This window comes from Oncorhynchus mykiss, chromosome 2, assembly GCF_057628025.1.
Source record: "Oncorhynchus mykiss isolate SJ-2025 chromosome 2, ASM5762802v1, whole genome shotgun sequence".
Classification (NCBI taxonomy): Eukaryota; Metazoa; Chordata; class Actinopteri; order Salmoniformes; family Salmonidae; genus Oncorhynchus; species Oncorhynchus mykiss.
Window position 1 is genome coordinate 50,152,717 of NC_143023.1, and position 72,089 is coordinate 50,224,805.

A 72,089-nucleotide genomic window follows, 5' to 3' on the forward strand; every position below is an offset into this window, starting at 1 on the left:
CCTAAAATGACATACCCAAATCTAACTGCCTGTAGCTCAGGCCCTGAAGCAAGGATATGCATATTCTTGGTTCCATTTGAAAGGAAACACTTTGAAGTTTATGGAAATGTTAAAGGAATGTAGTAGAATATTAAACAATAGATCTGGTAAAAGATAATAAAGAACCGTTATTTTGTATTTTTTTTGTTCCATCATCTTTGAAATGCAAGAGAAAGGCCATAATGTATTATTCCAGCCCGGGTGCAATTTAGATTTTGGCCACTAGATGGCATCAGTGTATGTGCAAAGTTTCAGACTGATCCAATGAACCATTGCATTTCTGTTCAAAATGTTGTGTCAAGACTGCCCAAATGTGCCTAATTTGTTTATTAATAACTTTTAATGTTAAAAATTGTGCTCTCTCCTCAAACAATAGCATGGTATTATTTCACTGTAATAGCTACTGTAAATTGGACTGTGCAGTTAGATTAACAAGAATGTAAGCTTTCTGCCAATATCAGATATGTCTATGTCCTGGGAAATGTTCTTGTTACTTACAACCTCATGCTAATCGCATTAGCCTACGTTAGCTCAACCTTCCGGTGGAAGGGACACCGATCCCGAAGAAGCTTTAGAACATGTAAGGTCCTTGGACTAAGGAGTAACATCAGGCTCCTTTAGTGCATTATAGGGCTAGATACATTTCAGTCTTGCAGAAATTAATTTATTTTCGTTCCTGGATTTATTTGTATACATTTTATGAAACATGGTTTCTAATTGTCTATCTTGTTATAAGGTAATGGCTAGTGGAGTTCAAATAGTGTGTTGTATTATGCCTCATAATCAACAAATCCAATGAAGGCATTTGTTCGTTATGCTGGTTCTAATCATAGAATTATTCATTTATTTGGGTCTCTGCTTCCAATGGTGTTGTTGCTGGGGAGGAACCAAATGTCGAGTCCTCCTTGTCGCTCCTATTATGGTCAAATAAAGGCGGAGACCATACGTTCAGTGACTTCTTAGATAGCCAATAACATGTCACAATGGGGTTAACAATATGACTCTAGCGTGAATGATAGTCCCCTTCAGCAATCACAACCTGAGCTTCCCAGACCACGTTGTGGTATATAACACTTTTTCGCGGCGTATTCGCCCTTTGTGATAATGTCGGCAGATTATGAAGAGAGGTAAAGAAACCTGCAAATTGTTCCATTGTTTTATTATAACCAGTTACACATATGGCTAGATGAAATAACGCGGTCAGCCCCGCAATTCCTTTATAAAATGAAACATGAATGTTTTCCTTGTGCTGTCGCTTTAGTGCTAACTAACGTTAGCAACTGTAAACTAGCTAGTGGTGGCCGTATTGGAGCCACTAGCTAGCTGGCCAGGTCTAACTGCAAGCCCGTAGTACATGTTCCACGTTATTGTGCCCTGTGTTATTGTAAACACTGATTTGCTGGCCAGCCCACGAACGTTACTTGAGTAATGCTGGGTGAAGGCGAGCTGCTAACATCGGCTAAGATGGCTAACTAGTTATTTGGCAGGCGAACACCAGACAGGGGTTGCGGGAAAATGGTGGCCTGTCTCACCAGCGAGCCCCGCCATGGTGCCCAGGTCACGTTGAGCGAACAGACGTTAACTACGAACTCCCGGTAGCTGGTGTCTCGCTAGCTACAGTTCTTATCCGGAATATTATGCGTAGGCGCTTGTTGTTTTGGTGTAGTAGCATCGCTAGCAACAGTTCTTATCCGGAATATTATGCGTAGGCACTTGTTGTTTTGGTGGAGCAACCCTTTCCGCTAACCTTGTGCGCTATGACCACATGCTTTTCGGGTAAAGGGTCGCTCGGCCTGGTGGCGGTGCGTTATTTGTATTTTTTTTCTTTATTGCAACAGTGAAGGATTTTCTATCAGATGGGCCATCCGGTTGAGTGACTGCTCCTTCCAGTTAGTATGGTTAGCTATCCCTGTTGAATGTGTCGTTTTGCTTGTTAGCCAAGGTTAGTAGTGTAATCATTTACAGTTCCACTCGGGACTAACCAGCCAGAGAACCCCCACCAATGTGTTGTCCACCATTATTCAAAATCTCTCTGAGTGCAAGTTAATGCATGGGCGTGTTCGAGTCGTCTGCACTGGGAAGACTTAATGAAATATATATATATATTTTTAAATTCAGTGGCGTCACAAACTTGGTTGTGTGTGTGTGCCCCAACTTCTGCATCGTTGGTCGCCAGCACCACCATCTTATGCGAGTTTATTATACATGGGGGGGGCCTCGATGCAGTCATTGGCACTTCATGTCATGCCCATTACAATCACTCTCTCTGGCATCAAACCCCTTCTAGATGAATTCAGGCATGTCATCCCATTACAATCACAAACTCTGGCATTAGACCCCTGATACATTTCTGGTTAGAAATGTTTTTGTTTGTGATATCATTAGAATGTGCTAATGTGTTGTGAAACACATGCATCATCTAGTATTGACATGTGGACGTTTTCCTCCAGAGACCTCTCCAACAGAGACAATGGCCCTGAGGGCATGGAGCCAGATGGCATCATTGAGGTAAAGTTAAATGTTTTGTTTGTGTCAGGCAAGTTTGTCAAAAGTTGGATGAAGGACCAGTTAAATTGTTGAATAGTTGAAAGGCATGTAGTCCAATGGGGTGGAGGTGAAGATGCGTACATCTCACACCCACAATCAGGGTCTTGCTTGGTTTTCCATCTCTCCTCTGGTAGTTAAAACAATACTGGGAGTCTGTAAGGACTACAGTATCTGGGTACTATATACACTAACCGTGGTCTGGTATTTTTCTCTCTCCACAGAGTAACTGGAATGAGATTGTGGACAGCTTTGATGAGATGGCCCTGCGTGAGACTCTCCTGAGAGGAATCTATGCCTATGGTTTTGAGAAACCATCTGCCATTCAGCAGCGGGCCATCCTCCCTTGTATCAAGGGTAAGTTCAAGTTTCCTAAAATCAACTCCCACACACAGGATACTGTGTGTGGGAGACCTCTGCATGTTTGTTCGTTTCCATCAACTTATGAAGATGGGTATAACTTCAATATCAATAGTGTTGATTTTTGTGGTCTTTTTCTGTCAATATCTAGCCTAAGTTGTCGCTGACGGAAGTTGCTTCTATAGTTAATTAATCCTCTTCATTCCTATGTGGAACATTAGGTTTCCTTGATCATAGTACACTGGCTTTTATTTATTCCATCGTATCCTACATGTCAGGTTTGGAGCCTTTCTCAATCATGAGTCTAAACAGTGAACCAAATGCCTATTAAACTTATCCATGGTCATATTCACTAGAAACCAACTGGGATGAAACTGGGAAGGACCAGTCTGAATTTGTCCAATAAGAAACACTTGGTATTAGTGTTTTGTTATGGTGTCCACTAATGAATACCACCCTTCATTCCCCACCAGGTTATGATGTCATTGCACAGGCCCAGTCCGGCACAGGGAAGACCGCCACGTTCGCCATCTCCATCCTCCAGCAGATTGATATCGAGCTGAAGGGCACCCAGGCCCTGGTCCTCGCCCCCACCCGAGAGCTGGCTCAGCAGGCAGGTTACACACACACTTAAATTGCTCTAAAAACTGTCCACATTAAATGCAACTTCTGTACCCTTTACACACTGTCGTGCCAACTCAAACGTACCATGCTGGATCTGATATTTTTGATATCGCGTGTGCCTTTCCAGCAGTGTTCAAGCAACCTATGGTGGATGAATAGCCAGCACAGTACAGCTTGGCTTCACTCTGCTCTATAGTGTGAATCAAACCCTGTAGCTTGACGCTGTAATGTGCCACACCTGTCACTGGGCAAGGCGGTGTGTTTGAGTGGGACTGAGTCTTGTCTGTCAGGATGAGAGAGATTCTTCCCAACTGCCTGCCTGTGCAGTGAGCAACATGTTAAGGGCTCAAACTCATGAGTTACAAAAGTACTGTTGCCTGTCCGATGATGACTAGCAAACTAATGAACATGTATGCTAAAATTATCTTGAACATGGAAGTACTTAAAATGTGACTTAGAATAGGGCAGTCAAATGTTCGGCCTACTGCACTAACACTATGGAGACTCTAGAGCGCCTGGTTAAATTGTTTGAGAGCATTTTCAAAGGGATACTTTGGGATTTTGGCAGTGAGGCGCTATATCTACTTCCCCAGAGTCGGATGAACTCATGGATACCATTTTTACGTCTGCATCCAGTATGAAGAAAGAATACTCAGAAAATTCTTGAAGTGTCCTTTTAAACTCTCTGAATGGTTCAATTTGTGATCAATAGAGTGGGCAATGTAACATCTGAAATTGACATTTTAATTACTTTATATTGTGCTAATTTCCCTAATGTGGACAGATTTTACTGCCTTACACAAGCTTGTATTTTCACCCCATAAAATGTAGTGGAAATCCACATCCTTTTTTTGCTCAGATTGGTGGTGATGGTATGAAACTTTAGTCATCACAATGACATAAGATCAATTGGTGACATAAGATCAATTGCTTAAAACAGATCATTAACTTCGCATAATCAACTGTACAAAACCAATGGGGTGTGCAGGACTTGGAACTGAGTTCATTTTCAAACTCTCATAAGACACAAACAATTAAGGACATTCTCTCTATAAAAGTCACTGGCCACACACCAATACACAGATGTGACAGAAATGATCACTTAAGCCGGGTGTACATTACACGATTTTGGCCACGATTTAGCTGTCCCAGAAGTTTTTGAGATTGGAGAAACAAAATCCCCATGTCGTTGCCTACTTGGGGGGTGCAGCTGTCACCGATGCTCGTTTAATGTGAACAGGTCAGACACAATCTGAGGGCTACCGATCTAGTCTTTGAGCAGTCCCAGACATCCTGATATTTCCAAACATGTTTGATTTTTATTGGCACAATTTGCAATGCTCTTTTAGTGTGAGATGTGCAAGGACACGTTTTGAGAATGGTCATCAGCAATAGCCAATGAGAGCTCGTCAGCGAGTTGACGTTGTTTCGCATCACCCGGACTGTGTACTCTCGAGCAGGTGCAATGACTACTACTAGTATGCATTTGTAGTTGTCTTTAGCCAAAGCCAAATTGTCATTGTTACAGCTCTGAAGTTCACAAGCAATGTTGTTCAATTGACAATGTTGGCTAGATATTTCAACTCTGTATGGGACGCGTGAATGTCTGAATGAAAACGTTTGAGTCTGCTTTGAGCCACAGCTCGTTGTAGCTATGTTAAATCTAATCCCATGATTGTTTTCGTGAGACGACGTGGTGTCGAGAATTCTCACAACCATGTCAAGAATCTTGTAGTGTGTGACCCCCATCTGTGCCACGTCATTTAGTGTGCACCACTACGTTGGCTAAACACTACAGGAAAGACGGTAGTTTTTAATGTGAGAAGCTCAGCTGTGTTATGGTTTTGAAAGTCATGTAGCATACACCTGGCTTTAAATAGCAGCCAACAGTTGTAAGTGTTGCTATCCTATGCTGCGTTGTGATTAGTTGAAGCTACCTTTCCATGATGGCAGCCTCCTGAAATAAACGTCCAACGTTCCAAAACGCAGATCTTAAGCCTTCTACAAGTTCTCATCTAACCAACCATTTCTAGGTTATTATTCCAGGTTTCCACGTGGCCTTTGAATGGTATAGTTTAAATTAAACAAATTCCTCAGGTTTTTGACCTGTTAGTTTGAACAGAATGTGTAACCTCATCTCGAGCACAATTGATTTCAACATGATAATCTATTTGAGTGATTGACCGTGTTGCTTTTCTGTTTCTGTGACCCCGTCTCAATGTAGCCATGTTTTGCTGATTGTCCTCCAACCTGTGATGTGAAAATACCCCTCCCTCATCGATTAGTTATTTATTGCCACTTGTCAAAACAAGTGTTTTTGTTGTGTGTGCAGTTTTATAAAGAGCTCATCAGAAGAAGAAAAAAATGCAAGTAATATCACTATTGTTGCACATGTACAGTGGGGAGAACAAGTATTTGATACACTGCCGATTTTGCAGGTTTTGCTACCTACAAAGCATGTAGAGGTCTGTAATTTTTATCATAAGTACACTTCAACTGTGAGAGACGGAATCTAAAACAAAAATCCAGAAAATCACATTGAATGGTTTTTAAGTAATTCATTTGCATTTTATTGCATGACATAAGTATTTGATCACCTACCAACCAGTAAGAATTCCGGCTCTCACAGACCTGTTAGTTTTTCTTTAAGAAGCCCTCCTGTTCTCTACTCATTACCTGTATTAACTGCACCTGTTTGAACTCGTTACCTGTATAAAAGACACCTGTCCACACACTCAATAAAACAGACTCCAACCTCTCCGTAATGGCCAAGACCAGAGAGCTGTGTAAGGACATCAGGGTTAAATTGTAGACCTGCACAAGGCTGGAATGGGCTACAGGACAATTAGGCAAGCAGCTTGGTGAGAAGGCAACAACTGTTGGCGCAATTATTAGAAAATGGAAGAAGTCCCAAGATGACGGTCAATCACCCTCGGTCTGGGGCTCCATGCAAGATCTCACCTCGTGGGGCATCATGAGTAAGGTGAGGGATCAGCCCAGAACTACACGGCAGGACCTGGTCAATGACCTGAAGAGAGCTGGGACCACAGTCTCAAAGAAAACCATTAGTTACACACTATGCAGTCATGGATTAAAATTCTGCAGCGCACGCAAGGTCCCCCTGCTCAAGCCAGCGTATGTCCAGGCCCGTCTGAAGTTTGCCAATGACCATCTGGATGATCTAGAGGAGGAATGGGAGAAGGTCATGTGGTCTGATGAGACAAATATAGCTTTTTGGTCTAAAGTCCACCCGCCGTGTTTGGATGTAGAAGAAGGATGAGTACAACCCCAAGAACACCATCCCAACCGTGAAGCGTGGAGGTGGAAACATCATTCTTTGGGGATGCTTTTCCGCAAAGGGGACAGGGCGACTGCACCGTATTGAGGGGAGGATGGATGGGGCCATGTATCACGAGATCTTGGCCAACAACCTCCTTCCCTCAGTAAGAGCATTGAAGATAGGTCGTGGCTGGGTCTTCCAGCATGACAATGACCCGAAACACACAGCCAGGGCAACTAAGGGGTGGCTCCGTAAGAAGCATCTCAAGCATCTCGAGTGGCCTAGCCAGTCTCCAGACCTGAACCCAATAGAATATCTTTGGAGGGAGCTGAAAGTCCGTGTTGCCCGGCGACAGCCCCGAAACCTGAAGGATCTGGAGAAGGTCTGTATGGAGGAGTTGGCCAAAATCCCTGCTGCAGTGTGTGCAAACCTGGTCAAAAACTACAGGAAACGTATGATCTCCAATTACAAACAAAGGTTTCTGTACCAAATATTAAGTTCTGCTTTTCTGATGTATCAAATACTTATGTCATGCAATAAAATGCAAATTACTTACTTAAAAATCATACAATGTGATTTTCTGGAGTTTTGTTTTTGTTTCAGTCTCTCACAGTTGAAGTGTACCTATGATAAAAATTACAGACCTCTACATGCTTTGTAAGTAGGAAACACTGCCGATTTTGCAGGTTATCAAATACTTGTTCTCCCCACTGTATGTGTAGATAGTACATTTAGTTTTTCACACCTTATTGAACAGTGGGGACTGTGAAGATGCATACGCATGACAACATATGCTCTATACACATGTTCATATGGATTTTGTGTGGTAGTAGAGTAGTGGCCTGAGGGGGCACACTTAATGTGTTGTGAAATATAAATATAAATATATATATATCTGCCTTAATATGCGGAAACAGTTTGATGTATTTATTATGGATCCCCATAATTTTGCCGTTGTCACAAAGTACTTTTACAGTAACACAGCCATAGACTAGGGAGCAAGCGGAAGCACAGTCGCCAAGGAAAGCTTCCATTGGTACATATTTGTTTACATGTCCATGGTCTCTTAGTAGGTAGGCCAAACGCAATTTGGTGACTTCTGGTGTCATCAAAATCAACCACTGCATGTTTTTGGACTCATTCAGGGGATCCATAATAAATACAAATATCACAAACTGTTTCTGCATATTGGTTATTGATTTGGACACTTTCAAGCTGTGATTTGACATTGGGCTATTTTATCGAAATGTTTTATCAGAAAGCAGCGACAGCATCATTTTCAACCTTAGTTTTATAAATTGAACTTTCAACATTTTGTATTGTTCTTAATAAGGTAATAACTGCTGAATGAGTCCAAAAACACGCTGTGATTTGATTTGAATGATATACCAAAAATCACCAAAATGGGTTTGCCCTACTAAGAGACCATGGACATGTAAACAAATGCATGCCAAAGGAAGCTTTCCTTGGCCACTGTGCTTCTGCTTGCTCCCTAGTCTAGGCTGTGTTACTGTAAAAGTACTTTGTGACAACTGCTGGCTTTGAGTTTGATTGACTTCCCCCTCTTCAACAGATCCAGAAGGTGATCCTGGCCCTCGGCGACTACATGGGAGCCTCGTGCCATGCCTGTATTGGCGGAACCAACGTCCGCAACGAGGTGACAAAGCTCCAGGCTGAGGCTCCCAACATAGTGGTTGGAACACCAGGCCGCGTGTTCGACATGTTGAACCGCAAGTTCCTCTGTGAGTGATGTCCGTCTTTTTGTTACCAACCGTTTGTCAAACTTTTCTCAACATTGTTTACAGCTGTATGTTTTTGTTTACTGAAGAGTATTGACATTTCATTTTGTGTTCAAGTTTTGTCTAAACCAAGTGCTCATCTTCCCCCCTCAGCTGCTAAGTACATCAAGATGTTTGTCCTTGACGAAGCTGATGAAATGTTGAGCCGGGGTTTCAAAGACCAGATCTACGAGATTTTCCAGAAGCTTGGCACTAGCACACAGGTATGAAGACCGATTGTGTCTAACAGTACGTTAGGAAGTTATGCTCTACCTGAAGCCTTTGCAATTTTAATTACTTTTATTTATTCGATGTAGCCCAATTGAGACCATTGTCATGTCTCATTTGCAACAAAAATATAAACTACAAGACAGCTATAAATACATTACATCAGGTTATTACAAGTTAGAATCGTCAATTGAAATAATTGCACACTTCATTAAACAGTTTTAAACTACCCCATCGGCACCAGGGAATCCAGGTGTAATTTGTTTTGTAAGGTATTCCATAACTGGCGCGTTAAAACTAAATACTGATTTACCTAATTTTGTGGAGACAAGTGGGAACTTGAGTTAACAAACCCTGTGAATGAGTGTGGTAGCTCATATTTTTGTATTTCAACAGTGAAGTGAGTTATGTTGGAAGCTTGTGGGAGTAATGAAGTGGTCTACAGAACTTTAGTGAGGTCCAGCTGACCTTCGGATGCAGTGATGAATATTAAAACTGTCACCTGTAATTAACCATAGGACGCTATGGTAGACTGCATCCGATGGTTTGAGAGTAGTGGCTGCTGCATTCTGGTAAATGGTGTCACCATAGTCAGGAAAGTTGACTGCACAATCTGTTTCCTGCTGTTAATGGAGAGGCAAGATCTTTTTTTTTTTAAAGCCCTCTTTAAATCTTTTTAACTAGGTCATCAGTATATTTTGTTCGTTAGATCTTTATCAATCCAAACGGACAGATATTTATAGGCAGGAACCCGCTCAATGAGAGCTATCCAATGAAAGACTAGCCCAGTTAGTTAGTTAGAGAACATGTATTTAGTTTTGCCTGCATTAACTACAAGTTTTAAATCCAGGGCTTTCTGTAATGCAACAAAATCAGATTGCAGCTCTAACATAGCTTTGTTAAGTCAGAGCAATAGCATACAAAACGTATTGTATACAGATGAAATTACAGGATTTAATAGATAGACCAATATTATTTATATAAACCGTAAAGAGAACAGGTCTCAATACCAACTTCTGCAGTACACCTTTCGTAATATCCAGGAAACTAGACAGCATCAGAAGGCATACATTGTGTCCTGTCGGTCAGATGGCTCTTCAGCCATTCAGCCACAAGACTCCTTGTCCATGCCTGTTTCAGACCGTTTTTAAATGAGTGGCACGTCTAAAACAAGAATAGTGGCTGAAACCGTATGATGTCCATATCTAAAATCAAACTGGTCCATATTTATATTAGTGAGAAGTTGAAAACCTTAGCTGGGAGTTTGTCAAGGATTCTAATACCTTGGCTAGGCAACATGCTTTAACTTGGAGATTGGGTGGTAATTATCGAAGTCAGAAAGATCCCTCCCTATGTAGGGGGAGGACGTGCAACTTCCCAATTCTTAGGGATAACACCGGTAGCAATTGTCAAGTTAAAAATACAGGTTAAACTTCTTAGGGATAGGCATCCCGTCAGCGGGACACCAGTCGACAACATCCGGTGAAATTGGAGGGCGCGTAATTCAAATAAATAATAAGTATAATTTATTTAAAAGCTTAAATTCTTAATCTAACAGCATTGCCAGATTTACAATAGGCTTTACAGCGAAAGCATACCATGCGATTGTTTGAGGACTGCGCCCCACATATTTTTCAACCAGCACAGGCTTCATAAAAATCTCAAATAGCGATTTAAATTAATCACTTACTTTTGAAAATCTTCCTCTGTTTGCAATCCCAAGGGTCCCAGCTACAACATGAATGGTCGTTTTGTTAGATAAAATCATTCTTTATATCCCAAGAAGTCAGTTTAGTTGGCTCCATCGATTTCAGTAATCCGCTCGTTCAACATGTCCAAAAAGTCCAAAAAGCTACCGCTGAACTTTGTTCAAACAAGTCAAACTACGTTTCTATATAATCCTCAGGTATCCTAAAATGTAAATCAACTATAATATTTCATACGGAAAGAAGTATGTTCAATAGAAAAGTAAAATTGGTAAGCCCGTGTCCTCTTTCACCGCGCGCCAACAGACATATTTTGAACTGGGAGTCTGTACAAAATCTCAAAATTCTTGCTTGTTTTTGCAGAGACAAGCCTGAAACAATGAACAGACTGACATCTAGTGGAAGCCATAGGAATTGCAATCTGGGAGCTGGAATTACATATAACCCAAAGCTTTCCTTCCATTAAGAGCCTGGGAGCTAAAAAACAAAACACACAAAAAATCAGGTTGGTTTTTCTTTGGACTTTTGCCTGCCATATGAATTGTGTTATAGTCTCAGACATTATTTTAACATTTCTAGAAACTTCAAAAACTTGTTTCTATCCAATGCTACCAGTTATATGCATATCCTGGCTTCTGGGCCTGAGCAACAGGCAGTTTACTTTGGGCACGTCAGTCAGGAAAATAGACCCTAGCTCTAAGAAGTTTTAAAGGTTCAACAGTGGGGCAGATAGCTGTAGTAAGAAGAGGTCAAGTGAATCAGCCCCAGATCTTTAGCAAGGCACTTAATACATCGGAGACATCAAATGGTTGAAATTCAAATAAGGTATTTGCGTCTGTTAGAGCATAATTCTCTACAATCTGTTCTGAGGTGACTAAAGGACTCCCACCAGTGGAATGAGATTAATTTTCAGAGACTTCTTTCAAGCATGTGGCCAGCTGAAGCAAAATGGTTATTAAAAGCACTACAAATTTCTGTTTCAAAGATTAAACCACTTTCCAGAGTTAGCTAGGCTTACCACTAGGTTTGGGCGGTATACTGTATGTACCGGGGTATTTGGAAATGGCCACGGGATGGTTTTTCAATAACGTTAAATATCTGTTTTTCAATACATTTTAATATTTGTAGCTATTTAAGGAATTACCTGCAGCCAACCTGTGCAGATAAAGCAGATTGTATTTTAATTTCACCGGTCACATTATTTTACATTATGAAGTTTGCATAGTTCCCCAGTCACGTTTGTTTTTGTAATTAAGGATCCCTTTTAGCTGTGTCCAGCAACATTACGGTAGTACAATTTAAGAGATTACATTTCATAGCACATTGTGTTCCTCCAGGCCAATACTCCCTACCACATATGTACAACACAAAATCCACGTGTAAGTATGTGTCTCTTCAGTCCCTGCTGTTCCATAAGGTGTATTCTTATCAGTCGTTTTTAAATCAGATTCTACTGCTTGCATCAGTTACCTTATGTGGAATAGAGTTCCATGTTTCCATGGCTCTACGTAGTACTGTGTGCCTCCCATATTCTGTTCTTGATTTGGGGATTGTGAAGAGACCTCTTATGTCTTGTGGGTTTTGTATGGGTGTCAGCTGTGTCCTAGTCGTTTAAACGGACACCTCGGTGCGTTCAGCATGTCAACACTTCTTACAAAACAAGTAGTGTGTAAGTCGGTCTCTTCAGCTTTGAGCCATGAGATTTACATGCATATTATTGTTATCTCTCATGTACATTTTAGGGCCAGTTGTGCTGCCCTGTTTTGAGCCAATTGTAATTTTCAGAGGTCCCTTTTTGTGGCACCTGACCACACGACTGAAAAGTAGGCTAGGTGCGACAACTAGGGCCTGTAGAACCTGCCTCGTTGATAGTGTTAATTAGGCAGAGGACCTTTTTATTATCGACAGACTTCTCCCCATCTTAGCTACTGTTGTATCAACATGTTTTGACAGTGAGTTTACAATCCAGGTCTACTCTAGCAGTTTAGTCACTGCAACTTGCTCAGTTTCCACATTATTTATGACAAGATTTAGTTGAGGTTTCGTGAATGATTTCTCCCTAATACCAAGCTTTTAGTTTTTGGAATATTTAGGACAAACGTATTCCTTGCCACCCATTCTGAAACTAACTGCAGCTCTTTGAGTGTTGCAGTGATTTTGCTCACTGTAGTAGCTGATGCGTATCGTGTTGAGTCATCTGCATATATACATACACGCGAGCTTTACTCAAAGCCAGTGGCATGTCGTTAGTAAAGATTGAAAAAAGGGGCCTAGACAGCTGCCCTGGGGAATTCCTAATTCCACCTGCATTATGTTGGAGAGGCTTCCATTAAATAACACCCTCTGTTCTGTTAGACAGGTAATGCTTTATCCACCATATCGCAGGGGTGTAAAGCCTTACCACAAGTCTTTCCAGCAGCAGACTGATCGATAAGGTCAAAAACTGCACTGAAGTCTAAAAAAAACAGCTCCCTCAATCTCGTAATCATCCATTTCTCTCAGCCAATCAGTCATTTGTGTAAGTGCCGTCCTTGTTGAATGTCCTTCCCTATAAGCGTGCTGAAAGTCAATTTGTTTACAATAAAATAGCTTTGTATCTGGTCAAACACTATTTTTTTTCCCCCAAAGTTTACACAGTATTGGTAACAGACTGATTGGTCTGCTCTTTGAGTCAGTAAAGCGGGCTTTACTATTCTTGGGTGTGGGCATTACTTTAGCTTCCCTCCAGGCCTGAGTGCCCATACTTTCTAGTAGGCTGAAATTGAAGATGTGGCAATAATGTCCGCTATTATCCACAGTATATTTTTCATCCAGATTATCAGACCCCGGTGGCTTGTCATTGTTGATAGACAACAATTTAGTCACCTCTTCCACACTCGTGTTACAGAATTCAAAATTACAATGCTTGTCTTAACTCATTTGGTCACATATACTTGGATGTGTAGTGTCAGTGTTTTTTGCTGGCACCTCATGCCTTTTTTTCATTGGCAAGATTAGCAAACTATCATTAAAGTAATTCACAATATCAGTGGGTTATGTAATGAATGAGACATCTGATTCAATGAATGATCGAGTTTGCCTTCTTGCCCCAAAATTATACTGGAGCACCATAAATTACATTTTATTTTCATAGTGTAGTTTCTTATTTTATTCAGTTTAGTCACATTATTTCTCAATTTAGAGTATGTTTGCCAATCGGTTTTGCAGCCAAACTTATTTGCCATTCCTTTTTCCTCATCCCATTTGAACCATACAATTTTTCAATTCCTCATCAATCGGGGGGGGGGGGGGGGGTTAAATCAAAAAGCATGATCATTACACACCTTCTGCTGGGGACAAAAGGCCACTTTAAAATGTGCAGTTTTGTCAAATGCCACAGATGTCTCAAGTTGAGGGAGTGTGCAATTGGGATACTCTCTCAACCCTTACACTCTTTGCGTAACGCGTATATGCGTCTCATGCACATGACCGATGGGGTCTGACTTGTAGCATATCATCACATCAATAACTTGGTTATAACAAACACTGCATACGTGACAGCTAAGTGGATGCAGAGGACATGATGGATGAACTCAAAATGGGAATGTTTACTGGTTGCTCAGGAGGTAAAGGAGAATTCAGATGTGTGGAATAAATTTGACTCATTGTGGAAAACACTGGAGATCAAGAAAAAGGTAAGGAGCAAAATGTAATGTTCATTTCTCGACCATAAGCTATATCCAACGTTGTTTTAGAGAATTTGGCAGTACTTCCGACTGCAGACCTCATGTGGCCACGCCAGCCCAGGACTTCCACTTCCAGCTTCTTCACCTATGAGGTCATTGAGTATTTCTGTCTAATAAAGCCCTTTTGTGGGGACAAACTTATTCTGATTGGCTGGGCCTGGCTGCCAAGGGGCATATGCCCACCCCTGGCTGCTCCCCCTGCCCAGTCATGTGAAATCCATAGATTAGGGCTTAAGGAATTTTATTTCAGGTGACTGATTTCCCTATATGAAGTGCTATTCAGTAGTCTTTGAAGTTGTTTTATATTTTTGTTCGGTATAGAATGGAAAATAAATGTGTTGCAAAACTGTTGCTGATAGTTTACAATATAATTTTTCTGACCGTTTGGAACAATGTAAACCACTAAATAAATTAAGCGTTCCGGAGTCTTAACATTTTTTTGTAAAGCCTTTGTTACCTCAGACTAAACATTTGCGTTCATTGCTGAATGCAATTTTCGAAATGGGACGGTTTTAGTGTAAGCTAATTATTCAAGGTTTGCTTTATTTTATTATCAAACTAAAATGCTTGATTTGGGTTTCCAATCATGAATGACTTGTATGCTGTGTGATGACATTAACAAATTATTGAATGAAACAGTAGCCTATATAATCCTGAGTAAGTCACGGTTAATGAAGGCTATTATACTAAGCCTACTAATGATGACATTACATATTATAATGATGATCATAATAGTAATTAACAAGGAGATCAACAGCTAATATGTTTCTGACAATTTGGAACAGTGTAAACGACACTTAAATACATTCTAATACCATATTGGCTGTTCTATTTTACGTGCTACCCCGGCCAAACCCTCATTGTGTGCCGCTCTGAGACTCCCGATCACAACCAGTTGTAGTACAGCCCGGGATCGAACCAAGGTCTAAGGTGACACCGCTAGCCTTGAGATACTGTGCCACTCGGGAGCAATCTGGAGATCGTGTGGTTGCGTGAGGCTAGATGCTCACGGAATCAGGCAATTAAACAAACAGGCAACAAGCAGGATCTGTCTTATTTCTGTAGATATATATGGATGATTTATAAAGCCAGGCACATTTTAGAAATTAGGCCATTGATTATTGACCTAATTAAGTTGGTTTCCTCCTCACTTTTCTTGGACAATTAAGGCGAGCTATTTTCTCGTCTCCTAATCGTTCCGTATCGTTCTCAACACCAATATGCTGATTAACTTTTGCTGTTATGCACATAGCAACATGGTCTAGGAAAAGGCGCCAATTCAACAGTTCACTGATGTTTCAGAACCACGGACAGCGACCGCCATCCAACGAGGGAGAAAGCGCCCCATTGTTCTTTATGTACTATAACCATATACACTTTCAATAGCACGTGTCTTAATGATGGACTGTTCCATCCACATGGCCTCCACAATGGATCAGTCCACTCAGACAGGCGCCTAAAGACATCTCGGTCGACCAACCGCCTATTGACTGACCAGTCGTCAAAATGGGGTCAGATCTACAGCAAATGTTAGTGCATCAATTCATTCCTCTAATCCAGGGATGGGCAACTTTGATGGGGTGGGGGCCACAATCTGAACTCTTGAGTCCGCAATGGCATGCAGGTCTGTAGACCTACAGGGTGCAGAGAAAATGTAATCCTTTTTTTAATATGGTATCTGAGTGAGAGTGACTATCAAAATAGACAGGGGCTCACCGGTTGGTAATTCAACAATGTTTACAATTTTAGATAACTGCCCATTAGACTAATTTGCAAATGAAATAAAAACTACATTTCACATTGTGTATTCTACTATTCTAACGCTCAACAGTAAGTTCAGACCTGACTGAGTATAAAAATAAAGAGATTGATCCGGGGCCGCCAGATCCCTGCTCTAATGAAACGGAGTAGTTTTAAAGTGAAAACATATTGGATCCCATGTATCCACACTGAACACAAATATGAAGGCAACATTAAACGATTTTGCTGAATTACAGTTCATATAAGGAAATCAAGTCAATTTAAATAAATTCATTAAGCCCTAATCTCTGGATTTCACATGACTAGGCAGGGGCGCTGCAGGCCCACCCAATGGGGAGTTGGACATACTGCCAAATTAACATTTACATTTTCTGGCAACCGCTTTGGTGGACCTTCCTGCGGTCAGCATGCCAATTGCACATTCCCTCAACTTGAAACATCTGTGTCATTGTCTTGTGTGACAAAACTACACATTTTAGAGTGCTTTTTTATTGTCCCCAGCAAAAGTTGTGTAATGATCATACTGTTTTAATTTTGTGCACAAAATTTGAGAGAATTGATTTTTGTGCGTATGAAGCATTTCTGGGATATTTTATTTCAGCTTAAAACATGGGACTAACACTTTACATGTTGCGTTTATATTTTTGTTCAGTATAGATGCGTATCGAATCGTCTTGAAAGGGAAAGATGCACATCCCTACAGACTACCCCATGCTAATCAGGAAACTCTTGGGTATGTTGTGAACTGTCATTGCAATTGCTTTGCAGTGTAGCTAGCCACTGAAATACTCTGAATTCACTAGTGCTCTCATCGTATCCGGATGTGTACAGCAGATGGGAGTTATTTTCCTAACTTAGCTAGCTAACACATTTCGAGAAGAAGTTGTATTACGTGCCTAGCTAGCGTTAGCAACGTTTGGTGTTTAATGAGACTGTCTAAACAGCTGAGATAGCAAATATTGTAACAAGTTTTTAATTTTGGATTAGAGAAAGGGAAAGGGGAATACCTAATCAGTTGAACAACAATGGATTCAACTGAAATGTCTTCCGCATTTAACCCAACCCTCTGAATCAGAGAGGTGCAGGGGGGCTGCCTTAATCGACATCAATGTCATCGGTGCCCGGGGAACAATGGGTTAACTGCCTTGCTCGGGGGCAGGACGACAGATTTTTACCAGCTCGGGGATTTGATCCAACCTTTCGGGTTACTGGCCCAGCGCTCCTACCTGCCCAACATGCTCTGGCTTTCAGGAATCACAGTAGCAAGTGCTTCTGCTACACAGTTCAATTATTTAGCCATTTAAACAATACATTTTTTTAACTATTTTTGCCGCTTGCTTTCATGAGACTTAAACGTGATCTTGTCCCAGGTGTCGGACTCGACGGCAGTTGCTATCCATTGGAGCGTTGCCATTGGTTCCCCACATTCTTGGGCGGGGCATAGCAAAGGGTCAATTAAGCATAATCTCTGGGAATATAGAATCTATTTTTTTTGTCAAGTAGAATGTACTGTGCTTTTCTCAATGTTAGCTAGTACTTGTCCCAACCCTCCTCCCTGGTAGTGCTCCTAGAGAAAGAGCTAGCAAGAGGGAGATGAACAGCTGAGCACACCATAGTAATCTTCAATGATCCATGTATTCCTTTGTCAAGTGATTGCTTTATAGAGCTAATACCTTTTCTCAACCCTGTTTTCCAGGTGGTTCTCCTGTCTGCCACTATGCCTCAGGATGTGCTGGAGGTCACCAAGAAGTTCATGCGTGAGCCCATCCGTATCTTGGTGAAGAAGGAAGAGCTCACCCTGGAGGGTATCCGCCAGTTCTACATCAACGTGGAGAAAGAGGTATTGCTGTAATGGATGCATGTTATAGTGCATTTGTGTGTGCCCCGTATAATGAATATATTGCTATTTTTATATGCTCGTTATTACAATCTTGTGAGGCCCTTTGCTCTACTAACAGGAATAAGTCAAGTCATGAAGTAGCCTCATTTGGTCAATACAATACAGTAACTGTCCTGTTAACATGGAATGATAATCAATGAGACATTTAGAAATGGCCTTTCCTTTCTTAAAATTGTAGTATTTCATTATGAAGATGGTTGATTTTGTATGAAAGAGCTTGCTACAGTGATTCTAATGATGAGTTTAGCTATATCCTCTTGAGCACTTTGGAAATGTTGTTTGGGTCCCAAGTTCCCTCTGTGTCTCCAGATCTGTATATAACTAAGAGATGCTCATGTCTCCACCGTAACAATGGGAGTTGTCCCGAAGGCGGGCGACAGGCTTAGGTCCAAAATAAGCCCATAGAAACACATTGGGCTTATTTTGGACAGATGTAGGCTAGAGTGAATCCTCCCACTTGGCCTCTTTATGGCGTCTCCCAAGCTGTTGGAGGAACAATGTTCTTTGGCAGAGGAAGTCTACTGCTCTCCACTATGGCTGGCGTCTTTGTCCCTCTCCACAGCTTTAACTTAAAAGCAACCTCTTCATAATTTTAGACGTTTGCTAATACTGTAATATCAACCTTTTGTGTAGATACCCCTTTCACACTACTGAGCTGAGACAATATTTACTGCACTAGCCAGGTTACTAGCCTGGAACTGTGCTGGATAAGGAAAATATCAAAACAAAATATCATAGCATGGATAGTGTAATATGGGTTGGCACGATAGCTTGAAATAGGTGTTCTTGACCAGGTCTTAGGCTTGAAATTTTCCCATGTCTTCAGACTCAATTCAACCCGCTTTCCTTTGTTAGGAGTGGAAGCTGGACACCTTGTGTGATCTTTATGAGACCCTGACCATCACCCAAGCTGTGATCTTCATCAACACCCGCCGAAAGGTGGACTGGCTGACTGAGAAGATGCACGCCAGGGACTTCACAGTCTCTGCCCTGGTAAGAGCTCCTGCACTTCCAGCTCGCTGTCCATGTCCTACAGTGTTGTCATACCGATAGATGCTAATTGGTTATCTGCCGAAAATACAGTTGACCAGTCATGCATGTCTGTTAATTTGCATAATTTTGTGGAATTCAATTGTCCCGTGTATTTTTGTTAGTCGGCATGCACAGCATACAGAGCCTAGTTTGAGAAGCGGAATAGCCTACCTACCATCTGTCAAGACTAGGTCCTCGAAAAGCCTGTAGGCTACTGGAGTGAAACCTGCTTTTGTAAGCCCAGTCATTGTGTTTAGAATTGTTATTTGTTCCGCAATCACGTGTTCACTTTAGTGGCCACAATTTAGAAAGGAGCTCTTTTTATTTCTCAACTTGTAAAGCGCGCCTTCCATTCGGCTGCGTAGACTATAGCCTGCCTACTGTTGACCTTCAGTGTCCCACCACTTTGGGAGCTTGAGGCACTATAATTGTTTAAAACCTGAATGTTTTACTTCAAATAATGATATCTTATTTTGCTTTAAAGTAGCCTTGCAAAAATTCAACCATAGAAAAGAAAATTGCAAAGATTTTATAAATACTTCCTCGTGCAATTAACTTTGAATTAACAATTAGTTTTGAATACAAAATAAGTAACCTACGTGATTCAATATAGATCCGACCAAGAGGTCACAACTGGTTATGTGAATGAGTGATGCGCGTTTGGAGCAATACTGGCTGTATCCAAGGCTCAGCCAATCGTTCACATAACAGAATGATCGGCTATGAAAAGCCAACTGACATTTACTCCTGAGGTGCTGGCCTGTTGCACCCTCTACAACCACTGTGATTATTATTTGACCCTGCTGGTCATCTATGAACATTTGAACATCTTGGCCATGTTCTGTTATAATCTCCACCCGGCACAGCCAGAAGAGGACTGGCCACCAATCAGAGCATGGTTCCTCTCTAGGTTTCTTCCTAGGTTTTGGCCTTTCTAGGGAGTTTTTCCTAGCCACTGTGCTTCTACACCTGCATTGCTTGCTGTTTGGGTTTTTTGGCTGGGTTTCTGTACAGCACTTTGAGATATCAGCTGATGTGAGAATGCAGCACGCAAAGGCTAGACAACGGAAGAGTGGAAAGGCAGTTTGCCAGTTACAGCAGCGCGTCCCCTGAACGATAACGAAGAGGTAGGTGAGACGCCTGACGATGGAGACGGGTGGGAACGTGATGAAGCCTTATTCATAAACTGTAACCGATAAACAACTGGCATTTGTAAAGTTTGAGATGAGGGTGCAAGTGTGGCGCAACAAGAATTGCTAGCGTTAAGTATCTTGCTATCTGCATCGACTTCTACGTTAGCTAGCCAGAGAAATGTTAAGCAACATTAGCCAACTTATCTGATCAAAGAATTGAGTTTATGGCGTGAAAATTAGCTTGCTCATAAAGTCAGACAGCTAACGCTAGCTTACAACATCAGATGCGATAACATTAGTAACCCAACCAATTCGCTATAATAATAACTGTTATATGACTTCTTGCAGGTCAAGTTATAACGTTAGTTGTTTAGTGGACCCTTGCAATCTGTGAGAAATTTTAAGTAGCTAATGAACTAACAATGTAATAATGTGCAGTGTAGGCCAAAGATATTGTTTTTGTTGTGTTGAACTTGACAGTAACACGTGAGTAAGGGGGGATTATTTAATGTTTTACTCAGTGAATGTTATTTAGCCTTGTGCACTTGATCAATGTCTACTATAGTGGCCACTAACTATAAGTCTGTTTAATTATGTTTCTCCTTTATGAGTATTTTTTCCCAAGTGCAATATTTAGATGTGTGTGTGGTCACAGGTATTCTATTATAAAGGCTGTCATGGTTAACTGCAATATATTAGTGTCATTTTTTAAAGACTTTCTCAAGAGTGTCATTTGCAGTAAAGTCTAGGCAACAAATAACATTGGAAACGTTTACATTATTTTTCTTTCTTTACATTTTTTGGCTGTAAGTTAGGTTCACATTAACCACTTATTTTACCCAGACTGATCATGTAGATTGTATTCTTTGTTGTTTAATAAGGTACAAACCTGCATTTCAAGAAGGGATCCAGCCTAAATCACTAGAAATTAGGATTTTAAAGCTGATAATTTATTTTTATCCCCCCTAGCAGAGATATGTTTTGTTTCAGTGCAAAAAAAAGTGTCACCTTTTTGGGCCCTCACCAGTTTGCAACCCTGGTTCTATTGGTTTTCATATCAACATTATTTAATTGTCCAGAAGCCAAAAGCACAATCCTAGTCATATTAGAAACCCATCATAGTAGTTGCTACTAGATTCCCTTTAAGTTTCTAACAGATTTAAATCTCGGTCACATATGAATGGAAATGCTCACATTAGGTAGGCCGTTTAGAACTGTTTTCAGCTAATTGCATTTGGGCAAATGTCTGAAAATTGCGTTTTAGTAGCTGCTTCATTACAGGAGTTGCGTGTTCAATGTTGGTTAGTTTCAGGCAAAATTGACCAAAATGTGTCTCCTTTATATACTTAACAAAAATATAAACGCAACATGCAACAATTTAAGATTTTACCGAGTTATAATTCATATGAGGAAATCAGTCAATTGAAATATATTCATTAGGCCCTAATATATGGATTAGGTTACAGATACCTTTAAAAAAAAATGTGCCTCAGGATCTCATGGTATTTTTGTGCATTCAAATTGCCAATCGATAAAATGCAATTCTGTAGCTTATGTAGCTTATGCCTGCCCATACAATAACCCCCCCCCCCCACCGTGGGGCACTCTGTTCATAATATTGACATCAGCAAACCTCTCTCCCACACAACGCCATACACAAGGTCTGGTTGTGAGGCCTGTTGGACGTATGGCCAAATTCTCTCAAACTACGTTGGAGCGGCTTATGGTAAAGAAATGAACATTACATTCTCTGCCAACAGCTCTGGTGGACATCCCGGCAGTCAGCATGCCAGTTGCACGTTGTGTTTTGTGGCAAGACTGCACATTTTTCTAGTTAATGAAGGTTTTTGGGAAAGCCTTTCTCCGTCAACCAGAAGTCTTATCCTTAGCATAGCTAACGGTTATAGTCGTAGACATGCGTGCGCTGCACACATACAGATTACACTGTATTCCATCCCTAACTATAACATTTTCCGACAAGATAGAACTGCCAAAAGGTGTGGCGTTGACATCTACTGCAGAGATGGCCTGCAGTGTTCTGTCATACTGTTCAGGTCTGTGCCCAAACAATTCGAGCTTCTACTTTTAAAAATCCACCTTTCCAGAAACAAGTCTCTCACCATTGCCGCTTGTTATTATAGACCCCCCTCAGCCCCCAGGTGTTCCCTGGACACCATATGTGAATTGATTGCCCCCCCATCTATCTTCAGAGTTCGTACTGTTAGGTGACCTAAACTGGGACATGCTTATCACTCCTACAATCTAAGCTAGATGCCCTCAATCTCACACAAATGATCAAGGAACCTACCAGGTACAACCCTAAATCCGTAACCATGGGCACCCCCTTAGATATCATCCTGACCACCTTGCCCTCTAAATACACTGCTGTCTTCAACCAGGATCTCAGCGATCACTGCCTCATTGCCTGCGTGCCCGCGGTAAAACGACCACCCCTCATCACTGTCAAACGCTCCCTAAAACACTTCAGTGAGCAGGCCTTTCTAATCAACCTGGCCCGGGTATCCTGGAAGGATATTGACCTCATCCCATCAGTAGAGGATGCCTGGTTGCTCTTTAAAAGTGCTTTCCTCGCTATCTTAACCTCTCTGGGTAGGCGGGACGCTTGCGTCCCACATGGCCAATAGCCAGGGAAACTGCAGAGCGCCAAATTCAAATATATTTCTATAAAAATCTAACTTTCAGTAAATTACACATGCAAGATAGCAAATTAAAGCTACACTCGTTGTGAATCCAGCCTACATGTCAGATTTCAAAAAGTATTTTCGGCGAAAGCATAAGATGCTATTATCTGATGATAGCACAACAGTAAACAATGAGAGTAGTATATGTCAACTCTGCAGGCGCGACACAAAACGCAGAAATAAAATATAAATAATTCCTAACCTTTCATGAGCTTCTTTTGATGGCACCCCTATATGTCCCATAAACATCACACATGGTTATTTTGTTCGATTAATTCCGTCGAGATATATATATCCAAAATGTCCATTTATTTGGCGCGTTTGATCCAGAAAAACACCGCTAACAACTTACACAACGTCGCTACAAAATATCGCAAAAGTTCTGTCAACTTTGCCAAAACACTTCAAACTACTTTTGTAATACAACTTTAGGTATTTCTAAACGTAAATAATCGATCAAATTGAAGACTGGATCTGTGTTCAAGACAGGAGCAAAACAAACTGACGCTACTTTTCTGGTTACGCGCCTCTATCAAAAGGTACACATGAAGTGACGTTCGTTCTGAGCTATGGTACTTCATTACACAAAGGAAAAACCTCAACCAATTTCTACAAACTGGTGACATCCAGTGGAAGCGGTAGGAACTGCAGGAAAGTCGATTAGAATTCTGGATTCCCCATGAAAACATATTGAAAAGACTGACTTAAAAAAAAAAAAATGTGAATGGTTTGTCCTCTTGGTTTCGCCTGCTAAATAAGTTCTGTTATACTCAGACATTTATTCAAACAGTTTTAGAAACTTCAGTGTTTTCTATCAAATACTAATAATAATATGCATATATTAGGATCTGGGACAGAGTAGGAGGCAGTTCAGTTTGGCACGCTATTTATCCAAAAGTGAAAATGCTACCCCCTAACCCAAACAGGTTAAATAAACATGCCCCGTTCAAAAAATGTAGAACCTCTCCAGACCTGACTGCCCTTGACCAGCACAAAAACATCCTGTGGCGTTCTGCATTCACATCGAATAGCCACTGCGATATGCAACTTTTCAGGAAAGTCTGTAACCAATATACTCAGTCAGGAAAGCTAAGGCTAGCTTTTTAAAAAATGTCCTAATTTATTGATAAATTTTAAGTTCATAACTGTGCTCTCAAACAATAGCATGGTATTCTTTACTGTAATAGCTACCATAAATTGGACAGTGTAGTTAGGTTAACACGAATTTAAGCTTTCTGCCCATATCAGATGTCTCTATGTCCTGGGAAATGTTCTTGTTACTTACAACCTCATGCAAATCACATTAGCGCACATTAGCTCAACTGTCCCGTGGGGGGTGTCACCGATCCCGTAGAGGTTATAAATTGAATTGAGGTGGCAGCATTAATTTACATTATCTGCAGAATCTTAAGTTTCTCCATTGTTTCTTAGTGCCTCTATTTGTGTGGAAAACATACTGTCGATCTGGTTAGATCAGCATTTCTTGGTTTTTGATTTCCGTAATGTGAAATGAAGTGCTTGTGGTGTTCACAGATCCAGGCTGACTGTCTTGTTTGACTATAAGTGGGTCTGCATAAGAGTCTACTAAATGTAAAATGTGACACCTTCCTTCCTCCCCAGCACGGTGACATGGACCAGAAGGAGAGGGACCTAATCATGAGGGAGTTCCGCTCTGGCTCCAGCCGTGTCCTCATCACCACAGATCTGCTGGTGAGTTGAGTTCAGGGGACGAAGCAGCACCCTGTGGCCTGAATCTTTTCATTCGTTAAATGATATTTATTACATTCTTCTTATGTTAATCAACTTGGCAAACCCTTTTATTCAGTGATATTAAATGTGTAAGTGAGCTCTATGATCTATTGAATTAGCCTATTCTCAGTAATGCCAAAGTTTTAGTCAAGTGGCACATTTTTTGTATGTTATCTCTGGAATCGAACCCATAACCTTTGGCGTTGCTAGTGCTACACGTTTACCAGCGGATTCACATGGAACCAAGCTAGCCTGCACCAGGGTTCAGGGTAATAAAGCAATGGCAGCTAGAGGTCAGTGCAGGGGTGCTGATCATGTTGTTGCTTTCAGGCCCGAGGAATTGATGTCCAACAGGTGTCTCTGGTTATCAACTATGACCTGCCAACCAATCGTGAGAACTACATTCACAGGTATTAAAAACAAAGCTCCATAGGAATAACTTATGTCACTGTTTTTATTATGGCAATCAACATGGTTTATATTGGGGTGTGAATTTTCTGCTTTTCTGACATCCTCCATTTCATACATCTTTGAAATGTAACTAGCTAACCACAAACCAATATCCTACTTTTTCTGACTTGTTCTATAATGTCCTGGTCTCGTTCCTCCTGGTTTGTTCATTCAAATCGTATTTATTTCGCTACCGTTTTGATTCTAAATTCCGATCGGCAGGGTTCGTATTAATCTGGTCTTTAATTGTTGTGTGCCAGGATCGGGCGAGGAGGCCGTTTCGGCAGGAAGGGTGTTGCCATCAACATGGTGACTGAAGAGGACAAGCGCACACTCCGGGACATTGAGACGTTCTACAACACCACAGTAGAAGAGATGCCCATGAATGTGGCTGACCTGATCTAGACTACCCCTGGCACCCTGCCTGCTGGTGATACCTTAACACTCTACAGACCATCATCATCCCACTACCCCCCCCCCCCCAATTCTCTAACATCTCCCGTTTCCTACCTATCACCCACCTAACCAAGCCTCCCACGTATCCCAATTTTGCGCTCTTAAATGGGTTAGGGGAACTCCTGTTTTCCTCCTCTTCCATGCCCTCTGCGGTCCCTCAGCTCAGCCCCACTCATTTGTTTTTCTATGGATCGCCTTGCTTCATAAAAATCAAGAATTGTATTTTACTTGGCTACAGATGAGATTTGCTATGTTTGTATTAGCAGCAGACTTGATATCCTTGTGGTCTACAAGGACCCTTGCGACTCCATTTCAATAGGAAATGGTGACTTCTTGGGGGATGGGGATTGCATCATTCAGTTCCATTCTTTATTTGCATCGAAGTTATATTCAATCACTATCCATTGCTGATATGCAGTAGTTTTTCTGCAGGAGTGTTTTTAAACAGAAACAAGGGATGACATTGTTAATCTGTTTGATTGTTTTTTTTGTTCCATATGCCCCCTTGGAAGTACCCCCTTGGAAGTACAGCAATTATTTGAATACACTTAGTGGTGTTCCAAACATGTTGGTAGATATTTCTAGTGTGTATAATTGACATTTCACACGGGTTGACATTGAACCCTTGTTCTAAACGTTCATTGACATTTTTGGGGGAGAGCATGACGGTGTACAGAGGGGGGTATTGGGAGTTTTTTTTTTTTTTGCAAAGATATTTGGACTCGACAAACCCTATAGGCAAATCAAAATCCAGTACAAACTATTTATTTTCCACCCCTTTTTTATTCATTAGTTTGGTTTCATTTTACAAATTGGGGGAGGGGGATGACTTCAATAAAGTTACCAAATAAAATCCTGCATTTGTTTTGCCAGTTATTTCTATCCTATTGTACTCAGTGTTTCTCATCATTGCTGAGTTGGTATGTGGTCTGTCTGTTTCAGAATGCAAGATCATTGAGTTGGCCAGATGACCCTGAAATGATTTTCATATTTTTGAGCAATACAGATGTGTAAAAAGTGCATGGTATGGGTTACTTGACAACCAAAACCCATATTCAAGTTCAGCTTTCTAAATGAACCAGATCGACATAATGATCCTGTTTTCTGGAACACCCCAGTGGTCCTGCAGGGGGTTTCAATGCATTCATAGTAGGACCATGAAAGGATTGCATGCTTGTCTTGTATTAGCCCGTAAATGTAGTTCTCATATGAATTCTTGGATTGTCTCTAGGACTAGACGAATGTATACAGTGCGTTGGGAAAGTATTCAGACCCCTTTTCCACATTGTTACGTTACAGGCTTATTCTAAAATTGATTAAATATTTTTTCCCCTCAATCTACACACTATCCCATGACAGCAAAAACAGGTTCAGAAATTTCTGCAAATGTATTACAAAAAAAGCCACTTGCATAAATATTCAGACCCTTTACTCCAGTACTTTGTTGAAGCACCTTTGGCAGTGATTACAGCCTTAAGTCTTCTTGGGTATGATGCTACAAGCCAGGCCCACCTGTATTTGGGGAGTTTCTCGTTCTTCTCTGCATATCCTCTCAAGCTCTGTCAGGTTGGATGGGGAGTGTCGCTGCACAGCTATTTTCAGGTCTCCAGAAATGTTTGATTGGGTTCAAGTCCGGGCTCTGACTGGGCCGCTCAAGGACATTGATGCTTGTCCCGAAGCCGCTCATGCATTGTCTTGGCTGTGTGCTTAGGGTCGTTATCCTGTTGTAAGGTCAACCTTCGCCCCCGTCTGAGGTCCTGAACAGGATCTTTGTACTTTGCTCCGTTCAGCTTTCCCTCTCCTGACTAGTCTCCCAGTCCCTGCTGCTGAAAAACATCCCCACAACATGATGGTGGCACCACCGTGCTTCACCGTAGGGATGGTGCCAGGTTTCCTCCAGACGTGATGCTTAGCATTCAGGCCAAAAAGTTAAATCTTGGTTTCATCAGACCAGAGAATCATTGTCTGAGTCCTTTAGATGCCTTTTGGCCATCTCCAAGCGGGCTGTCTGGCCACTCTACCATAAAGGCCTGATTGGTGGAGTATTGCAGAGATGGTTGTCCTTCTGGAAGGTTCTAACATTTCCAAGGAGGAAGTCTGTTAGCTCTGTTAGCGTGACCATCGGGTTCTTGGTCACCTCCCTGACCAAGGCCCTTCTCCCCCATTTGACCGGGCGGCCAGCTCTAGGAAGAGACTTGGTGGTAACAAAACTACTTCCATTTAAGAATGATGGAGGCCACTATGTTTTGGGGAACCTTCAATGCTGCAGAAATGTTTTGGTACCCTAAACCAAATCTGTACCTTGCCACAATCCTGTCTCGGAACTCTACGTACAATTCCTTCGATCTCATGGCTTGGTTTTTGCTCTGACATGCACTCTCAGGTGTGTGCCTTTCCAAATCATGTCCAATCAATTGAATTTACCACAGCTGGACACCAAGTTGTAGAAACATCTCAAGGATGATCATTGGAAACCGGATGCACCTGAGCTCAGTTGTGAGTCTCATAGCAAAGAGTCTGAATACTTATGTAAATAAGGTGTTTCAGTTTTTTTTATACATTTGCAATTTCTAAAAACCTGTTTTTGCTTTGTCATGATTGGGTATTGTTTGTAGATAGATAAATTAAATGTTATTTTAGAATGAGGCTGTAACGTAACAAAATGTGGTAAAGTCAAAGGGTCTGAATACTTTACCAATGTACTGTATGTATACTGTGAGCAACTTTATCATGCAAACAGTTGTCTGCTGCTCAAGCATAATTAAACATTGACGTTGTAGACTAGCTGAAATTTGTGTCCGTATGTTTTAACATAAACAATGTAAGCTTTTATACATTGGATGCTGCTCTCTAAGTCTGGATGTCTTTGATTTAATGTCTGACTGCTTCTTGGAAATACAACTTTGGATATCTGCAGTTGATTGGAGTTAGAGTTGAGCATAGTACAGAGTACTAATCACATTTTGTGTAAATTGAACATTTATTGTTGAGATTTGGCAAATGCATTACGCTTGACCAGTCCCATTTTAGGAGTAGAATGTTAGTTTGACATTTCCTGTCAGAGGAAAAATGAATATATTACATAATGGCTGGGTTGTTATACCATTATCTACCACCAGATGGATTCCAAATACTTTCCGGTCTTGGGTGCCTTCCATGCAGTGGTGCTGCTTGACTCAGCAATGCTATACTAGACATTTAGAGGGGGCTACCAGTCTTGGGTGCCTTCCATCCAGTGGTGCTGCTTGACTCAGCAATCTTATACTAGTGACATTTAGATTTGAAGAAATACAGATCACTTTTTGTTTAAATGCTAGGACGCCGAGATGCTTTTATTTCCTAATAACTGAATCATTTAAGACTTGCTCAATTGACACATCTTTAGAGGGGGCTATAGCCTAAAGAGTAGTTGTTTCAGGACACAGGAAAAGTAGCTGCTGCATGTGCAACAGCTAATGGGGATCCTAATAAACTAAACATAAAGACACACACAAAGATGATATAAATGACTGAAATGTACTCCAATAGCATATCTGGAAAAACATGATTACATGGGATTATTTTTCACTTGATCCACTTCATGACTCCACAGTAACGAGTAAAACAATGTATACATTGTACAAAAATTGGTTGGTTTATCAATATGACACTTGAGTTCAAGACTTTGAGTTATCTTCTAACTCTTGTGGGTGCATTTAAACAAAAAGTGATGTGTATTTCTTTAAATATAAATGTCTAGTGTAGGATTGCTGAGTCAAGCAGCACCACTGCATGGAAGGCACCCAAGACTGGTAGCCCCCTCTAAAGATCTCTGCGTGTCAATTGAGCAAGTCTTAAATTAATCAGTTATTAGGAATTAAAAGCATGTCGGTGTCCTATTTCTTTCTCAATAAGAAACAAATCTTCACCCAAAACGTTTTTTTTTTACACTTGAGAATGACGTCAAGCAGCCTCTTGTATTTCTCACACTGTTTCTCTTGTAATTTCATTGCTTTTCCTTATGTTATTTAACACAATCAACCTAAACCAATGTATGCTTCTCTGGCTCAATGTCGGTGGCCATTCCTCTAATTTCTCTCCCCTCCGGTATCCATCCTCCAGTATTTCTCTCACTAGGATTGGCCTCCCAACCGTGACCGCCCACCCCCCACTGGCACCCCAATTGTTGGCAGGGCAATTGTGTGTGCGGGAGGCTCGTAAAGGGCACTGCCTGGGTTCCCCTGCCCTGTGACGGATAGCTGGGAGACTGCAGGGCCATTTACATGAGAAGAGCCGGAGGAGAGAGCGATGAATAGAGCGGCTTTCAATCTGCTTGTCTCTGAGGACTTTCTCTCCTTACCACCAACCCCCCATCACCAACCCTTTCTTTGTGCAACTCTGTTTTTTTGCCTCCCTCTCTTTCTTCCCTCTTTCTTCTCCTCAACCTCTTCACTTCATTTTCCTTTGCCTCATTGCCTCAAATCTGTCATTGCCAATCATTTTTTTTCTTATGTATATAATGCTCGAGGCTTTCAAACCTCCCTGTCTGTCTTTTATTTGTCCACTTTAATGCTGAATTGATTGTCACCATCACAACACCAGGAGACATAAATGTGTTTCCTCTACTTCCCCTATATTATGCTCACAATAAGAATGACCCTGGCACAATAGGAGACGAACACTCACTCCATAAGTACAAATAAAGTCAAATGAATTGGATAATGGCTGTATTGTCTTGGTCATTGGAATCAGTCCAAATAAATTGCATAATCGCTGTATTACTGTGGCGATTGGAACTATTCCAAATCAATCAAATTGATTTATAACGCCCTTTTTACATCAGCTGAAAGTGCTATACAGAAACCCAGCTTAAAACCCCAAACAGCAAGCAATGCAGATGTAGAAGCACGGTGGCTAGGAAAATAACGTGTCTATTACTGTGGACTTTTAGACAAGTCCAAATCAACAGATTGACCTCTCAACCAACCAAATCTCCCCGTAGCTGAGGGGGACTGGGATTATTGTGCACATTGTTGTCTATTTTTAGCTATTGTAATCAACCTATTTGCCTGTATCACTCTACTCAGTTTGAAGTGAACTAGGTGCCAGTTAGCACTCAGTTATGATGAGTGCTAACTAGGTGCTAGTTAGCACTCTGTTATGATGAGTGCTAACTAGGTGCCAGTTAGCACTCGGTTATGATGCCGGCCCAGTAGTCTTGTTATTTACTGATGGATGGCTATGGGTGAACACCTAACCAACAATGGAGGTGTAAAGTGATGACCATGTAATCTAGAAAAGGGTGTCAATGGGTAGCTACGAGTAATATCACACCTAGCCTGATTTTAGAACAGCAGGGAGCTGCTACTGGGTAGAGGGAGCATGGATCATGGGCTATATTGGGAAATGGATCCTGTTTTGTTGACATCCTTTCTCTCTGAAAACATAGGTCTACCATGCACTCGACAATGGAATGCAATGGAATGTATATTGTCATATATTAGGTCATTCAAAAACACTACAGATTTCATTCTTATATGACATTTATTTGAAAAGCCTAAACTTGGATTATTGTCAACAAGTGTCATTAGTTTGGTGGTCAATATTACGCCAAAAAAAATCGGAAACCAAATGATTCTATATCTTCAGTAAATAAAAATAATGAATCTGAACATTTAAAATAGTTTAAAAGTTTTTATTGGAGAGAGACTGGGTGAGATGAACCCCTTCCACCTCCTTCCTTCCTACCTCCCTTGCCTTAAACATGTCTCTGTGGTGGCCAATGTTATGGAAATAAACATGAACTATATAATACATGTAACAAACTAAAGTTTGTCTTTGCTATTGGAAAGAGAGAGGTGGGTGAGGGATCCCCTCTGCCCCCCTCCCTCAGCGATTCCTCCTCTTTTCATATTCACTCAAGTGCATTCCAAATTCACCGCACCCCTTCTATAGTGATGTAAATTAGTAGGGTGGAGGAAGGGAGGGAAGTTAAGAGCGGATTTACTGGAGAATACGTTTTATAATCACCAAGCTACCAGTGGGAGAGGGAGTTTTGATTTCAAGAAGGAACTCTACAGCAGTATCTCTTGATCTCAATTCTCAGAGTAGCCTAAAGGTCTGCATCTGAATAGTGAGTTGGTAGCAGGATGTTTTTGCTACGACTTTATTTACATCTCTGACATTTTAATTGTATAGTTTTCAACTAATGCTTGGGATGCTTGGTTGACATTTTCACCGACTTTTTACCAAGGAAGTTTGGTCAACCACTGCGAGGACAGCAGGCGTACTTTTAAAACTTTGTTCACAAATTGTATATTTCGTTTATGGTAAATATGTATAACATTATGGAGCACCAACTCAAGTCCTCTGGTCCCTCGCATCATCATGGAACAGGGATGCCACCTGCCAATGGAGGAGGGGGGCACGGGGGCGGCCACACAGGATCCAAACCACCGGCAATCCAACCCGACCCGATGGACAAAGTCAAGCGGCCCATGAATGCCTTCATGGTATGGTCTCGCGGTGAGCGACGGAAAATGGCCCAGGAGAATCCCAAAATGCACAATTCTGAGATATCCAAACGACTGGGTGTCGCGTGGAAATCTCTGACAGACGCAGAGAAAAGGCCCTTCATTGACGAGGCCAAGCGCCTCCGCGCGGTGCACATGAAGGATTATCCAGACTATAAATACAAACCCCGTCGTAAAACCAAACTAATGCCGAAGAACAATACTCTAGCCGCGCAGTATCAGATGTCGGCTGGTAACCACCTGCTGAGTGCGTCCACGGCTCAGGGACAAGGTGGAAACCCCAGAATCGACAGTTATGGCTGGGGCCACACCGGGGGCTACACAGCGGCGATGCAGAGCGAGGCGCTCGGCTACAGCCAGCAACTTCACCGCTATGACCTGTCAGCACTTCAGTATCAGTCCAGCGTGGCCCAGGCGCAGGCCTACATGAATGGTGCCAACGCATACAGGTGAATTTAGATGGTTTTGTCAGTGAATGGAATTGCTGTGTATTCTATATTTCCTTTCCAATGGGAGCTACAGGCCTAAACTGTTGCTAATCAACAGTCATTGATTGATATGTTGGAACAACCAAACCAATGGCCAGGTTGTTTTAAGGATGTTGGTAGCCTATTCCCACCTAGTTAATGTAGGTTGTATGTTTGTTTCCTGTTATTTTGTGACTTTTTCCAAGTCCAATAGTTCCTCTCATTTATTTGCCTCAATTGATTAGTAACTCACTCTCCAATCTCTGTCATCCAGCCCCATGTCCTACAGCAGCAGCCCCCAGCAGGTCAGCCCAGTGATGTCTATGGTGAAGCAGCAGTCTGATGGCCACAGCATGTCCCCCTCCCCTACGGGGACCCACAACCACCACCAGGTCCAGCGTGGTCCCCAGGTCCAGGGGGACCATCTCAGAGACATGATCAGCATGTACATGCCTGGGGGAGATGCTTCAGATGCCCAGAGGGGGTACTCTGCCTCGGCAGCTAACATCCAGCAGCATTACCTGGGAGGGTCAGCTCCACTCACCCACCTTTGAATTCACTCTTACCCACAACCTGATCTCACTTGGTCTGCTGGGATTGACTGGTGGTAGACAGATGTGGTTAGTAAATGTGTAGGGACTGAAGAAAGAAATTTAATTTTAATACAAAGATGCGATCAGTCACTGACACAAACACTATTTTGTGGCAAGATGATGTCATTGATTGGTTTCAGTGTACATTTCAGTTGGAACGCCTCAATGGTCATGAGTTATTGCAAACCCCAGATATTGTCCCATTCTGGCCTTTCTCTAAACCCCCTCATATGAAAATAGTTTTTAGGACTGAAATGGGATCTCAAAAAGTTGAAGTGGACTTTATCTTGATGAATTCTGAACAAAATGGCTTCGACGCTGACAATCCCAAGTTTTTCTCTCAGACTGCCTATTCTGTCTGTTTAGAAAGCGAATGTACATCTAAATGGGTCTATACACTTTGATTTATATTCAAGTTAACAGCAGTTGGTTTTTTATTTCACAACTTTTTGAAACAAAACTGAACAAATGTTTGAGGATTTTGTTATTGTTTAGTTTAAATCAATGCTGCTTTCTAAGGTTCAGGCCTTATTTAGAGTTGTGAAATGTATTGAATAATGTTTTTGTTAATGCCCTTATAGTAAGGGTATTGTTATTTCAAGTCACTTGACGGTAATAATGTAAAAACAAAAGAAATAAAGATTTGTTTTATAATTTTTCTATTTTCTACCTTCACAATTTTTCTATGACAAATTCCTAAACAAACACCATTTACATAAAATGTAGCTAGGCTTTAGGATTAACATTGAGACAGATTTTCATATACATTTCTTTGATTTATTTGTAGCTTGAGAAAATCTGGCATAAGTAAAAGTCCTATATAGGTCTACATCCACCGATAATATCTCACTTTCTCCAGACCTTTGCCCGCTTCTTTGCCAACAGAAAAGGAGAGTGGACTTCAGAGCATAATTGCCTGTTTCGGTAAATCTCATTGTTCCCTCACTGCTTTAGAGCATGCAGGTGCACACAGTATACCGTGGTTCTCAGCATGTCTTATGCTGGGCTTTGTCCTCTTTTCTTGGTGTGTCCCACGGGGCAGAAAATTAGCGTTGCATTGAATGCCTATTCTTCCTTATCCCACAGTCCAGGCTTAACCCTTTCCCTGCCCCTCGCCATTCTCATGGAAATAAGGTCTGCTATCACTGACTGACTAGTCAAGCTAGGCTAGGGAATGTCATAGGGCAGGCCATGGATGGATATTTACGGAACTCAACAAACGTTTCTACCGAAACTATTTCACAAAGTTCATATTGTTTTTGAGGTGGGGTCTTTTCTGATTAGGGCAAGTCGGAACATGTAAACTAACGGATAGAGTGAGAGTACCTGCATTTGCAAGCTATAATCTCCTTAGGAGGAAGGAAGGGGGGGGTCCACTTTTCTGGTTGAAGAAATCTCTTAGCAAAAGGCTGTCTTCCACATGTTGTTGTTGCCAAGGGATACCCCTGTCAAACTAACTACCCCCTCCAGTTAAATGACTAAGACACTGTCTTCTTGCATCTCAACAAAACACCTTCATCCCACCCAACAGTCTTTTGTAGATGTCAAATAGAGGCCTACACAGCACAATTCAACAATTTTATTATAGGCAATTGATAGCTTAACATTGATCTGTGAGCCTCTCAAACTGATGCTAAAGCACAACCTAATGTGTGTGTGGGATGTACGGTTAAGAACTAGACAGCCCTTACAAACATGTACCATGTTAGTACAATGGAAAAGAATACCATGGACCTTTCATATTTTTCATGGTTCATGGTGCAAATACCATAGTATGTTCCTGCCATGCTAGTGACCCAAAAGCCATGTATTTTGTTGATTGTACTACCACAGGTGGAGTGACTGCATGTGTTTTAGTACTAGCAGCATGTAAACAGGAAAGCATGGTAGTTGTTTACAATGTATTATTACCATGATACTATGGTCTTTGTCCCCACTTTTTTTGGTTGAACTGACCAAAAAACTAATGCTTTATGGTACTGACATAATGCATTGTATTAGATCAATAAAAAGCTCAAGCTTCAACAATCTCAAGAATCACACAAACTTAAGCAAGCCTGTGCGCACACAAAACATACCCCAAAAACTTAATCAAAAGCTGCCGTGCATATGAAGAAAAAAAAAATAAATGGAAAAGGTATATTCCCTGAAAAAAAGGTGTGGAATTGCTGAAGAAATGGGTATTAAAAGAGAAAGCGAGAGAATAGAGAAAGTTAGAAATAGGATAAAGAGAATGGAGGTAGAGGGGAATGAGAGACGAGAAAGAAGGGGGAAAGAGAGATGAAGAAATTGAGAGAAGGATAGAGAGAAAGGTAAAGCGAGAGAGGAGAAACAATACAAAAAGAGGATGAAAAAGAAAGAGAAAAATATAAAAATGTAGAAAATGGATGGACAGAAAGTAGGACAGAGGGGAAAGTGAGAGGATAAAGACAGAGAGGAGAGCAAGGGGAAAAGAGAGAAATGTTGAGAAAAAAGGGAACATGAGGATAAAAAGAAAATGATAGGCTAGAGATAGAGATAAAAGACAGAAGAAAGGAGCCGTGAAAGGAAGAGAGAAGAAAAAAATAACATTTATGACCATTAATAGTGGCTGATGAGTAGGGACTTTCCAATAAATAATAATATTCCAGCACAATGAGAACGCATATAGAAGCTGTACATGAAACTGGTAACATGAGGTAAAATTAGTGAAAATGTTACCGGGGACGGCCTCCACAATGTAATCGTCCAGCTTCTCCTTACACACATAGCCTTATGCTGAATGGTTGGTTGCTGCTCGCCAGCACAGTTCTCGGCAGAAGGGCCACCAACAAGTCAGCCACCAGTTTTGGATCCTACTTGTCGCAGCACATCTCCAACTTGGGCTTGTTGATGCTCACCTTGCCAATCAGCTGAATTAGTGGCCTGAAATAATTAGGTGTGCTTGCTTAAAGCAAAGCACAACATTACGAACTGTTCATACTTAATAATAATATTATTCTGCTGCCAAAACCGCAAAAGTTACCAACACCAAAACAACTGTCAAATGTCCAGACCACCACTGGCCAGTGTGCTTAAATGTTTTTTGATACTACTAATAATACTTTTCACACTATTACGATATTTGCATGAATCCCAATGCATTTCAGGAGCCAAAGACTAGAATGGGAAAATTCTGGTCACTACAAGTCTTCAACCATTTTAGCTAGAAGAGCAATTCAAACTGTAAAACAGGCAGACCGGTCTGGAATGGTGTGCTTGTTTACTGACAATAGCCACGCAACTACTGAACAACGCAACTGCTGAACCACACAAATACTGTCAACAAAACTATTTAAATACAGAACTACTGCCCACAACCACACAACTACTGCCCACAACCACACAACTACTGCCCACAACTACACAACTACTGCCCACAACCACATCTACTAACCACAACTACTGACCATGTCCATAATGTAGGGCCCAGAAAAGTAGCATCAGAACCACCCAAATACTGACCACAACCACACAACTACTGAACCACAACCACACAAATACTGAACCACACAACTACTGACCACAACCACACAACTACTGAACCACAACCACACAACTACTGAACCACACAACTACTGACCAAAACCACACAACTACTGACCACAACCACTGACCATGTCCATACTGTAGGGCCCAGAAAAGTAGCATCAGAACCAACCAAATACGGACCACAACTACTGACCATGTCCATACTGTAGGGCCCAGAAAAGTAGCATCAGAACCAACCAAATACGGACCACAACCACTGACCATGTCCATACTGTAGAGCCCAGAAAAGTAGCAACAGAACCACACAACTACTGAACCGCAAACCTACTGAACCACACAAAACTACTGAACCACACACAACTACTGACCACACAACTACTTCAATCAAATTTCAATCAAATGTATTTATAAAGCCCTACTGACATCAGCTGATATCTCAAAGTGCTGTACAGAAACCCAGCCTAAAACCCAAACAGCAAGCAATGCAGGTGTTGAAGCACTGTGGATAGGAAAAACTCCCTAGAAAGGCCAGAACCTAGAAAGAAACCTAGATAGGAACCAGGCTATGAAGGGTGGCCAGTCCTCTTCGGGCTGTGCCGGGTGGAGATTATAACAGAACATGGCCAAGATGTTCAAATGTTCATAGATGACCAGCAGGGTCAAATAATAATAATCACAGTGATTGTAGAGGGTGCAACAGGCCAGCACCTCAGGAGTAAATGTCAGTTGGCTTTTCATAGCCGATCAGACAGAGTATCTCTACCATTCCAGCTGTCTCTAGAGAGTTGAAATCAGCAGGTCTGGGACAGGTGGCACGTCCGGTGAACAGGTCAGGGTTCCATAGCCGCAGGCAGAACTGTTGAAACTGGAGCAGCAGCATGACCAGGTGGACTGGGGACAGCAAGGAGTCATCAGGCCAGATAGTCCTGAGGCATGGTCCTAGGGCTCAGGTCCTCCGAGAGAGGGAACGAGAGAGAGAAAGAAAGAAAGAAGAGAGAGAAAGAAAAAAGAGAAAAAAAAGAGAATTAGAGAGAACATACTTAAATTCACACAGGACACCGGATAAGACAGGATAAATACTCCAGATACTGTATAACAGACTGACGCTAGCCACCCGACACATAAACTATCGCAGCATAAATACTGGAGGCTGAGACAGGAGGGGTAGGGAGACACTGTGACCCCGTCTGACGATACCCCCGGACAGGACCAAACAGGCAGGATATAACCCCACCCACTTTGCCAAAGCATAGACCCCACACCACTAGAGGGATATCTTCAACCACCAACTTACCATCCTGAGACAAGGTCGATTATAGCCCACGGAGATCTCCGCCACGGCATAACCCAAGGGGAGGCGCCAACCCAGACAGGAAGATCACATCAGTGACTCAACCCACTCAAGTGACGCACCCCTCCTAGGGATGGCATGAAAGAGCACCAGTAAGCCAGTGACTCAGCCCCTGTAATAGGGTTAGAGGCAGAGAATCCCAGTGGAGAGAGGGAAACCGGGCAGGCAGAGACAGCAAGGGCGGTTCGTTGCTCCATTGCCTTTCCTTTCACCTTCACACTCCTGGGTCAGACTACACTCAATCATAGAACCTACAGAAGAGATGAGTCTTCAATAAAGACTTAAAGATTGAGACCGAGTCTACTTCTTTCACATGGGTAGGCAGACCATTCCATAAAAATTGAGCTCTATAGGAGAAAGCCCTGCCTCCAGCTGTTTGCTTAGAAATTCTAAAGACAATAAGGAGGCCTGCGTCTTGTGACCATAGCGTACGTGTAGATATTGACGGCAGGACCAAATCGGAGAGATAGGTAGGAGCTACTGCTAATCTCTGTTCATCATATATGCATAGTCACTTTAACCATATCTACATGTACATACTACCTCAATCAGCCTGATTAACCGGTGTCTGTATGTAGCCTCGCTACTTTTATAGCCCGTCTTTTTACTGTTGTTTCATTTATTTACTTACCTATTGTTCACCTAACACCTTTTTTGCACTATTGGTTAGAGCCTGTAAGTAAGCATTTCACTGTAAGCACCTGTTGTATTCGGCGCACGTGACAAATAAACTTTGATTTGAGCAAGCCTATGTAGTGCTTTGTAGGTTAGCAGTAAAATCTTGAAATCAGCCCTAGCCTTAACCTTAACAGGAAGCCAGTGTAGAGAGGCTAGCACTGGAGTAATGTGATCAAATTTTGGGGTTCTAGTCAAGATTCTAGCAGCCGTCTTTAGCACTAACTGAAGTTTATTTATTGCTTTATCCGGGTAGCTGGAAAGTAGAGCATTGCAGTAGTCTAACATAGAAGTGACAAAAGCATGGATACATTTTTCTGCATCATTTTTGGACAGAAAGTTTCAGATTTTTGCAATGTTACTTAGATGGAAAAAAGCTGTCCTTGAAATAGTCTTGATATGTTCGTCAAAAGAGAGATCAGGGTCCAGAGTAACGCCGAGGTCCTTCACAGCTTTATTTTTGAGACCACTGTACAACCATCAAGATTAATTGTCAGATTCAACAGAAGATCTCTTTGTTTCTTTGGACCTAGAACTTTAAAAGTAGAACATTTGCCACCATCCACTTCCTTAAGTATGAAACACAGGCTTCCAGGGTAGGCAATTTTGGGGCTTCACCATGTTTCATCGAAATGTACAGCTGTGTACTTAACCACACACCTACTTAACCACACAGACACTGAGCACTACTGTCCAACACTACTGATCACAACTACTGACCACACAACTACACAACTCCTGAACCACACAACTACTGATCTGGATTACTGACCACAACGAATGACCACGTCCAGAATGTAGGGTCCAAAGGACACAACGACTGACCAAAACGACAGACCAAATAACGACAGACCAGAACCACTGTCAACAACCACACAACTACTGACCACACAAAGACTGACCACAACGGCTGCACCTTAGCAATGTTCCTCAGAATAAAAAGCTATTTTGGTCACATTCCTAATATGTGACTCGAAATTGCGTTAGAATCTAAAATTTTACCTTGTTTTTTTACCTGGTGTTTATCTTTATTACCTATGAATTAAAATGTGCGGCCAGATTCTCTCTCTATGGTTTGACTCCAAAAATAAGTACCTCAGTATTGTCTTGATTTAGCATGAGCCATCTAAGTATTTAAATCACTAATAGAATCTAATAATTTATCCGTATAGATAAATCCTCTGGTGACACAAAATGTAACCAACAACAAATTCTGTGCTTTCTGATCACGTTGCCAAGGGCTAACATATATAAACTTAACAGTATTGGACCCAAAATTGAAACTTGTGGAACAGATGTATTTTCTCTGAGTTATGTTCACCAAGGGTGACAAACTCGACAGGTTATATAAGTCTTAAACCAATTTAGAACTGGACCTGAGAGTCCAACCCACCTTTCCAGTCTGTCCAGAAGGACATCATGGCCAACAGTGTCGAATGCAGCACTTAACCTTTTCATACATACCAACAAACCGGTGTGATCATTCTACAGTGGTCCCTGCAGCGTAAATTCAAACTGGTTTGATTAGAATGCCTATTTCAAACGTCCATTTTCGATTGACGCAAGAGTCAGCATTTCAGCTAGCCACACTGTTTTTTCACATAAACCTTTTGCACAAATACAGTCCATACAAAGTTATGTCCTGAATGTGACCAGTTCATTTTTGGATGCAAATGTTCAGACATTCAGAGAAGTAGCAACAGCATACACAATCATCCATACCGGAAAATGTAGATACTGTACATTAGTCCTAGCGCTGAGGAAAGATTGACGTAACACAAGCGGTCATATTTAGATAACTCTAGGCTGACATAAACCACAATATGAATTAGCTAATAGCAATGACTATTTATAATTAATCACATCACGGGTGAGCTCAACATTGATCGAAATAATTGAGTAAAACACTTTCTAGAAATCGAAAGTAATCGGACGATGGGTAGGAATTTGCGCCGTCATGTTTATTTTTCCCGTCACCCAAAGATAATAAGAGGAGACAAGATGAGTTTGGTCTGTTGGAGGGGGTGTGTCGGCTACGATCATTCACTTCCCTTTATTCACAAACATAAATTGTCCGCAGCGCTGAATTGGGCTACTTCTATGTGAATTAATGAGGAGGTGCAGCACACCTCAAATCAAAGTGTTGTTAGAAAATACAACCTGTTAGAAAATCATTTGAAATTGACAAATTGAAACATAGCCTACGTGTTAACTGTCCTGTGCGTAATAATCACATTTTGGAACAGTGACTGCATTCTGACATCACGTGCATAAAACAACTCACACTGGGGCAACCATTAGAGACATTTGGAAATCACGTATGAAAAGGTTTAATCCAAAAGAACAAGGACAGAGAGCTGTTTGGCATCTGTGTTGGCTCTAAAATAATTTACCACTTTAACTAAGGCTGCCTCTGTGCTGTGGTGGGCCCGAAAAACAGATTGGTAATATTGGGAGCTGTGTTTGTTCCTCCTTTCGTGAGTAAAGGGTTTCTCTGTAGTCGAGGGCGTTTGATTTTGTGATTGTACCTTACCTGTCACGCCCTGACCCGAGTGAGTATTCTTTGTTTTCTTTATTGTTTTGGTTAGGTCAGGGTGTGACATAGGTGATGTATGTGTTTTGTAGGTTTATGGGGTTGATTTTCATCTAGGTGTATATATATGTCTATGGTTGCCTAGATTGGTTCTCAATTAGAGGCAGGTGTTTATCGTTGTCTCTGATTGGGAACCATATTTAGGCAGCCATCTTCTTTGGGTATTTCGTGGGTTATTATCTATGTCTAGTTGCCTGTGTCTGCACTAGTTTTATATAGCGTCTCGTTCGATTTGTTGTTTTTGTATAGTTTTTGTGTAGTTTAAGTGTTCTTCGTCTTCATTAAAAAGTATGTATTCTAATCACCCTGCGCTTTGGTTTCCTCCATAAGACATTACCTATATGTTGGTGGACTTGTCCGAGATGCATAATTTTAATGGGCATCTCTGCTCTCCTACGCCTGACTCCTTCACCTACCTCTAAACACACCCTTCTCACTTACTGTAGGTCAATTTGTTTGTAATGTGATACACACACTTCTTAGTTTTTTCAATATGACATGCCCGTCTAGATTTACATTTAAGTCATTTAACCGACTCTCTTATTCAGTCAGTTACAGTCAGTGCATTCAACGGAAGCAGGTAAGACAACCACATATCAAAGCAATTGCAAGTAAAACTTTCCTTAAAAAAAGTAGTTTAATATGTTTGCAGTTTGAGATACAGTTCTCACTTACCATACGCTCCACTCTGGTATGGACCAACAGAGAACAGTCAGGATCAGAAGGATACATATTTGTTGCAAATCAAATGAGCATTTGTGTGTAAAGCTGGATGCAAATGTAGAATGTGTTTTTTTTTTTACTCGTAAAGTAACAGAAAATAACGGATTGGTGTGATTTCAGAATTCCCCAGTAAACCCTTCAGTGACATGCAATAGTTATCCAGTTGTGCAGATTATAATACATACGTGTGTTCAAAAGCTTGCTGTCACTTAGAAATGTCCTTGTTTTTGAAGGAAAAGCACTTTTTTTTTGTCCATTAAAATAACATAAAATTGATCAGAAATACAGTGTAGACATTAATGTTGTAAATGACTGGTAGCTGGAAACGGCAGATTTTTTTTTGTGGAGTATCTAGATAGGCGTACAGAAGCCCATTATCAGCAACCATCACTCCTGTGTTCCAATGGCACGTTGTGTTAGTTAATCCAAGTTTATCATTTTAAAGGCTAATTGATCATTAGAAAACCCTTTTGCAATTATGTTAGCATAATCATTTGAAGCATCAGAGGGTGTTGGCTTTTCGGTTGGTGGTGACGTCGGCTCCGTGGGCCGCCGCCGATGGAACCGGGGGTGCCTTAGCTGGCTCCTCGGGCTTCAAAGCCCTAGCTGGCTCGAGAGGTTTCCTTGCTCCGGTTGGCTTGACGGGCGCCCATCCCACGTCAGGCCTCAGCCGGATCGTCAGGCGCCTCTGCCGGTTCGTCGGGCTACTACGCCCCTGCCGGCTTGTTCACCGCCAATGCCTCGGCCGGCCAGCTCGTCCAGGTGGGACGCCGGGGGGTACTATCATTACGCACACCTGCTTCCCTCGTCACACGCATCAGCGATTTATTGCACTCACCTGGACTTAATCACCTGTGTCATTACTTCCCCTATATCTGTTTGTTCCCCCCTTCAGCATTAATTGTTGTTTGTCGTTTTGTTACCTGGTTCTGACGCTGTTCCTGTCCTGTTCCATGTCTGTGCAAAATTAAATGTTCAGTCTCCGTACCTGCTTCTCTACTCCAGCGTCGGTTCTTACACAGCATATTGGTGTTGAGAACAATGTGGAGGAGGCAGCAGCGGAGTGAGGAGATGAGAAAACAGGAAAAGTGAGGAAAGAGGAAACCAATTTAATTAGGTTTATATTCAATAGCTGTACCTGGCATTATAAATCAAACTGTTGCCTATTTGAGAGTTTGTTTAATGGCTTACTGATTCCTTGATATCTTAGCCTCATGCAACATGTCAGATAAAGCAATTTCACAATCTTGTCTGTTTTTAATATTTGCTATGCTGTAATAAAGGCCATACAATGTTTTAGAACAGTCTCTGGTGTTATTTATAATTCATGTAGTGTTGTTTACACTGTTCCAAACAGGCATAAATAATATTGTAGTCTAACAGCACCTGTTTGTCACACACAAATCTAATAGGCTACGCACGTGGCTGCGAAGCTCTCACTCCTATACCCTCATTTTTCTTGATCTCTTTCTTATTGTTATTATTACACTGATTACCATTCTAATACTTGTAATGTCATTATCATTAGTAGTGTCACATGTGCTACCTCCTTGGCCTCTAGGTCACCAGGCTGCTCGTTATGGCACACACCTGTCACCATCGTTACACAATGCTGCGTGTCATCAGACTCACCTGGACTCCATCACCTCCCTGATTAGCTTCCCTATATATATATATGTCACTCACTGTGGTTCCTTCCCCAGGCGTCATTGTTTCTGTTTCATGTCTGTGTTTCTTGTTTTGTATTATGTTGTGTAAAACACTCACCCCCTGAACTTGCTTTGCGACTCTCAGTGCACATCGTTACAGAATGATGCCTCACCTAAGGGAAGCATCAGGGAGTGTTTTTTGTTGTTGGTTAGGTGGGAATGACGTCGGGTCTGGGAGCCGCTACAGGCTCTCGAGCCTCTGCCGGATCAACAGGCTCCCCTGCCTCAGCCGGCTCATCGTGCTTTCATACCTTCACCGGATCGCCAGGCTCCCCTGCTTCCACTGGCTTGTCAGGCTCTCATGCCTCAACCGGATCGCCAGGCTCCCCTGCCTCAGCCAGTCTGTCAGGTTCCCGCGTCCCAGCCGGCGACAGGTTCCCGCGCATCGGCGAGGGTGACCGGTCTTTTCCTGATCCCCGGGATCGTCCCTTGGGTTGGCGTTCTGCGGCGGGGGTATCATCAGTTATGCTCTCTCTCCGGTGCTCTAGGTCGCCATGTTCCTGCATCTCAGCCAGATTGACAGGTTTCCTGCGCCTCTGCAGAGGTGACCGGTCCGCTTCTGTTCCCCGGGATCGTCATTTTGGCCAGCGTCCTGCGGCCAGAGCCGCGAGTCGGGAGGGGGTACTGCCACGTGTGCTCCCTCTCTGGCCTCTAAGTCACCAGGCCGCTCAATATGGCGCACACCTGTCACCATCGTTTCGTTAGACTCACCTGGACTCCATCACCTCCCTGATTAACTTCCCTATTTATGTCACTCCCTTTGGTTCCTTCCCTAGGTGTTATTGTTTCTGTTTCATGTCTGTGTGCTGTTAGTGTTTCTTGTTTTGTATTATGTTCTGTTTATTTAATTCTAATACTCACTCCCCGAACTTGCTTTGCGACTCAGCGCACATCGTTACAAGTAGGCTTAGTGTGTAGTATAACCACCGTCGAGCTGTAGTCCTGTTTAGCTGTCTTAATACCATGACTTACTGAGGCCTATAATTCAATACAGCCTATAGGCTACGGCATCAATCAATCATCACACAGCATATGAGTCATTCATGCTTTGAAATAATCAAGCATTTTAGTTTTAAAATGAAATGAACAAAAGGGTCAATAAATAAACTGAAACATATTGGCAACTGCATTCAGGAATGCATTCAACTGTTTTCCGTCTTTGCAGGAATAAAGGCTTTACAATTCACTCTGGTACACTTAGAATTTATTTAGTGTCATTTACAAACTGTCCGGGTTTTGGGGTTATTGTAAGCTTCCACAACTAAGTCAAATGTCTTTCACACACAGGACTCCCCCCCCTTTCCCTCCTGAGCAAACAGTAAACATTCTCCCATTTCAAGTTTATTTATTATGCTGCCACGTGTTACGGTGTAGGAGTTTGTTATAACCAATTTATTGATATTATTATGATATGCTGTAGGTCAGGCCCTATTAGTCACGTGCATGGGATGCACACATGTGTCACGTGGAGATGGCAAGGGTTGCGGGAATAGGGAATGTTTTTCATAAACAAATTAGGGATTTCGGTAACAGAACTTTTCAGTCAGCGAAAAAACAAGTAAGAAATGGTTGTAATTATGTTGCAGCTTCAGCACCACAGACAGTGCAATAAACCCTGTTGCTATGCTATGGCCCCTGGTTGCTGCATCAGGGAGGAGAGAGAGAACCTTCTCCAGTCATACAGGTACTCGCTCTCCGAACCCAGCCCAAATCAATTGCCGTCGTATTCTCGGGTAGTTTGTGTGTTTTAATTATTTCATCAACCAGTGTGCTTAAAGCTCAGTGCATTTAAACTCAGCAAAAAAAGAAACGTACTCTCACTGCGTTTATTTTCAGCAAACTTAACGTGTAAATATTTGTATGAACATAAGATTTAACAACTGAGAAATAAACTGAACAAGTTCCACAGACATGTGACTAACAGAAATGGAATAATGTGTCCCTGAACAAAGGGGGGGTCAAAATCATAAGTAACAGTCAGTATCTGGTGTGGCCACCAGCTGCGTTAAGTACTGCAGTGCATTTCCTCTGCATGGACTGCACCAGATTTTCCAGTTCTTGCTGTGAGATGTTACCCCACTCTTCCACCAAGGCACCTGCAAGTTCCCGGACATTTCTGGGGGTAATTGCCTTAGCCCTCACCCTCTGATCCAACAGGTCCCAGGCGTGCTCAATGGGATTGAGATCCCGGGCTCTTCGCTGGCCATGGCAGAACACTGACATTCCTGTCTTGCAGGAAATCACGCACAGAACAAGCAGTATGGCTGGTGGCATTGTCATGCTGGAGGGTCATGTCAGGATGAGCCTGCAGGAAGGGTACCACATGAGGGAGGATGATGTCTTTCCTGTAACGCTCAGTGTTGAGATTGCCTGCAATGACAACTCTCTGTACTTAGCTCTGTTCATCTTTGCCTTGATCCTGAATTGTCTCTCAGTCCCTGCCACTGAAAAACATCCCCACAGCATGATGCTGCCACCAACATGCTTCCTAGTAGGGATGGTGCCAGGTTTCCTAAAGATGTGACACTTGGCATTCAGGCCAAAGGGTTCAATCTTGGTTTCATCAGACCAGATAATCTTGTTTCTCATGGTCTGAGAGTCTTGAGGTGACTTTTGGCAAACTCCAAGCGGGCTGTCATGTGACTTTTACTGAGGAGTGGCTTCCATCTGGCCACTACAATTATAGGCCTGATTGGTGGAGTGCTGCAGAGATGGTTATCATTCTGGAAAGTTCTCCAATCTCCACAGAGGATCTCTAGAGCTCTGTCAGAGTGACCATCGGGTTCTTGTTAACCTTCCAGACCAAGGCCCTTCTCCCCCGATTGCTCAGTTTGGCTGGGTGGCCAGCTCTAGGAAGAGTCTCTGTGGTTCCAGATCTATTCCATTTAAGAATGATGGAGGGCATGTGTTATTGGGGACCTTCAATGCTGTATAAATGTTTTAGTGCCCTTCCAAAGATCTGTGCCTCGACACAATCCTGTCTCGGAGCTCTACAGACAATTCCTTCGACCTCATGGCTTTGGTTTTTGCTCTGACATTGATTGTCAACTGTGGGACCTTTTATAGACAGTTGTGTGCCTTTCCAAATCCTGTCCAATTAATTGAATTTACCATAGCTGGACTCCAATCAAGTTGTAGAAACATCTCAAGGGTGATCAAGGGAAACAGGATGCACCTGAACTCAATTTCGAGTTTCATAGCAAAGGGTCTGAATGCTTTTGTAAATAATTTTTTATTTTTGCTAAATTTGCAAACATTTCCAAAAACCGGTGTTCGCTTTGTCATTATGGGGTATTGTGTGAAACTTGCTTAAGATATTTATTTATTTAATCAATTTTAGAAAGAGTCTGCAACGTGGCAAAATGTGACCGACAGCCTTTATTCAGTCTTATGTAGCAAAATATGAAATTCTGTTTTTTACATCGAATGAAAGCAGAGACACAGAGCTACAAAGTGGTATATCATACACTACATTTTTGAGGAAAATGGAAAAGTAATTCTGCATTGAAAGTTGATAAACTTGTAAACTCAATTTTGATAAAATGGCCTTTGAATGTTTTGGTACTACTACTGGAGGGTTCTCCTTTGAATGGTACTACTTCTGGAGGGCTCTCCTTTGAATGGTACTACTACTGGAGGGCTCTCCTTTGAATGGTACTACTACTGGAGGGCTCTCCTTTGAATGGTACTACTACTGGAGGGCTCTCCTTTGAATGGTACTACTTCTGGAGGGCTCTTCTTTGAATGGTACTACTACTGGAGGGCTCTCCTTTGAATGGTACTACTACCGAAGGGCTCTCCTTTGAATGGTACTACTACTGGAGGGCTCTCCTTTGAATGGTACTACTACCGAAGGGCTCTCCTATGAATGGTACTACTACTGGAGGGCTCTCCTTTGAATGGTACTACTACTGGAGGGCTCTCCTTTGAATGGTACTACTACTGAAGGGCTCTCCTTTGAATGGTACTACTACTGGAGGGCTCTCCTTTGAATGGTACTACTACTGGAGGGCTCTCCTTTGAATGGTACTACTACTGGAGGGCTCTCCTTTGAATGGTACTACTACTGGAGGGCTCTCCTTTGTCCACACCCATCTCTTTAAGGATTCACATGTAAGGTCATGTACGAAACAGTGAGTTGTGAAGTAAAGATTAAGACTAAAAGTGATAAAAGTAGTAGCCTACAATAAGGAAGAATTCCAGGTAAAGAGAAAGTGTCCAGATTAAAATATTTGATCAATATTAGATGACGTTTACCCAGACACACTAAATTGATGGGTCATGTGAAAGAAATGCCATAACCACCAGCCACATCTTGCTAAGTGGATGGGTCTCGACAGAAGGTGTAAACGCTACAGCGAAATAGTTACTTGCATAGTAGCAATAACAGAAAAATATATATAAAATAATATCCAGAATGTACAAGAACAATGTCAATAAGTGATCAGTGATAGATGAGGTACATGCATACAATCAGGGGTAAAGTGGCTGAGCAGCAGGATAAACAAATACATAGTAACAGCAATGTATGGCATGTGTGGTAGCAGAGAGTCATTTGAATAGAGGCACTGCAAATAGTGCTGATGACTGGTTCGTCTGAACCACGCATGAACAAGGGAATCTATATTCGGAGAGACTGTTTCTGTCCTGCCCTTGACTTTGGTGCAGGGCATGTGATGTCCACAGCCTCTTCGTCGCAAAACCCCTTGATCTTCTCAAAAACATACGTTTGTCTAGCTGTGTCCAGTCCAGGTGGTGCTTGTTCAGGCAGACCATCTATGGGAGGATGGATGTCAGCGATGCGCAGCAGCTGAAACCTGGTCCCGACAGTGCGAACGCTCCTTGGCAACAACAACAACAGGCTCCAGAGCATCGAAATAACAAAAACATTTGAGAAGACATTACAACCTTGCACAACATCAATTCATCCCCCAAGTTTAGATAAGAAGAATAACCTCGTACAATTCAATGAAAATGATATTCACCTGAAGTGCTGGTACTGTGGCAGCAGCCTGAAGTACTGAATCAGGTGTTGTTGCCAGCCATATATTTTTTATTTTTTTATTTTATTTCGCCTTTATTTAAACAGGTAGGCCAGTTGAGAACAAGTTCTCATTTACATCTGTGACCTGGTCAAGACAACGCAAAGCAGTGCGACACAAACAACACAAGAGTTACACATGGGATAAACAAAGGTACAGTCAATAACACAATAGAAAAATCTATATACAGTGTGTGCAATTGAGCTAAGATTAGGGAGGTAAAGGCAACAAATAGGCCATAGTGACGAAATAATTACAATATAGCAATTAAACACTGGATTGATAGATGTGCAGAAGATGAATGTGCAAGTAGAGATACTGGGGTGCAAAGGAGCAACTGCCTTTGCTGGATGACTTGCCTTCATCAATCAAGTAGTTGACTTGTTGTGGTATTCCTTCACAGCAGATACCAAACAAGCCACACATGTGAGGAGTTAAAAAGTAGATGGGACCTGGCTGCATATGGTCAGAAGGATAGTACATTTGTGAACATTAAGATACATTAAAATGTCTCACCCCTGTCAGTCTGTCTTTACACAGCTCAGTGAAAGGCAATTGCCTGCCTTCCATATATATATATTTTTTTTTCTATCTATCTATCTATCTATCTATCTATCTATCTATCTATCTATCTATCTATCTATCTATCTATCTATCTATCTATCTATCTATCTATCTATCTATCTTACTTACTTGTTGAGCCAAAATCAAAGCTGTAATGCATCCTGATGTCTTTGCTTGCTAGTTCAGTAGGGGCAAAAAAAAAAAAAAAACGCATTTAAAAAAAAGTTTAGGTTCAAATGGCTCTCCTGTGAAGTAGTGACCCACGACATATGTCTAGTTTCCTGAAACAGCTCACGAATTTGGAAAAAGTCAAGGGGTCTGAATACTGAATACAAACCCAAGAATACAACCCCCTGAGGTACCTTTTTGGTATTATAAACTGGTTACCAACATAATTAAAGCAGTAAAAATAAATGTTTTGTCATACCCATGGTATATGGTCTGATATACCACGGTGGTCAGCCAATCAGCATTCAGGGCTAGTACCACCCAGTTTATAATAAAATTAACCACATGGAAATTGCTATCTGTCCCTTATTTATATTGTACAGAATGTGTGTCAAATAGAAAAATCACCCGTAGTCTGTTCAAAAAGGACTAATTTGTTCTGATGACAATACCAACCGGAGGGTGAAAATATCTTTAAAGACTTTTGTTGCAAGAAATTATACAAACTGTTCTCTTACCATTCTGATAGATTGGAGACGGTCAGAAAACGTGGTTGTAACGTTAAGAATTTGGTTGTTATTCCATTGGTTACCTCGAGGCAGATGCCCACAGACATTGAATATGTCACTTTTAAATGTTAGAGCAATCACAAGTAAAAAACCTGTAAGGAAAGCTGTAAGGACATTTTGTTTGGCGACATTGGGCATCTGTTATGCTATACTGTTTAAATGTCAGCCACCAGTGCTGGCCATAACCCTGTATAGGCCACCAAACCACTGACCCACTTTCTTTACTAACTTCTATGAACTTTTATCTATTGTCCTTGAGAACTATGGTAAAATCATTGTGTTGGGAGATTTTAATATTCATGTTGACAAAGAGACTGACTCCAAGGCCATTGAAATTATGAATCTTTTGAGAACTATGGACTTTATTCAAAATGTTACTGGGCCCACCCATAACCGCGGCCATACTCTGGACCTGGTTATTACCAAGGGGCTTTCTACTGGGCCCACCCATAACCACAGCCATACTCTGGACCTGGTTATTACCAAGGGGCGTTATACTGGGCCCACCCATAACCACAGCCATACTCTGGACCTGGTTATTACCAAGGGGCTTTCTATCCTCTATTGATGATGTTGCTTTATCTGATCACCACTGTGGATGTTATACTACCTTGCTGCCCACAGCACAGGGTAATACTGAACACATAAGAAACGCTATCTTACCTCTGAATTTGCTACAGATTTTACAGATTTTATTTTTATTCACCATCTATTCTGCCTCCCGCTTGTGAGGATTTAGTTGATAACTTTAGGAGCAAATTAAGGGCAACCATTGATGCCATAGCTCCAGTAAAGTTGAAAAAGGCCACACCTAAAAGCCCCTTGGATGAGTGAGGAAACTAATCAATTAAAGAGAAATTACAGAAAGGCAGAGCGGAAGTGGAGAAAGTCAAAGTTGCAGGTCCATTATGATATCTGAGAGAGCAACTTGGCTTATAAAACAAGACAATAAAAAATGCCAGACGGGTTCATTTTTCTAACTTGATCACCAATAATCAGAATAATTTGAGTGCTCTTCTCGATCATTGATGATGTCCTGATAAATCCTACTCCAGCATGTTCACCTATGTGAACTTTCCTCCACATCTAAATGTGATAAGTTTGTGGCATATTTCAGAGATAAGATAACATACATTAGGCTGGGTATCAGTCATGGAAGACCAGATGAGAAGTTTGATGATATTTGCCCTAGCCTGTGCAAAGGCATATGGATTTACATTCTCCCTGGTTGACACAGACATACCCAGGATAGGGATATCACATCTTAAACCGTCTACCTGCCTTCTTGATCTTATCCCCACCACCTTCTTCAAAACTGTTTTTAATGGCACATCTGAAGAAGTGCAAGCTATTGTTAATCACTCAATGTTCACAGGCACTTTCCCCACTGCACTAAAAACTGCTATGGTGAAACACCTTCTGAGGAACAGTAATCTAGATTATTCAACTCTTAGCAATTTTCATCCAATCTCCAACCTTCGATGCTTAAGCAAAATTCTGGAGAAACTGGTGATCAGACAGCTAAAGTGCCAACTATATTTTAGAAAAATTCCAATCTGGTTTTCATGTCCAACACAGCACAGAGACCGCCTTAGTTAAAGTGGCGAGTGATCTTAGAGCCAACACAGATGCCAATCAGGTCTCTGTCCTTGTAATCTTAGATTTAAGTGCTGCATTTGACACTGGTGACCATGATGTCCTTCTGGATAGATTGGAGAGGTGGGTTGGCCTCTCCATTCCAGTTCTAAATGGGCTTAGGACCTATTTAATAGGTCAAGAGTTTTTTGTTGTCATTGGTGAACATAACTCAGAGAAAAGACATACCATGTGTCGTTCCACAAGGTTTGATTTGGGGTCTGGTACTTTTCAGTTTATATACAGTACCAGTCAAAAGTTTGGACAAATCTAGTCAATCGAGTTTAAAAAAAATATTTACTATTTTCTACATTGTAGAATAATAGTGAAAAAATGTAAACCAAAAATAGTGTTTAACAAATCAACCACCCTTGGCTTTCATGACAGCTTTGCACACTTTTGGCACTGTCTCATCCAGCTTCATGAGGTAGTCACCTGGAATGCATTTTAATTAACAGGTGTGCCTTGATAAAAGTTTATTTATTTATTTATTAATGTATTTGAGCTAATCAGTTGTGTTGTGACAAGGTGGGGAGGTGCATACAGAATATGTGGGAACAGCATATGTGGGAACTCCTTCAAGACTTTTGGAAAAGCATTCCAGGTGACTAACTCATGAAGCTGGTTGAGAGAATGCCAAGAGTGAGCAAAGCTGTCATCAAGGCAAAGGGTGTCTCCTTTGAAGCATCTCAAATATAAAATATATTTTGATTTGTTTAACACTTTTTTGGTTACTACATGATTCCATATGTGTTAATTCAGAGTTTGGATGTCTTTGCTATTATTCTACAATGTAGAAAGTAGTAAAAAAAATAAAGAAAAACCCTTGAATGAGTAGGTGTGTCCTAACTTTTGACTGGTACTGTATGTTACCCCTTGGCAGTGTATCAGAAAGCACAGCATAGATTTTCACTGCTACACAGACGATACACAACTTTTCATTTCATTTCTGTGTAACCAGAGGATTTTAGCTCTACGGATAAATTATTAGACTGTATTTTTTATGGGTAGCCAGAGGAACAATCCAAAACTGAAACATAATGTACAAGTTAGTAAGTCTGTCAGATCAGGCAGAGGGAGACCAGGGTTGTTCTCTTGATAATTGAATGAATTGGACGATTTTCCTGTCCAGCTAAGCATTCAACTGCAACGAGTACTTTTGGATGTCAGGGAAAATATACGGAGTAAAAAGTACAATCTTTTCTTTAGGAATGTAGAGAAGTAAAAGAAAAAGTTGTAAAATCTGAATAGTAAAGTATAAATACTTTAAATTATTTTTACTTATGTAAAGTACTTAACTGCCCACCACAATTGCAGCACTGTGTATGCACTGACCCTTCAACAACATATAGTATATATATATACTACGTTTGCACACACTTGCCACGTGGCAAAACTTTTTGCAATTACGACATTGCAACGGCCTGTTCTCAAAAGCTCTCACCACATATCCTGTGTAACCCAGCTTGACATGTGTCGAGAGAAACTCTTCATCAAATAGCAATAACATAGATAGGCTTTTCTTCTTCCTACCATCCACCATACGATTCAAGTGATGTGCCTCCACTACTCCTGGTACGTCGCGTTTAAGACATTGAGCCTCAATTTCCATCGAGACGCCATAGATGACACCTTTTAACAGAACCCTGCTCAGAAAGTCAAAACATTCCACTTCATACTCCCATAATTTTCAGAGCCACAATGCATGTTCCTTTTGTTAATCTGATACACAAAATCAACACCATACCACTTCTGGTAACTCTGGCTGACTCCACCTTTCCCAATGTGTCCTCCACCATCTGTGCAATAACAATTGAGTCTTCCAAACATGGACGGATTGGCCATCTGGCAATTGTGGCAAATGCCAGAAGGACCAGACCATCTTCTACTGGGGTGGGCTGGTCGAAATTGACACAGCCGGCAGGCCATGGGCCTGTTACTTTAATGACTGTTGCACAATTTCTCTGTCATAATAATATATATTGATCATTTAGCTGAGATGGGCCGGTCCAGTTTTATGATTAGCTGAGCTAATTTGGTGCCAATTCACAAGTCAAATGCGCATTATCACGCTCTGACTGTCAGTCACTCAGTGAGAACTGTAAAGTCTACTTCCAACTCACACTCTCAAACACATAGATCCCCCGAACACAGCTCACTCTCCAGATACCAATAAAATGCAAATTAATTACTTAAAAATCATACAATGTGATTTTCTGGATTTTTGTTTTAGATTCCGTCTCTCACAGTTGAAGTGTACCTATGATAAAAAATGACAGACCTCTACATGCTTTGTAAGTAGGAAAACCTGCAAAATCGGCAGTGTATCAAATACAAATATATATCTATATACAGTGGGGCAAAAAAGTATTTAGTCAGCCACCAATTGTGCAAGTTCTCCCACTTAAAAAGATGAGAGAGGCCTGTAATTTTCATCATGTAATGTAATGTAATTTTCATCATATCATTTCATCATCATTTTCATCATCACTTCAACTATGACAGACAAAATGAGAAAAAAAATTCCAGAAAATCACATTGTAGGATTTTTAATGAATTCATTTGAAAATTATGGTGGAAAATAAGTATTTGGTCAATAACAAAGTTTATTTCAATACTTTGTTATATACCCTTTGTTGGCAATGACAGAGGTCAAACGTTTTCTGTAAGTCTTCACAAGGTTTTCACACACTGTTGCTGGTATTTTGGCCCATTCCTCCATGCAGATCTTCTCTAGAGCAGTGATGTTTTGGGGCTGTTGCTGGGCAACACAGACTTTCAACTCCCTCCAAAGATTTTCTATGGGGTTGGCTAGGCCACTCCAGGACCTTGAAATGCTTCTTACGAAGCCACTCCTTCGTTGCCCGGGCGGTGTGTTTGGGATCATTGTCATGCTGAAAGACCCAGCCACGTTTCATCTTCAATGCCCTTGCTGATGGAAGGAGGTTTTCACTCAAAATCTCACGATACATGGCCCCATTCATTGTTTCCTTTACACGGATCAGTCGTCCTGGTCCCTTTGCAGAAAAACAGCCCCAAAGCATGATGTTTCCACCCCATGCTTCACAGTAGGTATTGTGTTCTTTGGCTGCAACTCAGCATTCTTTGTCCTCCAAACACAACGAGTTGAGTTTTTACCAAAAAGTTATATTTTGGTTTCATCTGACTATATGACATTCTCCCAATCTTCTTCTGGATCATCCAAATGCTCTCTAGCAAACTTCAGACGGGACTGGACATGTACTGGCTTAAGCAGGGGGACACGTCTGGCACAGCAGGATTTGAGTCCCTGGCGGCGTAGTGTGTTACTGATGGTAGGCTTTGTTACTTTGGTCCCAGCTCTCTGCAGGTCATTCACTAGGTCCCCCCGTGTGGTTCTAGGATTTTTGCTCACCGTTCTTGTGATCATTTTGACCCCACGGGGTGAGATCTTGTGTGGAGCCCCAGATCGAGGGAGATTATCAGTGGTCTTGTATGTCTTCCATTTCCTAATAATTGCTCCCACAGTTGATTTCTTCAAACCAAGCTGCTTACCTATTGCAGATTCAGTCTTCCCAGCCTGGTGCAGAGCTACAATTTTGCTTCTGGTGTCCTTTGACAGCTCTTTGGTCTTGGCCATAGTGGAGTTTGGAGTGTGACTGTTTGAAGGTTGTGGACAGGTGTCTTTTATACAGATAACAAGTTCAAACAGGTGCCATTAATACAGGTAACGAGTGGAGGACAGAGGAGCCTCTTAAAGAAGAAGTTACAGGTCTTGCTTGTTTGTAGGTGACCAAATACTTATTTTCCACCATAATTTGCAAATAAATTCATTAAAAATCCTACAATGTGATTTTTTTTCCTCATTTTGTCTGTCATAGTTGAAGTGTACCTATGATAAAAATTACAGGACTCTCTCATCTTTTTAAGTGGGAGACCTTGCACAATTGGTGGCTGACTAAATACTTTTTTGCCCCACTGTATATATATATCTATATATCTATATATCTATATATATCTATATATATATATATATATATATATATATATATATATATATATATATATATATATATATATATATATATATACACACTACCGGTCAAAAGTTTTAAAACACCTACTCATTCAAGGGTTTTTCTTATTTTCACAATTTTCTACATTGTAGAATAATAGTGAAGACATCAAAACTATGAAATTACTCATATAGAATCATGTAGTAACCAAAAAAGTGTTAAACAAATCTAAATATATTTGAGATTCTTCAAAGTAGCCACCCTTTTCCTTGATGACAGCTTTGCACACTCTTAGGATTCTCTCAACCAGCTTCACCTGGAATGCTTTTCCAAAAGTCTTGAAGGAGTTCCCACATATGCTGAGCACTTGTTGGCTGCTTTTCCTTCACTCTGCGGTCCAACTCATCCCAAACCATCTCAATTCGGTTGAGGTCGGGTGATTGTGGAGGTCAGATCATCTGATGCAGCACTCCATCACTCTCCTTCTTAGTTAAATATCCATTACACAACATTTAGGTGTGTTGGATCATTGTCCCGTTGAAAAACAAATGAAAGCCCCACTAAGCGCAAACCAGATGGGATGGCGTATCGCTGCAGAATGCTGTGGTAGCCATGCTGGTTAAGTGTGCCTTGAATTCTAAATTAATCACAGACATTGTTACCAGCAAAAAGCACCCCCACACCATCACACCTCCTCCTCCATGCTTCATGGTGGGAACCACACATTGGAGATCATCCATTCACCTACTCTGCGTCTCACAAAGACACGACGGTTGGAGCCACAAATCTCTAATTTGGGCTCATCAGACCAAAGGACAGATTTCTAATGCCCATTGCATGTTTCTTGGCCCAAGCAAGTCTCTTCTTATTATTGGTGTCCTTTTGTAGTGGTTTCTTTGCAGAAATGTATTAAATTTATGAAAACATTACAACACATGTGTTACAGAATTCTCAACACACTACGTGTGTGCCCTCAGGCCCATTATCCCATCATAACCACATATCTACAACGCAAAATCCATGTGTACGTGTGTGTATAGTGTGTATGTTATCATGTGTGTGTATGCATGTGTCTGTGCCTATGTTTGTGTTACTTCACAGTCCCCGCTGTTCCATGAGGTGTATTTTTACCTGCTTTTTAAATCTGATTTCACTGCGTGCATCAGTTACCTGTTCTGAAATAGAGTTACATGTAGTCATGGCTCAATGTAGTACTGTGCACCTCCCAAAGTCTGGACTTGGGGACTATGCATGGGTGTCCGAGCTGTGTGCTAGTATTTTAAAAAGACAGCTCGGTACCTTCAGCTTTTACAAAGACAAATAATGAGGAAGTCAATCTCTTTTCCACTTTGAGTCATGAGAGATTGACATGCACTTCATTAATGTTAGCTCTCCGTGTACTTTTAAGGGCTAGCCGTGCTGCCCTGTTCTGAGCCACCTGCAATTTCCCCAAGTTCCTCTTTGTGGCACTTGACTGAACAGTAGTCCTGAACAGTAGTCCAGGTGCGACAAAACCAGGGTCTGTAGGACCTGCCTTGTTGATAGTGTTGTTAAGAAGAAGGCAGAGCAGTGCTTTATTATGGACAGATTTCTCCCCATCTTAGCTACTGTTGTATCAATATGTTTTGACCATGGAGGTATACAATCCAGGGTTACTCTAAGCAGTTTAGTCACCTCAACTAGCTCAATGTCCACATTATTCATTGTGAGATGTAGTTGAGGTTTAGGGTTTAGTGAATGATTTGTCCCAAATACAATTTTTTAAGTTTTGGAAATATTTAGGACTAACTTATTCCTTGCTACCCATTCTGAAACTAACTGCAGCTCTTTGTTAAGTGTTTGTTAAGTGCAGCTCTTTGTTAAGTCATTTCAGTCGCTGTAGTAGCTGATGTGCATAGTATTGAGTCATCCGCATACATGGACACACTGGCCTTACTCAAAGCCAGTGGCATGTCGTTAGTAAAGATTGAAAAAGCAAGGGGCCTAAACAACTACCCTGGGGAATTCCTGCTTCTACCTGGATTATGTTTGAGAGGTTTCCATTAAAGAACACCCTTTGTTCTGTTAGACATAAAGCTTATATCTCTCAAATGTTGTGCACATTTGTTTACATCCCTGTTAGTGAGCATTTCTCCTTTGCCAAGATAATCCATCTACCTGACACGTGTGACATATCAAGAACCTGATTTAACATCATGATAATTACACAAGTGCACCTTGTGCTGGGGACAACAAAAGGCCACTCTAATATGTGCAGTTTTGTCACACAGCACAATGCCACAGATGAAAATGTCCCAGTTCTTCCATGGCCTGCATACTCATCAGACATGTCGAACCTGGTTTAAAAAAACATATAAAGCAATCATTTATGGCACAATGCCTCTCCCCTATTTGATAGTTTGTGTGTATGTATTGACATGTAGATTACATGTGCCTTTTTAAAATGTACGTAGTTCTGTTCTTGTCTATTATTGTTCTGTATTATGTCATGTTTCATGTTTTGTGTGGACCCCAGGAAGAGTAGCTGCTGCTTTCGCAACAGCTAAGGGGGATACTAATAAAACACCAAATATCAATTGAGCATGTTTGGGATGTTCTGGATTGACATGTACGACAGTGTGTTCCAGTTCCCGCCAAGATCCAGCAACTTCTTATATACATTGATGAGGAGTGATACATCATTCCACAGGCCACAATCAACAGCCTCATCAACTCTATGCGAAGGTGATGTGTTGCACTATATGAGGCAAATGGTGGTCACACCAGATTCTGACTGCTTTTTTGATTCACACCCTTCCTTTTGGTTTTAAGGTACAATATACAGTACAAAGAAAAAAGTATGTTGACACCCCTTCAAATTAGTGCATTTGGCTATTTCAGCTACACCCGTTGCTGACAGGTGTATAAAATTGAGTACACAGCCATGCAATCCCCATAGACAAACATTGGCAGGAGAATGGCTTTACTGAAGAGCTCAGTAACTTTCAACAGGGCACCGTCATAGGATGCCACCTTTACAACAAGTCATCAGTTTGTCACATTTTTGCCCTGCTAGAGCTACTCTGGTCAACTGAAAGTGCTGTTATTGTGAAGTGGAAACGTCTAGAAGCAACAACGGCTCAGCCGAAAAGTGGTCACACAAGCTCGGGACCGGCAAGCGCATAGCTCGTAATGTTTTTTGTTGTGGTTCGGGCTCGACCCCTTAGTTCCAGTGAAGGGAAATCTTAACCCTAGAGCATGCAATGCCATTCTAGACTATTCTGTTCTTCCAACTTTGTGACAACAGTTTGGGGAAGGCCCTTTCCTATTTCAGCATGGCAATGCTCTCAAGCACAAAGCGAAGTTCATACAGAAATGATTTGTCAAGTTTGGTGTGGAAGAACTTGACTGGCCTGCACAGAGCCCTAACCTCAACCTCATTGAACGCCTTTGGGATGAATTGGAACACCGACAGTGAGCCAAGTCTAATAGCCCAACATCAGTGCCCGACCTCACGAATGCTCTTGTGACTGAATGGAAGAAAGTTCCCACAGCAATGTTCCAACATCTAATGGAAAACCTCTAATGGAGACTGTTATAGCAGCAAAGGGGGAACCAACTTCATACTAATGCCCATGATTTTGGAATGAGATGTTCAACAAGCAGGTGTCCACATGCCTTTGGTCATGTACTGTATCTGTGATCAACAGATGCATATCTGTATTCCCAGTCATGTGAAATCCATAGATTTCTTTTCAGTTGACTGATTTCCTTATATGAACTGTAACTCAGTAAAATCTTTGTCTATTGCATTTATATTTTTGTTCAGTGTATCTATAAAAATATATTAATGTTTTATTTTTGATATTTCTTTTTACAAATATTTTAAAAAAAATCCACGTTAACATTACAGAGTATTTTGTGTAAATTGTTGACCAAAAATGACAATTAAATGCATTTTAATCACAGTTTGTAGCACAACAAAATGTGGAAAAAGTAGTGGAGTGACAACCTTCTGAAGGCATTGAGAAATATAGTGAAAAGATGGTAAAATGTGTTTATTTGGGAACGTTTGAAACTGCCATTTGCGCAGTCAGCGTATTACTGCTGTGAGAGTGTGTTGAAGTACGTTGGAAAGCTAATGTGGAGGGTACCAACTGAGATTTAAATCATTTACAGAAACAGATTTTTACAAATGTAAAATATTTGTATTATTATGTTATCATCCCTGTGGTATTGAGAGATAAACATGGTAATGCTTTTACTGATTGCACATAAATTATGATAATTCATACATGATAGAGTGCTTGCTTTGTTATTCAACTGATCTTGTGTCCTTTCTGTCATCCAGTGAACCCCATTCATTGCTGCTCGCAGCTATATTTGAGAATGTGCTTCATCCTTTACATGAGATACCTAATATTATTACATGACATTTCAATATTTTCAAAAGAAAAAGCACACACAGTGTTACAAATGTTTGAATATTGTATTCAGACATCCAAAATACAGATGAATATATTGAATTAATAAAGAACACATATTTGTTTTGTCTTAACTGTCATGTTATGTGATTCATATGCATCCAATAGCCATGTCATTATCAACTATAGTATCATGTAATTTGTACATGATCAAAAACTCAATCTCTTATCCAAATACAGAACACCGTTGATCACTGTCACCACTCCTTTCAAAGAACATGAAATCCTGTTTGGAGACAAAGAATAAAGAAAGAGAAATGGATACACAATGAATAGGCATGATGGAGATCATCACACTATCATAAATACGTAATTGTTTGATTAATCTTAATAGACAGGATTTATAATGGCTTTATATTGATGCACTACAATAGGAGTATCAGTACTGACTAATTGATTGGTTTGCCGGTAAATTTTCAGCAATGGCTGCTTCACTAGGTCACTGACACAATGATTGAGAAATTCGCTTATGGATTATAGCCTATGTACTGTATATGTGTGTAATGTACTATATAAGAGAGCTCCTACAAAGAATTCCAATGTAGGCTATGTCTTCTTAATAACTACAAATGCCAAATGAACTTGAATCTGACCTAGCTCTATAGATATGGCTGGGTTTACACAGGCAGCCCAATTCGGATCTTTTGCCAATAATGGGGCCACAGATCATAATTGGGTTGCCTGGGTAAGTCGCAGCGTGTGACAACACTTACAATAAGGATGCAGGCCCCCATCAGCACAGCCTTCATCTTGACATCCAGGTCCATGGGGAACTGGATCCCAAAGTTGTCTGAGTCAGTGAAGGCCTCCTTTATCAGCCCACTCCACTGCTTACTTATTCTCCCAATGGGCTGGTCACTGTCCTTACCCATCACCTGTTATAGAAACACAAAGGACTCTAATCAGGGTGATGTTTATTAGGCAGCAAATGGAAGAAAACAAATTGAAATAGTGAGGGGTTACCTGGACTCCATTCCCCCCCGTTTTGCTACAGTGTGCCCTAATGAGGACAACCTAGGGTTTAACAGACTCAGGGCAACTTGAACACTCACAAATAGAGATAGACCACAGTCCTCTCCCTAACAGCCTCACCTCAAAATCAACATCTCCACAGCAGCTACAGGCACAGAAAGGACCTTCAATCGTCAGGAGAGTCTCTTTGGCAGCTCCTAGGATGGACAGTTTTGGCTTGAAGGGATGCCAGTTCTGAACCACATAACCTATGGTGGTGCTAGGAGGGGATTGGACCTCCATCTATGACAGACAAGCATTCACAGATACAGAGGAAAATGGTCAAGGGAGAAAAATAAATTCAGACGTTAGAGTATCCTTGAAACAGTATCTTGCAATGATAAAATTGAGCAGCCAGTCTCTGTTATAAGTGTGTTATAATTGTGTAATTTAGAAGCTGTGTTATAAGTGGCCACTTGCGAGCAATAGGGGAAGTAGCAGGAGGTGTCTGTTATAATATGTATATTATAAGCGATTTCAGGCATCTAAGAAAGTAGCAGGTGTCTGTTATACATGTGATGTGATTGAGGTTATAAGCTGCATTATAAGCAGTTCAAATACATCTTACAGACAGCAGAGGAAGTAGCAGGAGGTGTCTGTTGTAAGGGTGTTATAAGATGTTTTATAAGATGTTAATATGTGTGTTATGAACAGTTATAATACCTCTTGCAGGCAGCAGGGCCAGAAGCAGGAGGTGCAGCGGAAGGGCTTGACCAGGTGCATGACCTCCTGGCCACTGTGGTCTTTGATCTTCATCTCAAACATGCGGTTGGGACCGCAGCAGTTCCGGGTGCAGCAGTCACTATCCTCCTTGGCCGTGTAGATTTCCTGTCCCAAACTGTTCTTGATTACGTACCGGTTTTTAGTCTCAAAGGAAGTGATGGCTAGAGAGGAGCATAGGAAGAAAGGGGTCACGGGGGATGTGGGTGAAGGTGAGAGATCGCGTCGGAGTAATTAATGGCATGCTGTGTATAACATGACTTACCCTCCAGCAGTTCCATTTTCTGATGGATCAAGATTTGATCGATCTGTAGCAAACAGATAAAGGTGGGATTGGGTACAGAGTTCCCTACCGTGGCCAGCTCTCTCCCGTCTCCTAACCAATTATCTTATCCCATAAAAGTTAACATTGGACTTTTTTGAGGTCACAGTTCCATAAACAAAATATAAGACGATTGACTTCACTGTCTTACCTGTGTTAGGTACTCCAGGCCAGGGGGCACTCCTGTTGATCGAAAGTTATTTTCCATGGCGTGGTAGGATCAGTAGCAGCCTGAGCACACCCACATTAATCAGACAAATTGACCATGGTGGATGGATGGATAATAAAGTTAGGTGAAATGTGGTTTACAAGCTCAGTTTACAACCATAGGACTGAGCTACCTGGTTAATCATTACACTACTCAGTCAATAGCACCATTCAAAGTTGCTTTCCAATTCATGTGTACTATTCCTTATATTTTACGTAAATGCTATACCAAAACAAACAATATTGGAAGATGGACTCTTAGAGCTAAGATGTCCCTGATCTTACATCCACTTTTTTGGTGTCATGGCAATTTTACAGAGCTCTGCTCAAAGTAATACATGCAGCATATAATAGTACTATATATATTGTAAGAACTTACAATGGAACAACAATTTTAGAATACCAATGAACACATATCTGTGCGGTACTGAGAATCAACTTACATACAAATTCCTTGCTATCTGTTGCCAGAGCTTCTGACGGTGTTGCTCTCTGTGTTGGTGTTGTTCTCTGTATGTGCTAAGTAATCGACGCAATCAGAAGTGATTCAGGCGTGTAAGGTGTGTTTTATTGACATGACTGTGAGAGATGGAAAAAGTATTTTCACATTGAAAGCTCTTTTTCCCTCTTTGATTTACACACACATATACAGTGCCTTGCGAAAGTATTCGGCCCCCTTGAACTTTGCGACCTTTTGCCACATTTCAGACTTCAAACATAAAGATATAAAACTGTATTTTTTTGTGAAGAATCAACAACAAGTGGGACACAATCATGAAGTGGAACGACATTTATTGGATATTTCAAACTTTTTTAACAAATCAAAAACTGAAAAATTGGGCGTGCAAAATTATTCAGCCCCTTTACTTTCAGTGCAGCAAACTCTCTCCAGAAGTTCAGTGAGGATCTCTGAATGATCCAATGTTGACCTAAATGACTAATGAGGATAAATACAATCCACCTGTGTGTAACCAAGTCTCCGTATAAATGCACCTGCACTGTGATAGTCTCAGAGGTCCGTTAAAAGCGCAGAGAGCATCATGAAGAACAAGGAACACACCAGGCAGGTCCGAGATACTGTTGTGAAGAAGTTTAAAGCCGGATTTGGATACAAAAAGATTTCCCAAGCTTTAAACATCCCAAGGAGCACTGTGCAAGCGATAATATTGAAATGGAAGGAGTATCAGACCACTGCAAATCTACCAAGACCTGGCCGTCCTTCTAAACTTTCAGCTCATACAAGGAGAAGACTGATCAGAGATGCAGCCAAGAGGCCCATGATCACTCTGGATGAACTGCAGAGATCTACAGCTGAGGTGGGAGACTCTGTCCATAGGACAACAATCAGTTGTATATTGCACAAATCTGGCCTTTATGGAAGAGTGGCAAGAAGAAAGCCATTTCTTAAAGATATCCATAAAAAGTGTTGTTTAAAGTTTGCCACAAGCCACCTGGGAGACACACCAAACATGTGGAAGAAGGTGTTCTGGTCAGATGAAACCAAAATTGAACTTTTTGGCAACAATGCAAAACGCTATGTTTGGCGTAAAAGCAACACAGCTGAACACACCATCCCCACTGTCAAACATGGTGGTGGCAGCATCATGGTTTGGGCCTGCTTTTCTTCAGCAGGGACAGGGAAGATGGTTAAAATTGATGGGAAGATGGATGGAGCCAAATACAGGACCATTCTGGAAGAAAACCTGATGGAGTCTGCAAAAGACCTGAGACTGGGACGGAGATTTGTCTTCCAACAAGACAATGATCCAAAACATAAAGCAAAATCTACAATGGAATGGTTCAAAAATAAACATATCCAGGTGTTAGAATGGCCAAGTCCAGACCTGAATCCAATCGAGAATCTGTGGAAAGAACTGAAAACTGCTGTTCACAAATGCTCTCCATCCAACCTCACTGAGCTCGAGCTGTTTTGCAAGGAGGAATGGGAAAAAATGTCAGTCTCTCGATGTGCAAAACTGATAGAGACATACCCCAAGCGACTTACAGCTGTAATCGCAGCAAAAGGTGGCGCTACAAAGTATTAACTTAAGGGGGCTGAATAATTTTGCACGCCCAATTTTTCTGTTTTTGATTTGTTAAAAAAGTTTGAAATATCCAATAAATGTCGTTCCACTTCATGATTGTGTCCCACTTGTTGATTCTTCACAAAAAAATACAGTTTTATATCTTTATGTTTGAAGCCTGAAATGTGGCAAAAGGTCGCAAAGTTCAAGGGGGCCGAATACTTTCGCAAGGCACTGTATGTATGGATGCTGCTCTTCCTGGTGCCGACTGCAAGAAGATATGGTTGGCGGCTCTGGTCAATCGCATCAAGGTGCTCTTGGATACTGGTTCTTGCCTGAAGACGATAAAAACGAACACCCTCATTAGTTCATCATAACGGCTGCAGCACTGTCCAAGAATAAGAATGTCAATACAAACCTTTTGCAATATCACAAGATGCTGTTCAGCTTGGGATGCAGACATCTTGCCTGGTCTTTTGCGGCCTTGTGATAAAGGAGGAATCAAATGGAGCAGGAGAAGGATGAAGGAAATGTTATCGTCCCATCCTAAACAAATAAAATATCCTGATTTAAAATAGTCAATTCCATCAGTGACATTAACATTTCAGAGTTATTTGAAATATAAATGATAAATTATGATAATCTAACCGTCAGCATTCATGTCAGCTCCCTCATTAACTGCAGAATCTGCCATCTGGATCAGCTCCTGAAGTTCAGCTCCCTGAGTGGCCTTGCTTATCATGATGATCTTTTGCTTGAATATAGTTGGTCACCTCTCCAAAAACTTGATGTTCCCTCTCCAAACAGCAGCACAAAACACTGTTCAATCTGAAACAAATAAGACAAAGAACAAAACATTAGTTTTGTGCAAGTCAATTTATTTATCTCAAAAGTTTCAATTTTAACCTCCAAAACAGAGTTTGAGTAAATCACCAGCCTACACATTAATTTAACTACTATTACGGAAGTGTTGTTTTTGTTTAAATTTACTGGCCAACCTGAATTTGGCATCTAGAGATTAAACACAATACAAGTCTTACCAAGCCCTTCACATCCAGAAAGCGTGGAAATTCGGTTAGGATGGTGGAGCATTTACTCGGGTCGTGGGTCATCTTCTTCCTGTACTCAAAGGTCAATCTCATCTTCTGTTTGACTTTCATCAGAACAATGCTTCATAAGAGGAATGGCATCTCTGCACCGGTCTTCACTCAGGGTAGCCAAAGTGGATGAACTGGACTCCCTCTCAGCAGCTGGCCCTCCATATTATAGTTGAGTGGGCCGTTTCTCAGATGAAGCCAAATACCTCTGAACGGTTTTCATTCTATACGCGAGGTACCCTTTAATATTAGGGTCGTAATATTGTTCTTTAAGAAAATTAACATGGTTACTAATCTTGAAAGAAAAAACAAATAACCAAATCCCATTTGCTTTGGTCCCCAGTAAGCTAAATATCAGGAGTGATTTTTGAATCAGTATCATGCCCATCGAATTTGATACAAGAGAAATCTTCTACCAATAGCAGTGGATGGTAAGCATTAGCCTAACCAATTATGTGACTGAGATACTGATACAGAAGTCATTTTTAACATTGAGCAGATATGAGAGCTAGTAATGCTCAACAATTTTCATTATGCATCTTTACTTTAAACTTACCCGTGAGAGTCTGTCATCGCCGAAACAAGAATATTGATCATCTTTCGTCTGGTGCAGTCAATCAGGCTTTTAGTTTTGTAGTACTCCTTGATGACAACCTCTCCACCAGGCTTTTCCTTCATTATTCTCTCTATTAGCTGTAAAAAAAAAAACAGCAGTGAAAAATCCATTTGATGGCAGGTGAATTGAAGAATGAATTACAAACTTACATTGTTTGCCTCGTCATCAGATCTTTGATGCTTTCGTGAGGGGCTTCCATCCTCGCTCAAAATGACTGCATCAACCGACTGATGGTCTTCATTTTTTTATTTCACCTTTATTTAACCAGGTAGGCCAGTTGAGAACAAGTTCTCATTTACAACTGCGACCTGGCCAAGATAAAGCAAAGCAGTGCGACAAAAACAAAAGCGTTACAAACAAACGTAGAGTCAATAACACAATAGAAAAATCTATGAACAGTGTGTGCAAATGGAGAAGAGTAGGGAGGTAAGGCAATAAATAGGCCATAGAGGCAAAACAATTACAATTTAGCATTAACACTGGAGTGATAGATGTGCAGATGATGATGTGCAAGTAGAGATACTGGGGTGCAAAAGAGCAAGAAGATAAATAACAATATGGTAGTTGAGTGTGCTATTTACAGATTGGCTGTGTACAGGTACAGTGACAGGTACAGTGATCGGTCAGCTGCTCTGACAGCTGATGCTTAAAGTTAGAGGGAGATATAAGACTCCAGCTTCAGTGATTTTTGCAATTCATTCCAGTCATTGGCAGCAGAGAACTGGAAGGAAAGTCATCCCCAAAGTGTTGGATTTTGGGAGGACCAGTGAAATATAACTGCTGGAGCACGTGCTACGGGTGGGTGTTGCTATGGTGACCAGTGAGCTGAGATAAGGTGGGGCTTTATCTAGCAAAGATTTATAGATAACCTGGAGCCAGTGGGTTTGGCGACGAATATGTAGCGAGGGCCAGCCAACAAGAGCATACAGGTCACAGTGGTGGGTACTATATGGGGCTTTGGTGACAAAACGGATGGCACTATGATAGACTACATCCAGTTTGCTGAGTAGAGTGTTGGGGGCAATTTTGTAAATGACACCGCCGAAGTCAAGGATCGGTAGGATAGTCAGTTTTACAAGGGTATGTTTGGCAGCATGAGTGAAGGAGGCTTTGTTGCGAAATAGGAAGACAATTCTATATTACATTTTGGATTGGAGATGCCTAATGTGAGTCTGGAAGGAGAGTTTACAATCTAACCAGATACCTAGGTTTGTGAAGTTGTGCACATATTCTAAGTCAGAACCGTCCAGAGTAGTGATGCTAGTCGGGCAGGCGGGTGCGGGCAACAATCTGTTGAAGAGCATGCATGTAGTTTTACTAGCATTTAAAAGCAGTTGGAGGCCACGGTAGGAGAGTTGTATGTCATTGAAGCTCGTTTGGAAGTTTGTTAACAGTGTCCAAAGAAGGGTCAGATGTATAAAGAATGGTGTTGTCCGCGTAGAGGTGGATCAGAGAATCACAAGCAGCAAGAGCGACATCATTGATATATACAGAGAAAAGAGTCGGCCCGAGAATTGAGCCCTGTAGCACCCCCATAGAGACTGCCATAGGTCTGGACAGCAGGCCCTCCGATTTGACACACTGAACTCTATCTGAGAAGTAGTTGGTGAACTAGGCGAGGCAGTCATTTGAGAAACCAAGGCTACTGAGTCTGTCAATCACCGCATTCTTTTATCGGCAGAGTCGAAAGGCTTGGCCAGGTCGATGAATACAGCTTCCCAGTACTGTCTTTTACCGATGGCGGTTATGATATCGATATCGTGGAAAAGGTATGGTGGGATTCGAAATGGTCGGTGATCTGTTTGTTAACATGGCTTTCGAAGATTTTAGAAGGGCAGGGTAGGATAGATATACAGTGCCTTGCGAAAGTATTCGGCCCCATTGAACTTTGCGACCTTTTGCCACATTTCAGGCTTCAAACATAAATATATAAAACTGTATTTTTTTGTGAAGAATCAACAACAAGTGGGACACAATCATGAAGTGGAACAACATTTATTGGATATTTCAAACTTTTTTAACAAATCAAAAACTGAAAAATTGGGCGTGCAAAATTATTCAGCCCCTTTACTTTCAGTGCAGCAAACTCTCTCCAGAAGTTCAGTGAGGATCTCTGAATGATCCAATGTTGACCTAAATGACTAATGATGATGAATACAATCCACCTGTGTGTAATCAAGTCTCCGTATAAATGCACCTGCACTGTGATAGTCTCAGAGGTCCGTTAAAAGCGCAGAGAGCATCATGAAGAACAAGGAACACACCAGGCAGGTCCGAGATACTGTTGTGAAGAAGTTTAAAGCCGGATTTGGATACAAAAAGATTTCCCAAGCTTTAAACATCCCAAGGAGCACTGTGCAAGCGATAATATTGAAATGGAAGGAGTATCAGACCACTGCAAATCTACCAAGACCTGGCCGTCCTTCTAAACTTTCAGCTCATACAAGGAGAAGACTGATCAGAGATGCAGCCAAGAGGCCCATGATCACTCTGGATGAACTGCAGAGATCTACAGCTGAGGTGGGAGACTCTGTCCATAGGACAACAATCAGTTGTATATTGCACAAATCTGGCCTTTATGGAAGAGTGGCAAGAAGAAAGCCATTTCTTAAAGATATCCATAAAAAGTGTTGTTTAAAGTTTGCCACAAGCCACCTGGGAGACACACCAAACATGTGGAAGAAGGTGTTCTGGTCAGATGAAACCAAAATTGAACTTTTTGGCAACAATGCAAAACGCTATGTTTGGCGTAAAAGCAACACAGCTGAACACACCATCCCCACTGTCAAACATGGTGGTGGCAGCATCATGGTTTGGGCCTGCTTTTCTTCAGCAGGGACAGGGAAGATGGTTAAAATTGATGGGAAGATGGATGGAGCCAAATACAGGACCATTCTGGAAGGAAACCTGATGGAGTCTGCAAAAGACCTGAGACTGGGACGGAGATTTGTCTTCCAACAAGACAATGATCCAAAACATAAAGCAAAATCTACAATGGAATGGTTCAAAAATAAACATATCCAGGTGTTAGAATGGCCAAGTCAAAGTCCAGACCTGAATCCAATCGAGAATCTGTGGAAAGAACTGAAAACTGCTGTTCACAAATGCTCTCCATCCAACCTCACTGAGCTCGAGCTGTTTTGCAAGGAGGAATGGGAAAAAATGTCAGTCTCTCGATGTGCAAAACTGATAGAGACATACCCCAAGCGACTTACAGCTGTAATCGCAGCAAAAGGTGGCGCTACAAAGTATTAACTTAAGGGGGCTGAATAATTTTGCACGCCCAATTTTTCAGTTTTTGATTTGTTAAAAAAGTTTGAAATATCCAATAAATGTCGTTCCACATCATGATTGTGTCCCACTTGTTGTTGATTCTTCACAAAAAGATACAGTTTTATATCTTTATGTTTGAAGCCTGAAATGTGGCAAAAGGTCGCAAAGTTCAAGGGGGCCGAATACTTTCGCAAGGCACTGTAGGTCTATAACAGTTTGGGTCTAGAGTTTCTCCCCCTTTGAACAGGGGGATGACCGCGGCAGCTTTCCAATCTTTGTGGATCTCAGATGATACGAAAGAGAGGTTGAACAGGCTGGCAATACATGTTGCAACAATTTTGGTGGATAATTTTAGAAAGAGAGGGGCCAGGTTGTCTAGCCCAGCTGATTTGTAGGGATCCAGATTTTGCAGCTCTTTCAGAACATCAGCTGTCTGGATTTGGGTGAAGGAGAAGCGGGGAGATGGGGGCTTGGGCAAGTTTTTGCAGGGGGTGCAGAGCTGTTGGCCGGGGTAGGGGTAGACAGGTGCTAAGCATGGCCAGCCGTAGAAAAACGGTTCTTGAAATGATCGATTATGGCAGAATTATTGGTGGTGACAGTGTTTCCTATCCTCAGTGCATTGGGCAGCTGGGAGGAGGTGCTCTTATTCTCCATGGACTTTACAGTGTCCCAAAACCTTTGGAATTAGTGCTACAGGATGCAAATTTCTGTTTGAAAAAGCTAGCCTTAGCTTTCCTAACTGACTGTGTATGTTGGTTCCTGACTTCACTGAAAGTTGCATATCGCGGGGCTATTCCATGCTAATACAGTGCACCAAAGGCTGTTCTTAGTTCTACGTTTTTTGAATGGGGCATGCTTATTTAAGATGGTGAGGAAAGCGTGTTTAAAGAGCAACCAGGCATCCTCTAATGACAGGATGATGTCAATATCCTTCCAGGACACCCAGGCCAGGTCGATTAGAAAGGCCTGCTGGCTGAAATGTTTTAGGGAGCATTTGACAGTGATGAGGGGTGGTCGTTTGACCGCGCACCCATTACGGACGCAGGCAATGAGGCAGTGATTACTGAGATCCTAGTTGAAGACAGCAGAGGTGTATTTAGAGGGGAAGTTGGTCAGGTTGATATCTAAGAGGGTGCCCATGGTTACGGATTTAGGGTTGTACCTGGTAGGTTCCTTGATAATTTGTGAGATTGAGGGCATCTAGCTTAGATTGTAGGATGTCCGGAGTTTAGGTTTAAGCATATCAAAGTTTAGGTCACCTAACAGTACGAACTCTGAAGATAGATGGGGGGCAATCAGTTCACATATGGTGTCCATGGCACAGCTGGGGGCTGAGGGGGGTCTATAACAAGCGGCAATGGTGAGAGACTTGTTTCTGGGAAGGTGCATTTTTAAAAGTAGAAGCTCGAACTGTTTGGGCAGACCTGGATAGTAATGACAGAACTCTGCAGAACTCTGCATGTTGTAGTTGGGATGGAAATGTCAGGATTTTTGGTGGCCTTCCTAAGCCAGGATTCAGACAAACTTAGCGAGGAGGCTTCTAATGTTAACATGCATGAAACCAAGGTTTTTGCAGTTACAGAAGTCAACAAATGAGAGCGTCTGGGGAATGGGAGTGGTGCTGGGGCTGCAGGGCCTGGGTTAACCTCTACATCACCAGTGGAACAGAGGAGGAGTAGGATAAGGGTACAGCTAAAGGCTATAAGAACTGGTTGTCTAGTGCGTTCGGAACAGAGAGTAAGAGGAGCACAGATTTCTGGGCGTGGAAGAATAGATTCAAGGCATAATGTATAGACAAGGGTATGGTAGAATGTGAGTAAAGTGGAGGTAAACCTAGGCATTGATTGATGATGAGAGGGGTTATGTCTCTAGAGGCACCAGTTAAGCCAGGTGAGGTCACCGCATGTGTGGAGGGTGGAAAAAAAGGCCTATCTAAGGCATATTGGGCAGGGCTGGGGGCTCTACAGTGAAATAAGAAAAAAATCACTAACCAGAAAAGCAATAGACAAGGCATATTGACATTGTGGAGCAGCATGTGTAGCCGAGTGATCATAGGGTCCAATGAGTAGCAATAGACCTGATTGAGTAGTCGCTAATAAGCTAGGCGAGCTGGAGACACAGCGATTCAGACAGCTAACGGGCCGGGGCAAGCAGATGGGCCTCCGGCAATATCGCAATGGAAGAGCCTGTTGAAACCCCCTCAGACGGTTACGTTGGCAGACAAGTAGTGATGGATCGGAGGGGCTCCGGGTCGGCAGTAAATGGTCCAGGCCAATTGGCAAAAGAGGTATTGTAGCCCAAGAATTGGCTGGTGTACCTCTTTGGCTAGCCGGGAGATGGGCCTAGCTCCAGGCTAACTGGTGCTTGCTTTGGGACCGGGACGTTAGCCGGGAGTAGCCACTCGGATTACAGCTAGCTAGCTGCGATGATCTGGTGAAAAGGTTCAGAGCTTGCGGTAGGATTCCGATGCAATGGTCTGAACCACCCATCACAGAAATGGCAGAGACATGTCTCATCAGGGAAGATTCTGAAATACACAAAGATGACATTACAGGCATTTCACGTGTATGGTTATATTGAAAGTGATGCCACAAGTAACCAATACATACCTTTAGCATCATTGTTCAGTGTGAGCTTGAGAACACCAAGATCTGGCCAGTTCACCACCTCCTCAAACATCCCCATCAACTTCAGTTCTGGACCCATCATATAGCTTTGCCTCTGATAAACTAGTAAGTGGGATCTCAAATGACAAAACATTAAAACAACCTACAATTACAATC

General features: G+C 41.6%; 3 protein-coding genes, 1 long non-coding RNA gene and 1 pseudogene across 5 annotated transcripts; 2 read left to right on the plus strand and 3 right to left on the minus strand.

Moving 5' to 3' along the window:
- The first annotated feature begins 1,000 nt into the window (after positions 1-1,000).
- LOC110491010 (eukaryotic initiation factor 4A-I) lies at positions 1,001-26,320 on the plus strand. The gene is made up of 11 exons (XM_036949980.2): positions 1,001-1,166; positions 2,490-2,547; positions 2,808-2,940; positions 3,417-3,556; positions 8,421-8,589; positions 8,740-8,849; positions 17,742-17,885; positions 18,801-18,938; positions 24,433-24,522; positions 24,892-24,971; positions 25,272-26,320. Exons 1-11 carry the CDS (start codon positions 1,144-1,146, stop codon positions 25,414-25,416), a joined length of 1,230 nt encoding a protein of 409 aa, XP_036805875.1. The 5' UTR covers positions 1,001-1,143; the 3' UTR covers positions 25,417-26,320.
- A 5,148-nt stretch (positions 26,321-31,468) lies between these two features.
- On the plus strand, positions 31,469-33,697 carry LOC110491026 (transcription factor Sox-19a-like). Its single transcript, XM_021564376.3, has 2 exons — positions 31,469-32,428; positions 32,721-33,697. Exons 1-2 carry the CDS (start codon positions 31,773-31,775, stop codon positions 32,998-33,000), a joined length of 936 nt encoding a protein of 311 aa, XP_021420051.1. The 5' UTR covers positions 31,469-31,772; the 3' UTR covers positions 33,001-33,697.
- Positions 33,698-34,603: 906 nt separating this feature from the next.
- Positions 34,604-40,584, minus strand: LOC149985136 (uncharacterized). 2 transcript variants are annotated; one of them, XR_016487024.1, is made up of 3 exons: positions 40,298-40,584; positions 37,844-37,967; positions 34,604-37,502 (listed from the first exon to the last, which is right to left on the minus strand). It is a non-coding gene; the product is annotated as an uncharacterized LOC149985136 (long non-coding RNA). The 2 variants fall into 2 exon arrangements; XR_016487025.1 differs by having other exon boundaries at positions 37,844-38,151; positions 40,298-40,578.
- A 19,438-nt stretch (positions 40,585-60,022) lies between these two features.
- On the minus strand, positions 60,023-62,879 carry plscr3a (phospholipid scramblase 3a). Its single transcript, XM_021564378.3, has 7 exons — positions 62,740-62,879; positions 62,241-62,320; positions 62,033-62,075; positions 61,711-61,931; positions 61,129-61,290; positions 60,750-60,911; positions 60,023-60,262 (listed from the first exon to the last, which is right to left on the minus strand). The coding sequence occupies exons 2-7, from the start codon at positions 62,295-62,297 to the stop codon at positions 60,203-60,205; spliced, it is 705 nt and encodes a 234-aa protein (XP_021420053.3). The 5' UTR covers positions 62,298-62,320; positions 62,740-62,879; the 3' UTR covers positions 60,023-60,202.
- Positions 62,880-63,555: 676 nt separating this feature from the next.
- On the minus strand, positions 63,556-65,575 carry LOC118937274 (uncharacterized; annotated as a pseudogene).
- Between the last annotated feature and the right edge of the window lie 6,514 nt (positions 65,576-72,089).

Bases quoted from the DNA above. Each gene is read 5' to 3' on its own strand.
- LOC110491010 (XM_036949980.2), top strand. From the start codon at position 1,144: ATGTCGGCAGATTATGAAGAGAG. The intron at 8,590-8,739 runs GTGAGTGATGTC...TTCCCCCCTCAG, and splicing joins GTTGAACCGCAAGTTCCTCT to CTGCTAAGTACATCAAGATG. The intron at 17,886-18,800 runs GTATTGCTGTAA...TTCCTTTGTTAG, and splicing joins ACATCAACGTGGAGAAAGAG to GAGTGGAAGCTGGACACCTT.
- LOC110491026 (XM_021564376.3), top strand. From the start codon at position 31,773: ATGGTAAATATGTATAACATTATGGAGCACCAACTCAAGTCCTCTGGT. The intron at 32,429-32,720 runs GTGAATTTAGAT...TCTGTCATCCAG, and splicing joins AATGGTGCCAACGCATACAG to CCCCATGTCCTACAGCAGCA.
- plscr3a (XM_021564378.3), bottom strand. From the start codon at position 62,297: ATGGAAAATAACTTTCGATCAACAGGAGTGCCCCCTGGCCTGGAGTAC. The intron at 61,291-61,710 runs GTATTATAACTG...TGTCTGTCATAG, and splicing joins GGCCCTGCTGCCTGCAAGAG to ATGGAGGTCCAATCCCCTCC. The intron at 60,912-61,128 runs GTGAGGCTGTTA...TTTCTATAACAG, and splicing joins GTGGAGATGTTGATTTTGAG to GTGATGGGTAAGGACAGTGA.